At 42.9% G+C, this 72,089-nt stretch overlaps 1 protein-coding gene across 1 annotated transcript; it reads right to left on the minus strand.

Moving 5' to 3' along the window:
• Positions 1–30,893: 30,893 nt before the first annotated feature.
• On the minus strand, positions 30,894–59,298 carry CDCP2 (CUB domain containing protein 2). The gene is made up of 6 exons (XM_044430463.1): positions 59,167–59,298; positions 45,976–46,323; positions 43,360–43,701; positions 41,433–41,786; positions 34,450–34,628; positions 30,894–31,211 (listed from the first exon to the last, which is right to left on the minus strand). The coding sequence occupies exons 1-6, from the start codon at positions 59,189–59,191 to the stop codon at positions 30,894–30,896; spliced, it is 1,566 nt and encodes a 521-aa protein (XP_044286398.1). The 5' UTR covers positions 59,192–59,298.
• Between the last annotated feature and the right edge of the window lie 12,791 nt (positions 59,299–72,089).

The following is a 72,089-nucleotide window of genomic DNA, read 5'->3' on the forward strand; positions in this document are numbered from 1 at the left end:
CAGAATCATGCCAGAACACCTCGTTTTTCCAACCCTAACCCTACCCTGGTGCATACCCCTAACCCTAATATAGAGGCAAATTTCCATTGAAAAGAGGACAATTTTGAAAAAGCCTTTCTTGAGTAGCTTTCTCTGCACAGCTCATCATTTCTGCACATTCTGAACACATTGTAACGAGGAAAACTCTGCCACGACACCTCTTTTTTCTAACCCTAAACCTCTCCTGGTATATACCGCTAACCCAAATACAGGGGCAAAGTTCCATTGAAAAGAGGATGATTTTGAAAAAGCTTCCTTGAGTGGATTTTCTCCACAGCTCATCATTTCCACCAATAATGAACACATTGCAAACATCAAAACCATGCCAGGACACCTCGTTTTTCTAACCCTATTCCTACCCTGGTGCATATCCCTATCCCTAATATACGGGTAATGTTCCATTGAAAAGAGGGCGTTTTTGAAAAAGCTTCTTTGAGTAGATTTTTCTTCACAGCTCATCATTTCTGCACATTCTGAACACATTGCAACCAGCAAAACCCTGCCAGGACACCTCGTTTTTCTAACCTTTACCCTACCCTGGTGCACTCACTGAACCCTTAGACTTCCATTAAACAGGGGGCAATTTTGAAAACGTCTTCCTGGAGTAGGTTTCTCTGCACACCTCATCATTTCCACCCATTCTGAACAGATTGCAACCATCAAAATCATGGCAGGAGAACTTTTTTTTCTAACCTTAACCCTACCCTAGTGCATACCCCTTACCCTAATATAGGGGTAATTTTCCATGGAAAAGAGGGCGATTTTGAAAAAGCTTCCTTGCGTAGCTTTTGCTGCACAGGTCATCATTTTCACCCATTCTGAACATGTTGCAACAGTCAAAATCATGCCAGGACACCTCGTTTTTCGAACCCTAACCCTACTCTGGTGCATACCCCTTACCCTAATATAGGCGTAACGTTCATTTGAAACGAGGGCAATTGTGAAAAAGCCTTCCTTGAGTAGCTTTCTCTGCACAGCTCATCATTTTTGCACATTCTGAACACATTGCAACCAGCAAAACCATGCCAGGACAACTTGTTTTTCTTACCCATTAGAGCATCATGTTAAGACTAGCAAGATGCAGGATCACATTCTCTCTCTGCCTCTCTGGATGAACTTCGGCCAATCCTGTCTCTCAGCCTTCCAGGTTTGTTGCTAGGACAAAATGAGAAGTGGGATATTAATGTAACAAAACTAAAGAAAAAAGGTGCTGAGCCCCCCGTTTCATGAGAACTTAGAACAGGAGAATGGAATATTACACACAAAGCAGTTTAGTAAGGCTGCATCCCAGGGCTAGAATAGTCTTGATTCTTGCTAAGTTTTTTTTTCAGATTTGGATCTTCAGAAGTGATGCACTAATGGTGATATGACAATGTTTCCTGTTGGAGTTCCTGTACCTGCAATTTTTGGATCGGCAAGGACATTCAGGAGGTGCAACTTATCAGTTAACTACATTGCATGCATTTAAAAAAACCTGAAAATGTGGAAATTTCATGTATCTTACTGTTAAAGGTACAGCAGCTTTATTTTGAAACCTGAACAATCTTACAATAAGGTGCCCTCCAGACTAAAACTTTCACAATCCCTCCACCAGCCTAGGGAGATACGGGAGTGGTAGTCTAATACTTCCGGAGGGTACCTGGCTGGCGAAGACAGAGCTATGCAAGGGTGTGTAACCTGTTGTTGAACTTGAACCCCCATCAGCCGTTATTCCATGGCCAATGGTCAGGAATGATGGGAGTTGTTCTCCAACAACACCTGGAGAGCAACAGATTCTCCACTTCTGGAAGTCTCTGAATTGCTGAGATATAGTTGAGGACTGATAGCTGAACAGGAAAAAATATAGGGCTATTTTTTCTCTGACAGATTGCTTCTACCTTAGGGCCCTTTAGTGTTGTTGTGTTATTCTTCTTCCTCAATCAGCTGAAAATAAGATTAAAATGTGGTTACTTGTGGCACTTATTGTAAAATTATGTTTCACTCCTAGTATTTCAATGTCTATCCCTATCTACAACATATTCAATCTGAATAAGTCTCATACTAATGTTCTTTCAGCAATTGTAGTTTTGCCTTTGCTCCTTTCATTTACTGTAGCTAATTAGATGTTTATTATTCACCTCCAGTTACCATATAGTTTTTCAACTCTTTTTATTGATACAATTTTGAATTTTTATAATAATCAGAATAATGCAGTTATTCTGACTGCAAAGAGGAAAGCAGTAATTAAAGTTAATTTGTCCACAAAGCAGTTAAAAACTGACTATTGGAGGCCAATTTTCTGTGGTAGAGAGGAAGACACTAACTGAAAATATACAGCCCTGAAAAGCTTAAATTCACTTTACTAGTCTATGCTGGGCAAAGTTTGGTTCAAAATACATTTTGAGTGGGAAATTATACTCTCTAATCACATATGGTGGACAGAGAAAGGAGGACAACACAAAAAGGCTGGACTTAAATAAGTTGACCACAGTATTGAGTAGATTTATGATTTAAAAATTCAACTGATGTACATTGCTGACACAATGCCTAGTGCAGAAGCATCCTTACAGTCTTATGGGAAATAGTATAGCTGATACTCTAGTACTGGGCCTTGAGAAATAGCATGTTCCAGAGGTTTTTAAAATAAATTGATAAATAAAATGAGCAGACGTGTTTGCTTAAATGGAGGGGGTGTCTTTCAATACATGTATAATATTTTGCACAAATTTTGTCTTTAAAAGTTCTCACACCAAGCAGTATTCAGAAAGTACCCCAAGTACCTTCCAAAATACTCGGCAACGTGATTGTGCACCTTTCCCCACTGTATGCGCTCCTGGCCTAATGCTTAGTATCTACCTGGTCACGAGAACAAGGCCCCAAATTCTACTTTAGAACCAAATTTTAGAGCTAACATCACTGACAGAAGCCTGAATCCCCTTTATCATGAGTGTGAGCTGTTTTTCATTAAACCAGCAGCAGGCTGGCTGAAGAATGCCTCCAACCTTGTACAGAATAATTCTAATGCATAACTATTAGAGTTATGTAATACAAAAACTAAATTGACAGTTATCTGAACCCTTGTGTATACATGGAATCAACTTGTTGGCATGGTCATTGTCAGTTTATTCTAATGAGACCTCTCCTTATACATTTGTACATGATTATGACCTATATTTTCCCACTGGGCAGGTCCTCCAATGTTAACCAAGCAATTTACATGATGTGAGGATCTGTTTCTGTCCATCTCTGACCTCCTAGCCAGGTGATGTGACCACAGATGCCATGATTAATGTAATTTTCAACAAGAACAACATTACAGGACAAGAGGAGGCCTTGTTACTCTGTCCCCTTTCCACTGAGTGTTTGCATGCTGTCATGTTTCCTCCTCCTAAGTGTTTGTCAGCCTCACTCTTGCTTATGTTTTCAGCTGTGTTGGCGATTACCAATAGTGGTCCACCCTGCCCATTCATTCACGGCATCCTGTGTAAAGAAAGGTCTTTTTACATTCCCCTCCGGTCCTGGTCATTTGTTGGCCTCAGTTCCTGCTCTGAAGCATTTGAGCCTCTTATTTCTGCCATCCATTTCCCTGCCGCCCTGTCCTTCAACATTCGGCATACCCCACTCATGTCTTTTTTGGTTAAAAGCGCCCCCCCCACCTCATTCCATTAATGAATGTAGGCCTCATACTCTTAACCCCACAGGAGCTTTATCAAGCTTTTTCCCTTCGCTGAAATGCCACTGTAATGTTGTCAGGCTAATCGACAGTAATTCACCTCACCACCCTTACTTAGGAGGCTTATAGCAGAAATGTCATTCTGCATTTATAAAGGGCCTCCCATCCAAAAGACCTTCAAAGAGCCTTGCAGCTATGATTACATACAAGCTAATGCAAGCGCCTATGCATGCTGCAGAGGCTGCGCATGTTTTGAGGCTCCTGTTGGAATCACACAACGTTGGAGGCTTTGCAACAAGTTCGCATGTGGCAAAATAGCAACCAGACGGTTCTCTTCTGAGTGTTCTTTTATTTCTTTCATAGTAATTAATTCAGATGCCTTTCTGTGGTCTGATGGTCATTTTGCTTCCTGTTTGAATTCAGACGTTACAAAACTGTCCACAATAGTCAATTTTGAGGTATCCCTTTATGTATATATCAGTGTTATGTATTAGTTCTCTTGGTTAAGGTCCTTACTCATATCTTAGTTATATAGTTACTTTACTATATTTTGCTAATTTTAATGAAATTTTTTAGCTCTTTTATATTTTGCATTTTTCAATAATTTCATTGTATATCACCATGTGTCTTTTTTAAAAATGAAAGAAACGTGACTGAAAAATTCAATAAACTTGAATTCATTGGAAGAGATAGTAGTTGGAAAACGAAAGAGACAGGATTACAGTAAGGTGACCAGATGCAGTGGAATACAGGCCTCCTGTGCCTTTAATCATTGAGGAGAAGAAGAACATGCTAACAAGCATGGCTTTTTACAGCCCCAAAGCAATGTAATATTGAGTGCCAGTGTGGTGTAGTGGTTAAGAACATGGGACTGGAACTCAGACGATCCGGGTTCTAGTCTCCGCTGAGCCATGGAGCCAACTGGGTGACTCTGGGCCAGTCACAGACTCTCAGCCCAACCGACCTCACAGGGTTGTTGTTGTGGGGATAGGATTGACAGCAGGAGCAGGCGAATGATGCCAGCCACTTTGAGTTACTTAGAAAAGAAAAAGGCAGGTTATACCTCTAATAAATAAATGAAGGAATAACACAAACAAGCTCCAAATACAGAAATGTCTTCTTCTGTACCACCATTAAAGGCATAGAGTTTGTGCTGTGCTGCAAAGGTGTACAGCTAAATTCTGAGTCAATAAGAATGAAAATGGCCAGCTCTTAGGTTGCTATATGACAAGAAAAAATGCATTAGAATTGAATGTACGTGCAGTGGATTTTTTTAAAACCCTGTTTGGTTCAATGTGTTTCTTTCACTTCTTTAAGGAGTTAAAGTGTGAGTTTTAAGTATCTGAACAATATTAGGGTGCACTGAACCAGTAAGGTTCACTAGAAAAGCTGTGTTCAAATATTAGCTCAGTCAGTCAAGAAACTTGTCTGTTGGTGGCAATTAGAGCAGCCTTTCCCAACTTGCTGTCTTTCACATGTGTTCAACTAGTGGCTGGACTAGGGCATGCTGAGAGGTTTCTTTTTCCTTTACTGCTTCCATCATTTTCTCTTGCCAGAAGATCTCTCTCTCTCTCTCTCTCTCTCTCTCTCCCTCTCTCTCTCTCTCTCTCTCTCTCTCTCTCTCTCTCTCTGAGAAGGATGAAAGACAATATTCACAGGTTTTGTTGTCTTTAGCAGTACTTTTCTGCTTTTTAAAATGAGGCATGGTATTGATATGGGCAGTGATCTGTTGGGCAGGTGAACTTTTTGTAATTCAGCACTCATTCTATATAACCTTTGAAGTGGCGCCATTTTTATCACCCATTTATTTATTGATTAATTAGTCTTAAGTATCATTGGTATATGTAAAAAATAATGAAGTACCGCTTAGATGAAAAAGTGTTATGGCAGTATACCCTTATACACTAGGAATATACCACAATGTAATATAAACATATTTTAATGATGGGAAAGAAAAAGTAACCAGTGAGATCTCCCCCCCCCCCACATCATTTTTTAAATTTGACAAAGTGGATAGAGGTATAATTCTATAATGCTACTTTTAAAATATTACAGGGTCATAGTACTATATAAAATGCTATTATGATATCACACACACACATTTAAACAAATTTTCTTGTCACTACCATTAACCAACTTGCTAAAATGATAATAACTCACTCACTCATTATTACTCACTGTTGGTTTAATTTCTTCGAAACCACTCAGAGCCTATGGGAATGGGGAGGTATATAAATATTAAGGTAAGATGAGTGGAAAGCATTCTGTTTTCATTGATTTAAAAATTATAGCCTGATAGGTTTTCTAACAATATATTTACTATTGTGTGTGTGTGTGTGTGTGTGTGTGTGAAAAGTATATAGCAAAAATGCTTTAGTCATACTTAAATTATCACTAAATATATGAATGCATGATAAAATGACACCTACTGTGAAGATTATAGTGAGTATTTGCTAAGCCCTGATAGGGTCATCTGCCCAGTAAGTCTTGCCTAAGTCAAAACCACATGCTCAAAATGACGGAAGAATAGTGCTAAAAGCCCTTGTGTGGATAGAATATAGTGGGAAGTACACAGGACAAATGTACAATTTCCTTTGATAGTGTGGTAAGTCAACCTCAATTCCGCTTGTAGCTTACAGCAGAAGAGCAATGATACATTACAGTCCTAGCAGCTGTCTGAAAGAACCCTGGCTATTATATATGGAACAGGTTCCTAGGCTTTGCTGGCTTTTAATAATGGGACTCCTGTGCAATCAATAGGGATCTGACTGCTGTTACTGCATCAACTTCCCAAGCAACGTCCCAATGCTTAAAGTTTGCTTGTTGCGCAGTACTGATGGCACAGAAATACTGTCCCCAGAGTGGTAATCTCAGCAGCATGTTTTGAAAGGGTTAATTATTAAATAATGGAGGGATTTTAATATCAGAAAATATGCTTTTTGATCAGAAATATGCTTTCTGCAGGTACTTAAAGGTATCCTTTTATTTATTACTACATTATGGATTCCAGGAGATAAGCTACAACTCAGTAGTGCAGTACAGCACATGTTTTGCATGCAGTGGATCCAAATTCTATCTCTAGCCATCTTGATTAAAGAATTTCAAGTAGAAGGACTGGGAAAGACTTCTGCCTAGTCACCCATTATCAGACAAGACTGACAATATTGGTCTAGACACACCTTTGAAGTGACAGAGGCTGTAACTAACATTATGGAGCTAGCAGAAGCTTCTCAATGCACACAGGCAACTTTATGTTGGAGCATTTGTAGAAGGGAGGGAAGAGGGAGATGATCCCTTACAAGGGACCCATTCCTTGGAAGGTAAGCATTTATCCTCTCACACCAAGGATGTGCCTCCAGGAGCTGGGAGACCTCTAGCAGTGGGAAAGTCAATAATTAGACACATAGATTGTTCTATTTGCAATGAGTATGTAGATTGCATTGAACCAATTGGAAACTGTGACCACCGGGGTATCAGATTTAATATATAGCTAGGTAGAAGACTGCAAAAGAAATTCAACACAGTTGTACTTGACTTCAAAAGAGAAAATGAGGAATCTAAATTTATCTAAAATGAGGAAACTGAGAAGAAGTTGAAGATGGGGGCCAAGAAGGTTAAATCCCTTCAAATGCTTGGAGATTACTCAAAGCCACAATAATAGAACACAGATAGTGCGTATACTACAAGTGAGGAAAGGGAGTACCAAATTCAAGAAGTCACCAGCTTGGAGGTCGTTGAGGCCCCATCGGTGCGGGTGTTCAAGGATAGGCTGGACGTCCACATGGTGGGCATGTTGTGAGCAGAGCCGGCTGGTGCCGGAGGTCAGACTAGATGGCCCGGGAGACCCCTTCTGACTCGCTCTGTTTTCTATGTTTCTATGAATCAGGGAAGTAATTAGAGAGAAAAGTCTTCCTTTAAGAAAGGAAAAACTTGCCCAAATCAGGAAAACAAAAAGGAGCACATATTTGCACAAGGAGATACATGTAAACAATAAGAGAACGGTAAGAGTTTGAGGAACATATTGCTAACCACATCAAGGCCAACACTAAGGAATTCTTTAAATATCTCATAAGAAAGAAACCAACTAGAGAAGCAGTTAAATCACTGGATGATAATGAAATTAAAGGAGGGATTGCAGAGAAGTTGACTGAATCCCTTTCATCTATCTTCACAGCTGAGGATACAGAACAAATATTTGTATTCAGGAAGAGAGTTTGTGGAATTAAGGCAGATAGTTGTGACAAAAGATGAAATTCTCAACCTTATTGACAAACTGCAAGTTTATTAATCATCAGGGCCAGATGGCATCCAATCTGGAGTTTCCAAAGAGTTCAGGTGTGAAATTGCTGATGTCCCAAAGATCTTCTATACCAGAGGACTAGAGAATGGCCAATTTAACACCAATGTTTAAAAAGGGATCTGGAGAATTACAGGCTAGTTAGCTTAGTGTCTGCTCTGAGAAATCAGTTGAAAGCCTTATTAAAAATAGAATCAGTAAGCACATGAAGAGACAAACCCTGCTGCAAAAGAATCAACATGGCTTACACAAAGGTAAGTCTTGTCTCACTAAACTATCAGAGTTCTTTGAGAGCATCAGTATGCATATGGACAGGGGTAATCCAGAAAGATATTGTTCACTTGGAGTTCAAATGACTTTTGACAAAGTCGCTCGCCAAAGATTCCTGAATAAACTTAACATTCATGGGATCAGGGGCACGGACTCTCTTATAGATCAGTAACTGGTTAAAGAACAGAAGCCAGAGGTTAGAAATACATGGCAACTTCTCCCAGTGGAGAGATGTAGCCTTTGCAACATCTTTGTAAATGATCTGAAATCAGGAACAAGCAGTGAAGTGACAACATTCACTGCCAAGACTTTTTTATTTAAACGTTATTTTAATTGTTGATTTTATTTATTGATTTGAACAATTTTTTGCCAGGATGTCTCCAATATTTTATGTAATTGTATTGGTTGTATTTATTTATGGTTTGGAAGCCGCCCCGAGGCTTATGCTAATGGGACAGCATATAAGTTCTCAAAATAAATAAATAAATAAATAAATAAACATTTACTGATGACATCAAACTATTTAGAGTGATTAAAACCAAACAAGTTTCTGAGGAGCTCCAAAGGGATCCCTCTAAGCTGGGAGAATGGACATGGCAAATGTAGTTCAATGTAAGAAAGTGTAAAGTCACACATATTAAAATATAAATGCACGGTAGGGCAAACATTTTTTCCTAATTTCAAGTGTAGGGTGATGGGATCTGAGCTAGCAGTGACTGGTCAAGAAAGGATTCTTGGGGTTGTGGTGGACAGCTCAATGAAAATGTTGACCCACTGTGCAGCTGCAGTGGAAAAAAGAAAACTCCATGGTAGGCATAACTAGGAAAGGGATTGAAAATAAAACTGCCAAGATCATATTCCCTTTATGCGACCTTTGGTGTAACCACACTTATAACATTGTATACAATTCTGGTCACTGCACCTGAAAAGGAACATTGGAATTGTTCAACAAAAATGATGAAGGTGATGGAACAACTCCCCTGTGAAGAAAGGTTATGACAGCAGTGATTGCTTAGTTTAGAAAAAAGATGAGTAAGGGGAGACATGATGGAGGTATTTAAAATATTGCATGGTGTGGAGAAAATGGAGACATTTTTCTCCCTCTCCCATAACACTCAAACCTGGGGTCATTCCATGAAGCTGATTGATGGAAGATTCAGGACAGATAAAAAGTTCTTCACACAGCCCATGCTTAACTATGGAATTCACTGCCCCAGAGGGTAGTGGATGGTTTTAAAAGGGGATTGGACAAATACATGGAGAAGAAGACTATCAATTGTATAGTAACCTACAGTGTTGGTTATTTACTGCCTCCATTATCAGAGGCAGTTTGCCTGCATACGCCTGTTGTTGAGGAGCTTCAACAGGAAGAACTCTTGTATCTATCCTGCTTGAGGGATCCTGTGGGCAGCTGGTTTGCCACATGAATAGAATGCTGGGCCGGATGGACCACTGGTCTGGCCCAGCATGGCTTTTCTTATGCTCTCATACCTGAGCATCCTGTTTAGCATCCTGCTCCCCCAGCAGCCAACCACCTGCTTATGGGAACTCACAAGCATGAGAACAATACAGCTTTCTCCTGCTGTTGTTCCTTAACAATACGTTCCCAATCTCCCTTGCCAACATTTGCAATTAATTGGTAAATATTTAAAGTGCTATACAACCCTCTGCCATTCCCAAGAGCTCCATCCTCACCCCGAAAGCCCAAGGAAGAGTGTGGGTCTATGGAAGATAAATGTTAAGCAAGCACAGTTGGAACACTGCACAGCTCTGGCCTGAAAACTAGCAAGAGATTGATTAGCTTGTCTTCCATAAAATTTAAACCATAGCATTTCTTAGTACACATGCACCTATTTGCATATGTAAATTGGGATTGTGCATTTGTGCAATGTTCTGTTCTGTAGCCTGGGCCCCAGTTCTTTTAGGTACATCACACTGTCCCTGGTGGTGCGGCCCCTGTAATGGCTAAGCCATGAGCAAGTTACAAGGCTGAGGGAGAAGCTAGCGGCAGTTGTTCCCTGTCCGGCGCCCAAGTCATCGTCAGTGCTCTGCTGGAGCATGTCAGCCTCATCAAATGCTTTGGTGCCTCTGGCCTGTACCCCTGCTCTCCTTCTTCTGGTCATATGTACTAGAAGTTGAAAACAGGGAAAGTGTTTCAGCTCCCTGATAATTTTGCCTTTTGGTGTGTCAATGGACTTTTCTACACAAGGCTGTTAAGCGCTGTATGTCCACTCTCGATTTCAGTGAATAATTGAAATGTGAGCTCTGCACAAAGTGTGAGTGAGCAACCTGTAGATGGGCCTGTGCTGTAGAAGAAGAACACTGAATATACACCAGGAGAAACGGAGCTTTCAGAAATAATACTCAGTTTTTTGCATTCTATAAAAAGGGAGGAGAGTGCCCTGAAAAAAATAGAAGCAAAGCTGAAAGGTTATGGTATTATCAAAAAAACTTGGGAATGACCACGAGTAAGGGAGGGTCCAATGAATGCCCTGTGTGAAAAAGCTTAATAGCGCAGGAGTCCCCCATGACATTTGCAGAAGGAGCATCGTGACTAAGGGCGAAGAACTGAGATTGCCTCTGGTTACTTTTCAGATAACTGCAAAACTAGACCTCCTTAACAGCATTGTGATACGCACATGACACTTCGTTTTGCACCCTCCAGAGCTGGCAGTCCTGCCTTACAAATGGTGACATACGGAATTACTCTGCAAAATGCAGGCACAAGCAAATAGACTTTCACACAGCCAGAGGTCCAGCCTTGTCCGCTCTCCATCGAACAGGAAAGTCCGCAGTCATCCTGTGAGCGCGCAGAGTCCTCTAGTGGCTGTCTTATATATTGCAAAGACTGCTTTTTTGAGCCCTCCAGCGGGCATAGTATTTTAGAGCCACTTATCAGACACTTTTTAAAAACCGTGGCTTGAAGTGTTCACACAAAATAGTGCAGGTAAAATGTTACATGGAGGAAACTAGCGAGAGCCAGTGTGGCGTAGTGGTTAAGAGCATGGGACTGGGACTCAGACGATCTGGGTTCTAGTCCCCGCTCAGCCATGGAGCCAACTGGGTGACTTTGGGCCCGTCACAGACTCTCAGCCCAACCTACCTCACAGGGTTGTTGTTGTGGGGATAAGATGGAGGAGGAGAATGATGTAAGCTGCCTTGAGCCCTTTGTAGGAAAAAGGCAGGATATAAATCGCAATATAAATAAATAAACTATGCCTCATGATATTAGCAACATAATGATCACACTTGTGCAAATCACATCTCATAGTCACTAATGCAGCTGAGCTGGAAAGGGCATGGAATGATGGGCTATTGCATTTTCCCAGTGAGAAAAGCAAATATTTCTGTTTCAACATTGGGGATTTAAACACCGTAACAGCATGCTCTTGTGTAAAGACACTGGGATTCTGTACAACTGTGCAAATGTTATTCAATGCTATCACCATCAATTCTGAAAGGCCAAAATCAATACAAAAGGATTGGATCCAGTCTCCAAGCTTCTCTATGAGAGGTATTTACCATGCACTTGTGATTCTTTGCTCACAGTAATTTGTCTGGGCTTTACATGATGTCTTCTGCCAGGGCCTCCTGTGACTTGCAGCCATTTTCATGCTGGTTTTCAGAACAAGGATCATCAGATGGCTTTCAGCCATAATGCCCAAACAAATGCAGATATTTTGGCGCTTGCTCTGTACTGCAGCACCACCCTTTGGCTATGTGATATAACATATGAGAATGCAGAGAAAAAGCCCCATGTGTGAAGTATAGGCTCCTACTGTTGTCTTGGTAGCACACAAGGTTAAACTCCTGATGTGGAGAAGCCCTTAGCCATGATTAACCTGTTCTTTTGATTTTAGTAGGGGTACTCCAACTATGTCTATGTCTACATACGACCCAGTCCTTAAGAAGAAGTGCTCATTTTCATTCCTACCTAACTGGTATAAGGGGGGGGGGGGTGTTGGGAAAGACAGACAGAAAATTAAAGGAAATACAGCCTCAATAATTCCTTTAAAATGACAGAGCAGAAAGAAGGATAATTCAGACTAACCCATAGTACTATTGCTGAGCTGACAGAATTTCCATTACTCATACAGCCTTTCTTTTCTTTTCTTTTTTTGGCAACAGGGGGCACAAAACATGAATCAAGTCCTTTTGTCATGAAGATTATTGTTATAACTGAATAGTTGTGACTTTACAAAGATTTTAATTCTTCCAAGACAAATTCTAAAAATGTGTTGGCAGTACATGTAAAGTAAAAGCTTGGAAATCATAAAGAAGTGTTTCTAAGAGTCATAATTTCTGGTTGCAGTAAAGTGACCAGAAATTAGTAGAATGTTGGACCTCCTCCAGAACATTTGTTCTCCTCCAGAAGTTGCAGAACAGCAATTCTTATCATTCCTCATCATTGGCTATGCTGGCCAGGAGTGATACAGTCCAGTAACAACTTGAAGGGCCACAGGTTGCCTATCCCTGATCTAATAAGACCTGATTTTTGGTTTGATGATACCGAGTGTCTTGAAAATGGTTCTGGCCTAATTCCCAAGAAATGTGATGTTAGCACATTCTCACACTATTCTAGGTCCAATATACAGTTTGCTAATACTGCTTTTTCTGCTTCCGTTATTCCAATGACTGCTACCTCTTTTGTAATTCTATGTAATAGCACATGCATTTTAACAAAGCTGTGGCCTGGTTAAAGAAATCTAAGCTGATTAATCATATGGGTATTAATCTTATTACTAAGCTGGTTATGTCCACAGATGAATGAAATAGAACTTCTGAAGAAAAAGGCATTATTTCTTTGCTTTTAGGTGATGCACAATAGCGTCAGGCCATCTTAGAAGAGGCATTACCTCTGACGTGTTAGAGAAGAGGTTTTCCTGCTCCTAAAATGTCCACTACCAGCCATGGTTTCTCTATGCACTTGTATTAACCATAATCAGCAGACTAATTAATGCTTCCCTATTAATCAAAAGTTTTAAAATTGATTAATCCAGTTTATTATTTGTGTAACAGTATCGAGTATAAAAGTAAACAAAACTATAAAAGTAAAACCTATTGATTTCAGTGCTCACTGTTTGCATGCTTGGAATGGAGAGGTGAACGGGTTACAAAGACAAGGAACAGAAACAACGGGAACAGGAGGCTCCTGGAGTCAGCATGGGGCCCCTGCAGAGCTGCAAACCTCAGCAGCCCCACAACACCACCAAGCCCTGACTCTGGCCCTGAATAAAAGGTACAAAATGTGGCTGATACTGGCAGATGTGACCTGATCATGCACTGTTGTTGATATGCCTCCAGATCCCATTACGATCAGCAGGCTCCTGCTTTTTCTAGGGCCTGCACTGCATCTAACCACACAAGGGAGTAAATGGTGAAGATTAATTAAATAATGGGAATAGGAAATTTCCAATCTTGGCAGCCTGGCAGCGGCGGGATGAGCTATGCTTCTCTCCTCTTCACTTCTAACCAAAGCAAGGGGAGGTTTTCTGTACCACTGCTGTTCCTTTAATTGGCCTGGCTTTTCAAAATTGCTGTTGCCACCATGAATTATCTGTCAAATTGTTGCTTCTGTCAGAAGGCTGTTGGGGAAAATAAGAAAAGATGCCTAATGACATCCTGCTTTGGGTAACTGGATTCTTAACACAAGATGTTGCTAAAAACATCTGCCTGCCTCATGGCTCACTCTCTCATCAGTGCCTGTCAAGCACACACAAAGCCAAGAGGCAACGTTCTCTCCCCACTCTGGAAGCCTTTGGTTACCTGGCTGTCTCTCAGCTCTTCCTTTCTCCTCTTTACTCATGCTTCAGAGGCAGCCTTTCCCAATCTGGTACCTTCCAGATGTGTCGAACTACAACCCTGATGAATCCCAAGCCAGTATCTGACACACCCAGAGGGTGCCATGTCGAGGATGGCTAGCCTGCCTCCTAGAGTCTGGAAGAGGAACCATGGTCCCGTCTGTACTGCAGAGAAATGCAGAGTGTGGCAGGCCAGTATAGATGCTGCCATTTCTGGCTACAAGCATCTCGGCTTTTCTTGGCTTATCTCTTCCTTCAGCGTGGGTAATTATGTGGACCAGGAGAATGGACTACATTGTGCCAATTTTATGTCAACTTCATCAGCTATCAATTTATTTAGAGGTTCAGTGCCAGATGCTGATGGTGGCAGAATGGCCACTTATAGATTGCCCAGAAAGAGGACACCAATTTGCAAATAAACAAAGCACATGCTAATTTATATGTATAGCAAATTTAGAAATTATTATTATAATTTATTAGGAAACAGTTCATCTCACAGCAGTGTGGAAGACTGTGACTTGGTGTCTGATGTATCTTCTCAGTCTGCTGCTAACTTGATAGGGAAACTCCAAGCTCTTCCTTCTTTATCTTTATACTGGACTTGGACCAAATAGACCTTTAGACATAGGCTGCTTGTTTAAGAAGAAACCCATGAAAAAGGACAGCCCTCTAATAGTCCTTCAAATGCAGACTGTAAAAGAGAACAGATTCTACTCAAGACAGGGTTTAAAAGCCATGAAGTACCTAGCCAGGAACTCAGGCTATGTGCTGCTCAATAACATTGTTCTGTTTCTGAGGGACTTCATGTTGTCCCCCTTCTGAGAGAAGCTTGCTTGGTAGGGTTGAGAGAAAGAACCCTTTGATGGCACCCAGATTGTGGAGTACCCTCCTCAGAGAAGTTTGGCTGCCCCACACCTCCCCTTTAAATTGCGATTGAAAGCTGAGCAATGCAGTGGCATTTTTAAGAGAAAGTTCCTCTGTTTTGTTTGTTTGGTTCCTCTTCTATTTCTGCCATTGTAATTGTGGTATTGTTGCATTATACTTTACATTGTATGCATGCCAAAAAGCAACATTATAACAATGTGCAAAACCTTACTTTAAACTGATTTGGGAGGGGTGAGGTGGGCTTAACAGAACCCTTCACAGCAGAATCTTCACTTGAGGGTTGGGGCCATATCTGCCCTCCCTTTTGCTGTCCCCCACTCCCTCTGCTTTCCAGCAGGATGGCTGGGTGTTTTGGGGGCAATCACATATCCCCTGGGTCCCCTCGTGTTTGCAGTGTTTCTTAGATTGATAGCACCTCAAGAGAGCTGCAACAGTTAGCCAGATTCCTACTCATAGGAATACATCCAATCTGACAGGTCACCTAAATAGTCAGACTTCAAGCCTTCTGTTCTTGAAGTGGAACTCAGAAGGAGTTAAAATATTCTCTTTTGGCAGGAAAGAGCATTCACAAGTGTAGAGAGTCTAGTTCTGACCATTCTCCTTAAGCTGGCATTAGGGGGTCTCTGCCACCTCCCCTACATCCTGGGAATGAGCCCCTTTCAGAACTAGGGCTTTTTGGGGGCTTGCAAGGAACGTACAGGTACAAACTGTCAGACCTGCCAGAAGCTTGCAGGGGAGGGCAGTGGGACACTTACCTGCAGCTGGGAAAGGCACTGCACTGTGTGGGTGCCCACTGGATTTGGCCAGAAGGCAGTGTGTAGCCCGGGGCCCCCATGGACTAACTTATCCTACTGGATTTGTGCATATCAGGTACACTGGGTTAAAAAAAATTGAGCACAATTAGCATGTGTAAATCCTTAATCTTGTCATAAAATAGAAAGATCGACACCTCAGTTCAATTCACAGAGACTTCTGATGTTGCCAGCATCCAGATTTAAGGGAAAGCTTAGAAATGTATAGTTGGCAAAAATGAAAACAGGCCATACAATGTTTGATTTTTGTCTGCTTTGGGTTTGAAGACTAGTAGACTGTCTTTCATTTTAAAATCAGGTGAAGTTTCTTTATTATTGCATTTAATTTTGGGTGAGGGAAGAGTCTGCATTCTCCTGCCATATAAGCTTGCTGCTTTACCATTGGGTTCCTTGAGCTGAGCTGGGGGAAAGAGTGGTTGTGTGCTGTGATGGGTTACAACTTAGAGAGGGGATTATTATGGGCTAGGGATGTAGACTCCATACCCTTTGGATGCACAAAGCGGCTGGTCTCAAGTCAGAAGTAACTAGCTCACATCCCAGAAGAGGGAGGGGTGCATCCTCTGTGCTCTCATTCAGTGGGAATATAATTCCCCCTCCTTTCAGCTGGCACTGAATCAAGTCTGTGACCCCACCAGCCTAGAAAATGTCGGCACCGCTTCCCTTTGTCGCTGTGGGGGGATGGGTGGCACCAGATCACGTTGCTACAGGCTGAGCAGCAAAATGAGGACAGGCAGGCAGGCAGGCAGGCAGGCAGGCAGGCAGGCAGGAGGAGAGACATGTAGGAAGAAAGGCAGAGCCGGGCCAGGGCATTCCAACCACCACTGGCTTCAAAACCAAACCAAACCCGCAGCCCCCATGACAGTGTAACATGCTGTGAAGAGGGCATATAGAACAACACTAACTGCAGGTCACACGGCCTGTCCCAGTGACTGCAGCACCCAGAGCAAACGGCTTCTCTGAAATTGCAGTGGTGCTGCCCACGCTGCTAACCTGCTAGCCAGCCCTGTGGATTGCAAAACTAGTCCTGGCATTATGCACACATGCATGACACACACATGCACGACACAACTCATGTTCATTTCTTCTTCTTCTTCTTCCTTAGAACATCCAGAGGATGCTATAAGCCAGTTTCAGACATGCCACCACAAGGTTTGGCCACAGGTATATCCCCAGATGCTGGCTGCTTGTAACAGCTTAACACAACCTGGTGCCTTCCAGATGAGTTGACCTGTAGTTCCCATCATTCCCAGATACATTTTTCTGGCCATCTTGGTTAATGGCACTTGATCTTACCTACTTCCATGGACTTGCCTGGTCTTTGCAACTGAGTCACTCACATGTGCCATGTGAATACATTTGTACAGAATTCCAGGAGAGAATTTGACCAATTCACACAATATTTAAGAAGTGCAGTCTGGCTCCATATGTAGAACTTGCAAGCTAACCACAGCTTTCTGCAACCTATCCGAATGCACACTATGAAAACGATGCTGCCAATTCCCAGATAAACATCCAGAAAGTGATGAAATGCAGCCTTTACCCATAGGATTTTATGTGCATGAATCCAAGTTGGCTATTGTCCTACATGGTTGGTAGAGGCAGACTAAGAAGACAGCTCCACACCTACAGCTACATTGGAGTTTTCAGCCCATGAGTTCATAGAATCATAGAACAGTAGAGTTGGAAGCAGTCTATATGGCCACCAAATCCAAACCCCAATGCAGGACTCCAAGTTAAAGAATCCTTTGAAAGACAGCTGTGCGACTGTCTCTTGAATGCCTTGCTCTTTCACTCTCTCCTCACAGGGCTTTGTTTCTAGTCTCCTGATCATCTTTCTTGCCTTCCTTTGAACCTTTTCCAGTTTGTCTGCACCTTTCTTAAACTGTGGGCACAATACTCAAGATGGTGGCGATCTAGTGCCAAAATGGGGAACCAGTGCATCATGGGATTTTGAAGCTAGACTTCTGTTAATGCAGCCCACCATAGCATTTGCCCTTTTTGCAGCCGCATCACACTGTTGACTTATATTCAGCTTGTGATCTACAATTATTCCAAAATCCTTCTCACTTGCAGTATTGCTGAGCCAAGTATCCACTTGTAACTGTGCAGTCAGATCACATTTCATGGGTGTGAACTTGGCATTTGTCCTTGTTAAATCTCATTGCTTTCAGCCCAGCAGCCCAGCCTATCAACATAACTTTATATTTTGTTTCTCTCTTCTCTTTTCTATTAGCTATCCCACCCAATTCTATGTCACCTGCAAATTTGCAGGGAATAACCTTTTTTTTTCTGTACTATCTTTGGAATAACATGGACAGTGACTTGTCGCACTCTTGGTTTAAGACTCACAATTTTAAATGTCAGAATTTCTAGAGACAAATGTAAACTAGAATCCAGAAAAGAAACAGACCTTAGGCATGAACACGCCTTACATTTGTCAAAGGTAGAAAATGTGCTTTCTAGAACTTTTGAGACCTGGATCACTGGAATATTTTCCTTTGCATGCACTTTTTAAGATGTATTATTATTAAAAGACCTATAAATATTATTTAAGTATTTGTACAGTCACCAACATAGCCAACAATGAATATTAAAAAGAATGGTGTCCCCCTGTAACCTGCCTGGGCCCTAAGACCGTCTTCAGCAGTCCTTGCCCAGGTTTGGCCAGGAGCTGGCTAGTAAGGAGCTGGCCTTTTCAGGGGCGTCATCCTCCCTCCCCCCACAAGCATCTTGCCTGGTACCTGCACTGTGGTTTTTTTTTTTTTGCTCCAGAGGAGGACCGTTGCATTTTCCCAGTCCTATAGCCCTTCAGTTTTAAAAACCATGGGAGTGCATCTTTGTCCTGCTGCTAGCTATAATACAGGTTCCAACTTTGGTTTTATCTGTTTCAAGATCATATTTTTTATATGGTGTTTATGTTTTTTCTATATTACTGCTTTTTATGGTTTTAGGTATTATTTTTGAACTGCCAAAGAGAGCTTTGGCTGACACATGGTATAAAATGCAATACATAAATGAATGAATGAATGAATGAATATTGTGGACTAAAGAAAATATTCTATGAATGAAACTAGAGCATAGTTTAAACATAAAAATTGGATAAAATTATTTACTCAGTTAAGCTAAAAAGATGGAAAGAAAGATGGAAAGACAGAGACAGACAGACAGACAGAGAGAGTCAGGCAGAAAAAGAGAGACTGGCAGACAGACAGAGACAAACACACAAAGAGAGGGACAGGCAGGCAGGAAGACAGAGAGACAGACAGACGCAAAGAAAGAAAGAGACAGACACACAGACAGAAGGAGAGAGATAGACAGAAAAAGGCAGAAATATAGACAGACAGACAGAAGGAGAGAAATAGACAGACAAACAGAGAAAGACAGACTGACAGAGAGACAGACAGTGAGAGAGGGAGAATGAGAGACAGTGAGAGGAGAGAGAGAGAGACAGAGGTGGAGACAGACAGACAGACAGACAGTGAGAGGAGAGACAGAGAGAGAGAGACAAACAGACAGAAAGACAGACAGAGAGACAAAGAGAGAGAGAGAGAGAGAGACAGACAGACAAAAAGACAGACAGGCAGATAGGCAGAGAGATAGATAGAGACAGACAGACAGACAGAAGGAGAAAGACAGGCAGGCAGGCAAAGACAGAAAGACATATGGACAGAGAAAGACAGAAAGACATACAAACAGACAAGGAGAGAATGGCAGACAGACAGACAGAGAAAGACAGACAGACAGACAGAGACAGAAAGAGAGACAAAAATACAGACAGGCAAACAGACAGACAGACAGAGACAGAAAGACAGACAGACAGAAGGAGAGAGACAGGCAGACGGACAGAGAAAGACAGAAAAACATACAGGTAGACATAGAGACAGACAGACAGGGAGATAGACAGTGAGAGGAGAGAAAGAGAGGGAGGGAGGGAGGGAGACAAACAGACAGAAAGAAAGATGGAAAGACAGCGAGAGACAGACAGACAGATACAGTTAGGCAGACAGGCAGACAGACAGAGTCAGGCAGAAAAAGAGTGGCAGGCAGGCAGGCAGGCAGACCGACAGACAGACAGACAGAAAGACAAACAGACAGAAGGAGAGAGACAGACAAAGACAGAAAGACATTCAGACAGATAGAGAGACAGACAGAGAAACAGAGAGACAGACAGACAAAGAGAATGAGAGATAGACAGACAGAGACAGAAAGAAAGAGAAAGAATGACAGAAAGACAGAAAGAGAGAGAGAGACAGACAGACAGATAGACAAACAGGCAGAGGGACAGACAGTGAGAGAAGAGAGAGACAGAGGGAAAGACAGAGAAAGACAGAAAGACAGACAGATGGAAAGACAGACAGAGAGGGACAGACAGACAGAGTCAGGCAGACAAAGGGAGACTGGCAGACAGACAGACAGACAAAGAAAGAGAGAGAGAGAGAGATAGACAGACAGACAGACAAAGAAAGACAGACAGAAAGCGACATAAAGACAGAGATAAACAGAAAGACAGACTCAAAGACAGAGACCTACAGAAAGAAGGACAGGCAGACAGACAAAGACAGATACAGATAGAGAGACAGACAGAAGGATAGAGAAAGAGAAAGAAAGATAGATAGAAAGACAGAGAGAGTGACAGACAGACAGTGAGAGGAGAGAGATACATACAGAGGGACAGACAGAGAGACAGACAGAAAGACAGATAGAGACAGAGAAAGAGATAGACAGACAGACAGGGAGGCATACAGACAATGTGAGGAAAGAGAGAGAGACAGGCAGGCAGGCAGAAATAAAGATAGACAGAGACAGACACACACAGAGAGACAGACGGACAGAGAGACAGACGGACAGACAGACAGACAGAACCACAGACATACAGAGAAAGGCAGACAGACAGACAGAGACAGAAAAACTACTCAAAGGAGGGTTTTTAAAAATTTACCTCTTTTCAATGGTGCATTACCCCTATATTAGGGTTAGGAGTGTGCGCCAGGGTAGGGTTAGGCCAGTGTTTGCAAACCTATAGCACACATGCCACTGTAGGCATACTGAGCCCTTTCTTTCAGCTTGCACGCCAAATCGCCCCAGCATCACTGCACCAGACAAGCATCAGATAACAGCACACATATGTGCCATGTTCATGCTCGGAAAGGAGTAGTGGCGCCAGACGATGGCATCACGACTCCTCTGAGCTTTTGCCCTTTCAGTCAGTGCACTGCCAAGGAGATTGCTTGGATTGGCTGGGAGTTGTTTTTTCTAAACCAAAAAAACTTAGTTTTCAGGGTTCATTGCATTGCTTGCACTTTACGATAAATAAGTGTGTTTTGTGTTACAGTTTGGGCACTCGGTCTCTAAAAGGTTCGCCATCACTGCTCTATCCACTTCAGTACTTGGCTGTCTTGTAAAGTGGGTCTTGGAATGCGCATACATCCTTCTGTTCACACTCTTCCTTGTCAGATGTATTGATTGTATATGATGCTTCTAAACTTTTGGAGTGCTACTGTTGTGGTTTGCAATGCCACACCACAAATCAGTGGCATACAGTATATCACAGAAGTGAGTACACCCCTCACATTTTGTAAATATTTTATTATATCTTTTCATGTGACAACACTGAAGAAATGACACTTTACTGCAATGTAAAGTGGTGAGTATACAGCTTGTATAACAGTGTAAATTTGCTGTCCCCTCAAAATAACTCAGCACATAGCCATTAATGTCTAAACCGCTGGCAACAAAAGTGAGTACACTTATGTGAAACTGTCCAAATTGGGCATTATTAGCCATTTTCCCTCCCCAGTGTCATGTGACTTGTTAGTGTTACAAGGTCTCAGGTGTGAATGGGGAGCAGGTGTGTTAAATTTGGTGTTATCACTCTCACTCATACTGGTCACTGGAAGTTCAACATGGCACCTCATGGCAAAGAACTCTCTGAGGATCTGAAAATAAGAATTGTTGCTCTACGTAAAGATGGCCTAGGCTATAAGAAGATTGCCAAGACCCTGAAACTGAGCTGCAGCACGGTGGCCAAGACCATACAGCGGTTTAACAGGACAGGTTCCACTTAGAACAGGTCTCGCCATGGTTGACCAAAGAAGTTGAGTGCATGTGCTCAGCGTCATATCCAGAGGTTGGCTTTGGGAAATAGACGTATGAGTGCTGCCAGCATTGCTGCAGAGGTTGAAGGGGTGGTGGGTCAGCCTGTCAGTGCTCAGACCATACGCCACACGTTGCATCAAATTGGTCTGCAGGGCTGTCGTCCCAGAAGGAAGCCTCTTCTAAAGATGATGCACAAGAAGCCCGCAAACAGTTTGCTGAAGACAAGCAGACTAAGGACATGGATTAGTGGAATCATGTCCTGTGGTCTGATGAGACCAAGATAAACTTATTTGGTTCAGATGGTGCCAATCGTGTGTGGCAACAACCAGGTGAGGAGTACAAAGACAAGTGTGTCTTGCCTACAGTCAAGCATGGTGGTGGGAGTGTCATGGTCTGGGGCTGCACGAGTGCTGCTGGCACTGGGGAGCTACAGTTCATTGAGGGAACCTTGAATGCCAACATGTACTGTAACATACTGAAGCAGAGCATGATCCCCTCCCTTTGGAGACTGGGCCGCAGGGCAGTATTCCAACATGATAACGACCCCAAACACACCTCCAAGACAACCACTGCCTTGCTAAAGAAGCTGAGGGTAAAGGTGATGGACTGGCCAAGCATGTCTCCAGACCTTAACCCTATCGAGCCTCTGTGGGGCATCCTGAAACGGAAGGTGGAGGAGCGCAAGGTCTCTAACATCCACCAGCTCCGTGCTGTCGTCATGGAGGAGTGGAAGAGACTCCAGTGGCAACCTGTGAAGCTCTGGTGAACTCCATGCCCAAGAGGGTTAAGGCAGTGCTGGAAAGTAATGGTGGCCACACAAAATATTGACACTTTGGGCCCAATTTGGACAGTTTCACTTAGGGGTGTACTCACTTTTGTTGCCAGCGGTTTTGACATTATTGGCTGTGTGTTGAGTTATTTTGAGGGGACAGCAAATCTACACTGTTATACAAGCTGTATACTCACCACTTTACATTGTAGCAAAGTGTCATTTCTTCAGGGTTGTCACATGAAAAGATATAATAAAATATTTACAAAATGTGAGGGGTGTACTCACTTCTGTGATATACTGTATATATGAAGTAATAGCTGGGGCCAGGACAGACATCTCCCACATTATTGCATTATTAAATTCTACATATGACAAAGAACAACCAAAAGAAGAATCTGCTTAAGCTGGACAAAGTGCCTAACAAAGTAAAGATCAAAGTAAGACTTTCTTCATCGCAATCTCCATAGGAATGGGAGGTAGCTGCTATGTTCATTTCATGTTCAATATCTTGTAGCTTCCAACACAGTCAAATAGCACTTGTGACTTGAGAACATGACCCTGAATAATGCCCTTTTTGTTCCCTCAAAATTACACAGCCTGTAAAGTATTGATCAACATAGTTTAATGTTCCTGTATATTTGCACCTACAGAAAGTTAATTCCATTGCTGAAGTTCTATGAATTGTCAGCTTTTGTTACTGTCTCAGTCTGACAATTGTATGCATGGCAATGAACTCGCATAAAGGATTTTTGTGTGTTTTTTGTGTTTGGTGTTGGTCATCTTTCATATGCATGGATGGATGCATGTACACACAGAATGTTCCTGTAATGGGGTTGGCAAATATTTCACTCATAAAGCCTTCATTTTCCAATGTGTTCCTCCAACAAACATTGACTGAGTCAAGATCCTGATAACAAAGCCTTACATTAGGGCAGGGGTTCAAGACTTTGAGATGAAAGAAGCAATACTTATCTCAAGGCCACTCTCCCCAAGCACGCAGGCAGGTTCTGAGAATTGCCTAGATGCACAGGTATCCGGTGGGAGCATGGGAGAGGAGTTTTCAGAGTCAGATGAATCTGGTACAACTCCTGACCCCATGACATAGCAATGGGAAAGGAGGGACTGGCAAATAGAGGAGAGGCATATAGCAAGGAGGAGGACTCGCCTCCAAACAGGCCCTTCAGAAGGGATCAGGTCCAGTCTTACTCAAAAGGAGGGCTTTTGGAAGTACCGTATTTTTTGCTCTATAAGACGCACCTGACCATAAGACGCACCTAGTTTTTAGAGGAGGAAAACAAGAAAAAAAAATTCTGAATCAAATGGTTTACTAAACTATTTAATAAACTATAACAGAATACAGTAATACCATATTTCAACCTTGTAAAATGAACAGCAGTCAACAGTGGCATTAAGAACCATCATCACTGTCATTAACAAAAGAGAGACTTTAAAGTTCGAGTACTCTTCTAGTTTTCGTTGAACCCATAGAACTCATCATCACTAGAGTCAGAATTTATGAAGCTCTGTTGCTCACAATCACTGACATCACTTTCTTAGTCAGTAGTGGAATTATTGAAGGAATCCACAATCTACACCAGTTATACAAGAGCTGCTGCAGACAATTTAATAACAAATCTAAAAAAGCCAGTAATGTCCACGCTGCCCTACTAGTAAATAATAGAAAAAAACTTCTGACAAAAAAATGAGATATTGTACGGTAAATCAAACACACAGCGGACTAAGTAGCCTTTGAAGAATAAACTTCATACATGAAGGTAATGCTGTTCGAATATCCACTGATCCTAAAAAAAATGTGTCTGATCAACTAACAGAGAACTGATCCATGGAAAGCTTCCTGATAATCACAGGCACATTCCCCATCACTTCCCCATGGGCTTCATTAAGAGACGGGTTGCCATTTGAAAGCACACACCGACCTGTGATTAACAGCTCTCACCTGCGCCGGAGGAGGGGGGCAGAGCAGGGCACGCCGAGCACGTGCTGGCCAGGTGGTGCCACGTGGGGCCGGCAGCGTGCCGGTGGTGGTCTTCCGGGCAGCGGCGGCAGGTCTTCCCAGGCGGTGGGGGTGAGCAGTCTGTCTCTCCGTGCGGCCGGCGGGTTAAAGCCCGCGGCTCCTCCTCCTCCGCACCACTCCCCCTGAGTGGCACATCTCTCACCTGCGCTGGAGGGGGGGGGGGGGAGCAGGGCGCGCCGAGCACGTACCAGCCAGGTGGTGCCATGTGGTACAGGCGGCCAGCAGCATCCCAGGTGTTGGGCACACACACATTCACTCTATAAGACGCACAGACATTTCCCCTTACTTTTGAGGGGGGGAAAAAGTGCATCTTATAGAGCGAAAAATATGGTAGTTGTTTAGACTGGGTTCAACAATTTGCTCTGTGCATGCACAGGTATATATTCTGTGAGGGTTGCATTCACTGGATGTCCTTTGGTAAATAAAGGGCTTTTGTAAAGAAGTGGTTTGTCACCTTGAGTGTGCAAAAGGAGGGAAACTTGGATCATGACTGAGGGCTGCCATTTTTCTCTGTGAGCACTGGGTGGCATTGTTCTCCCTTGGCATCAATATGTTGAAGAACCTAAATGATCTGTTATGGTGGCATGTGTTTTGGTTAAAAGATAATAGAAATTACTAGTAACATTAAAGCAAGGAGGCTGTGGAGTGGGAAAAAGAGGGTTTTTAAATTCTAATGTAAAATATTCAAGGCCTAAATATTTTGCACTGGAAATTAGAGTAGAAATCTGGTTCAGTTTTGAGTCCAGAAACATCAGTAAGATCTGGAATGAAATGTATGACTAATATTTTTTTTCAATTTCTTTGATTTAGACTTGCAATGTATTAAGTTATGTAAAGGAGCTCTATACTTTGGTGTCTTGTATTTAATTATTTTGTAAAACAGTAATTGTATCTGCTGACTTTCTTCTCTCCAGTGCTGTTTTCCTTTATTTCATTGGTTTTCAAACCATCTATACTGACCTCTCATGGAACCTCTTGGGCAATTTCTGGACTGCACTCAGTTCATGCGGCTAGGCCTGTTGGGCTTCATAGTGGCTCTGTGAGAAGTAAGCTGCATCCTAGAAAATAGGATTACACTCTTGTAGGAGGAAATGGGAGGAGCTGCATGAATTGCTTTTCATTGAAACTGTCTACCATTACTGATTTCTTCAGTAGGATCTCCTGATATGCTTCCAAGGAATGCTAAGGTTCTGTAGAACACATTTGGAGCCTGCTGCTTTGCAGACCATAACATACTTGACAAGATTAAGGGATTGAAAACAATTTTCTCTGGGAACTTTTTCATATTAGCTTGCATCCATAGCCTTTCTGGTTTACTCAAAAGTAAGTTCTGCTGTATCCAGTGGTGTTTATTCACAGTCATCTACATACACTTGCAACCTTAGTCTGCATTTGTGCCTACTAAAAAGTTTGGTATCTGCTTTGCATCATTAGAGGCTTTGGCTTAGATCAGAATAATTGTTCTTCCAAGGGAAAGATAGAGCTGACAGAATGGGACATCTTGTGTCCTTTTCTCTTACCTGTACCCCTTTGCACATTCTCTCAGTCTGCTTCAGAGGGTGCCCCTGAAGCGCTGGATTTTGATGGCATTCATAGTACTGCAGTGGAGATGACACAAGTCTTGCTGGAGAATTTTAAAAAATGAAGCACATTCTCAAGGAAAATGGACAGACAGTCTAAGGACAGAAGAGTTGGAACGTTAGAGAAAAACAAAGAAAAGCAATAATTTACTCCATTCCCAGCTGTTGTGAAATACTTATGCTATTGAAGATTATGTTCACCGGAGTACACCTGAGGGCATTGCCACTGTGAAAGCTGTCATGCATATTCTTTAGCCAGAAGTACATCAAGAATCCTAGAAGCAACCTGGCTTATCTGTGTCAGTTTGATTCATGTGTAGCCTGCTACTGGTCCTTCTGATATCTCAATGTTCATTATAGGAATGACTTGTGTCTGTGCATACTTGAATACAGCTCAAACAAGCAAGATGACAGTATTCTGAAATTGTTATTGTAGGTTTCATCCACTTTAATGTGTATTCAAGGGAGAAAAATTATCTTAAAAAGCTAGTCCTCTAAGGAACTATCTTCATCCTAAGCACCATAACCCTATTTTGATGCAAGTTTATTTTGAGATGTTTCTATATAATCGTAGGAAAAGAGACTTTTGAGCTAAATATAGATCAAGAGAAAGTCTATTATTCATGAAACCTCATATAGATCCACAGGTCTCATTCTCTGTAATATAAAAATAATACATTCCAGATTTTCTCTACAAGCAAACAGAGAGGGATATTGTTTTATTTGACACAACCTTCTTGGTACAGTTAGATTAAAGAATAATGAATTGTACTGGGCTCAGTTTTGATTCATAAGCAATGCTCTCTGCTACCATTCATACACATTTGCATGCTCCCATTTCCTTATTGTTTTCCATTCCTGAGATGTTGTTAAGGACAGAATTTTCAGAGAGAATGGGAATACTCCCTACAATGGTAATAGGCACTTATTCTATATCAGGGTTCCCACCATGAGTTCAATGGCTATTGCAGTTTCATTACTGCTCCAGGAGGTAGCACATGAAGAGTACTTGTTCAGCCCTATAGACTCTCCACTATGGGGTTCCTCAGGGGTTGGTCATCTCCCCCACACTCCATGCCATTCAACTTCTACATGAAACCAATTACTGGGGTAACCTGGAGTTTTTGGAATGTGTCACCATTGGTCCACATGTTGTTAGTCGCGAAGTCATGTCCAATCAATTGCGACCCCATGGACAACATTCCTCCAGGTCTTCCTGTCCTCCACCGTCCCCCAGAGTCCACTTAGGCTCACACCGACTGCTTCAGTGACTCCATCTAGCCACCTCATCCTCTGCCGTCCCCTTCTTCTTTTGCCATCTATGGTTCCCAGCATTAGGCTCTTCTCCAGTGAGTCCTTCTTTCTCATTAGGTGGCCAAAGTATTTGAGTTTCATTTTCAGTATCTGGCCTTCTAAAGAGCAGTCAGGGTTGATCTCCTCTAGGACTGATCGGTTTGATCACCTTGCAGTCCAAGGGGCTCGCAGGAGTCTCCTCCAGCACCACAATTCAAAGGCCTCAATTCTTTGACGCTCAGCCTTCCTTATGGTCCAGCTTTCACAGCCGTACATTGTCCACTGATGTTATACAACTCTATTTCTTCTTTTAATCTCTTGTAGGTGACACTATGGATATGTAGAATCTGTGCCAGAGTATGACAATAGACTGGATTAGGGTGAACAACCTGTAACAGATGGAGGATGCTCAACTTGAACCTCCTCTTGAGGGAGCAGGTTCAATATTTGGGGGTTCTTCTTGAGCCATCTTTGTCACTGGATGCCTCAGTGACAATGGATTGCTTTCTACCAGCTTTGATAACTTGCTCTCTTGGCACGATTAGCATGGTTGCAATAATCAACAATCTAGTAATCTCTGCAATGCTATCTATGTGGGATTGCCCTCAATGGCTGTTCAGAAACAGCAGTTTGTACAAAATGCCACAGAAAGATTAATTACTGAGATCTTTTTTTTAAATTTTATTATTTTCTCTACAAATCTAAACTAAAACAGCGATTATTCCCAAGACATCGGACATACTGAATTAACATCTTACTCTTTTTACAGTTAATAACGATACTCAATTCTACATATAGTCCTGTTTCTCTAACCAATAATAATAGGAATTCCAAGTTTGATAGAAGTATGTATCTTCCTTCTCCTTCAAAGACAGAGTCAATCTATCCATTTCCACACAATCCAATGTTGAGCAAATATAATTACTGAGATCTAAAGGTCTGAAATATAACACTATTTTGGGCTTGTTTGGTCTGATTCAGGCCTACACAGTTTGGACAGCAATACTTGATGGAAGCCATCTCCCAACCACAATCTACACTGACACTGCACATAACACCGAAGACTTTCCTCTAAATGCTACCCCTTGGCAGGTTTGGTTGGTGACCAAGCAACAAGAAGGGTCTTCTCAGTGGCAGCCCCCTCAATTATGAAAAATTCTCCAATCTGAGGCTTACCCAACATCCCATCTACGGTTCTTTCAGCCTCAAAATAAAATTGCTCTCTGAGGAATTTTGGAGTTCTAAGTAGCTGTTGATTATATCAACTGTTCTAACAGGCCTAGATGTATTAATTTTACTTGTTTATGTCACTTTTTAAAACTTTGTAGCAAATTTATGGTGTTTTACTGTTGTTTATTCTTTATACTGTATTTATTGTATTTTATTAATTGTACACCACCCAGAGAGGTTTGAAATAAAACACATACATATATTAAGGATTTCGTGGCCAGGTCTCAGTCACTGCTCATTTAACATTGGGAGGGTATATACATCATGCTATCTAGCTATCTAGTTATGTCCCTGTAAACCTCACATCCCCCAATTAGCAATGTAAAATAAATAAATAAAGGGAAGCCTGAGTTTTGACAGTTATCAAAGCTCTGTGCTCCCATAAGTGAAGCAGCTCACACTTTTCCACTTTCTCAAGCACCTAAAGTCTTGTATTACAGGCTGCCTCTTGCACTTTCTCAAGCATCCAAAGTCTTGGGAAAGGGTACTGACACTCAGAAGAGTCAAGTCTAACCAGAACGCCCCAACCCGTCCCCCAGCTGAATGATCTTACCAAGAAGTGGGTGACCTGTATGCCACACCCTTTGGCAAGCAAAGATCACTCACCAGGAGAAGTTATAGGCATACTAAGATCCTTGAAAGGGATCTACAAGCTTAGATTAGCATGCATCATCCTCAATAGGGTTTTTGTCTGATTACAGGTAGTTTGCACTTACATACTGATGAGATTTAAATAGTCTAGAGACTGTTTGTTTGCTCCAGGACTATATTAATTTGCCTTACATTTTCTAATAGAAGCAAACTCTAGGTTGTGAGCATGTAAAAATCTAGTTCATGCATAAATCAAGCAAAGAATGATTTCCCTCCCCATACCCTCTTTTAATTTGCAGAAAAGAAATGGAATATTAGATCTTAATCAGCACTCTGAAACTTTTCATCATGGCAGAAGCTGAGTTGGAAGTCTAGGGTGCAATATGTAGTATGCAAAAAGCTGTAAGTCATCCAACAAGCGTAAGAACACACCAACCCTCTGCTTCTAATGGGTACAAGATTATCCGTCTGTATTACAAGTTGTTTCTTGCAATGTCTCTTACAGATTGTTGTTTTTTCTCAGTACTTCATAAACAGTGTGATTCCTTCTCAAATGGGACAGGAAATACATGCTCAAGATCACTTAATGTAGATTAGTCCGTTGTTAATGTTCCTTAATCACAGGTTTCTTCACACAATCCAAAGGGTTAAAGAGCAGTTCAAGTATAAGAAACATTTAAAATGCTCTGCCTTCTTAAGTCTTTCTTCATACAGAAAATACTCCAGCTTCCCTATTAATTATAGTTGTTCCTTTCTGTACCTTTTCCAATGGTATTGTATTAGAGATTGGAAAGAGAACTAATGCAATGTTCTAAGTGTGGACACACCAGAGCTTTATATAGTGGCACTGTACATTACTTACAGTTTTATTTTCAAACCCTTTCTTAATTCCTAATATTAGGATTAAGAATAGTACTATAGTACACAGAGCAACAAAGTTACTGGTGTGTCTGAGAAATGTAATGCAATATAGATTGGAATTGTGCAAATGCAGCATTATTTTTTAAAAAGTCCCAGGAGGGACAAGTGCATACACAAAAATGAGAACTGGGTCAAAAAGGTACAAATTAATACTAAAAGAAAAATAATTGAGCAGGGCTAGTACAGGCACACAGATTGCTTGATTATAGAATTGTATAGGTTGTGTGTCCTGTTGACACTGTCTTCCAAATGAATCACTGTGTACTTTTCCCCTGCTACTTTTGTCTTTTCTATTTCTTCCTGCTCCCCCTCAGAAAATCTGCTACGGAGGAAAATATGGAATAGATGCACAGTACTTTTACTTGGGAGCATGAGGCACAGTCTGCCTGGGAGCACCCATGCTAAGAGTACACCAAACAACCACTGTTCAGATCCATGGTGTCCGGGACAAGGCCAGCCTTATCCTGCTGTGGCGAGCCGCTACTCTAAGCAGCCAGCAAAACTGGCTCCAGTGCAAGCTGCCGCTCATGTGCACCTGGCGTAGCTGGTGAGGAAGGAGTGAAATCAGGATGGAGATGCAGGCACAGGAGCTTCTGGCTCACATCCAGAAATGAGCATCTTATAGCAAGACTAACCCAACAATAGCAATTACCATCAGAATGCCAGCAAGAATACAGATGCTGATGAAGACAATATCACTGGTATCTTGGCCCTTGCTCTCATGCACTTCTGCTGTCTCCACATTCTCCTGTTGGGACTCTACCAGGTTCTCAGCATACTGGCTCAGCTTGTAGGGATCAGAGCCAGAGATAAGATTCACAGAGGCCTCTTTCCTTTTAGGTTCACACTGCACTTCATATTGGTGAATGTCCTCCTGATTTCCATCCGAAAAGTCAATATACAGGATGCTGACAATCACAGATGTGTTGTTTCTTTTCTAAAAGACAAAGGAAAAGAAGTAGCCTATGAACCATCTCATTTTCTTCATCACTCTTTCAAAGAAGTGAAGCTTTGTACTCTGTCTGGTATTAATTTTATCTTTAATATTTGTTAACTTCTTAGTTAAAATAACTTACATAATGTCATACAAGGCAGTGGAATCCAGGCAAGCTGCCCAACTTATGATCGACCAAGCTGAACATGGCCCATAATTGATATATTGTGGCTGCCACATGTGTGACAGCTCTATGTTTTTGCAGTGCCAGGCAAGCAGCAAACCTGGAGGATTACCAAGTTCCTTGTGTACCACCATACATGGTTAGTGAACTGTTTGGCTTGGTGGATCACATATTGCCGAGGCCTATAAGAAGAAAAGACAGAAGGCAATATAGCTCTGAAAGTTTACAGATCAAATTTGGGGTCAGGAACACTGCAATCTTTGCACACAGCTCAACTTAACAGCAAGATATGTGGGGGGGGGGCATAGTTCAGTGGAAGGGCAAATATGTTGCATGTGGAGGAGTCCAGGTTAAAGCTCTGCCATCAAGCCCTGCCATATCCATGAAGGACTGGAAAAGCTCCTGCTTGAAACCCTGAGGAACTGCTGCCAGCCAGCACTGAAAATACCAGGCTAGCTGGATCACAGGTCCAACTCAGGATAAGGCAGCTTCATATGCCCTAACGTAGGTTAGTTACAAATTTTACTAACAACTAGAACAAGCAAGATATGTGTGTTCCTGCTGTGACATTCAGTACCGGTACATTGTTTTACATTTCAGTGGTAGAGATGCAGAATATTCTATCTGACTTGCATATGCTGTGGATGTAGACCAGACAGCAAGAAAATCAATACTAGTCTCTTGATTATGAGCTACTCACAGCTGGTGAATAATCCTTTTCATTCTAAAGGTAAGCTCTGCCCTTCCCAACCAAAGTACATTGGTCAATCAATGTAGGCCTTTATCAGAGCATGCATTAAAATACTTGTAGAGTTTTCCTTTTCAAAGAGGGAATGGTGCACAAAGAAGGTGCCAAGGAAAGTACTTCTCAAACTCCATGAAGGTAGAAAAAGCAAAATTGGATTGCCCATTATATTAACAGCTTGTCTTGCCACTATGACCTTTTACATAAGTTCTAAGACATAAAGTGACAAATACACATCATTATTAGGCAATTGTTCTAGTTGAATTTCTTTCTGACCTTATGGAATCACACAGTGATACAATAAGGACATAAGTTTGAAGGGTATTTGATCATGACTGGTAAAAATTGTAATAAAAGATGCCTTGATTGCTATGGTTATTTCACACACACACACACACACACACACGGAGGGGAGAGATAGAATATTCTGAGTCATTCATGAACCCAAAATGCTCAGCAGCCTAGTGGTTAGATGTACTATTAGGAATGGAAATGCTCTATTTTCTCTTACTCTGTTCTCTGCCACTGTTATTTAATCCAGGTTTTATGCAGGAACCTTGCTCTTTGTACACTACTGAATCAAAAGATGTTACATAATTTTCTTGGGATCAGACAGTGGAAGCACTCAGTGGACACTTTTAAGAATGTGGGACCTAGAGCATGATGTGTCATGCATGATGTGTTATCTATACGCAGATATCCTGAAGGTTATTTTTGTTTTTAAAAAACCTTAACTTAAAAACAGCTCGTGGAAGTAATGGTATCAAAATGTATGGGGACAGTGGTGTGAGGGACATGTTAGCTTTCTACCTCCTGCTGTTTCTCTGATTGAAGTGCCCCACCCAGGAAGCTTCTGTTAGGACAAATAGGAGATACTATTCCAATGAAAGCAGAAACATCAAAAATTATTTTCATCAGGACCTCTGTAGGGGAAGAAAGGGTTAAAGCCCACCTCTTTTCTGCCGATCCATCAGTCTCCTCAAGGGCTGCTATTTGCATTTTAAAATACATGCACATTAAATGCCAAGTCTATTTTGGCCCTCCATTTTTCTTTGTGCAACTTGAAAATAATTTAACATATGGTGAATGAAAAAATGCTTAGGAAGCAGCAAAGCAGCTTAGACTTCTCCAAATGAAGAAGTGGCCATGTATTCTTATGATCATGATGACTTCTTCCAGAAGAAAATGCTTAATGGTTTAAATAAATCTGTTTGCCAGAGCATGAATCTTTCTATGACTGTACCTTAGGAAGAAAACAGTCACACGAGCTTCCGACTTCGGGATGGATACAACATAGGCATCCGGAACAAAAATGAAGGCACATTTGCATTATGCATATGGTTGCGGCATGAGTTCACAGACTATTTATCTGAGAGTCTCCAGGAATGTCCTGAGATCAGAGTATAAGCGAGGGAAAGGAAGGGGCAGAGGTTGGCCACGTGCCCATTCGCTTGCATGGGGTACTAACAAAAATCACAGTACCTGGGCTAGCAGGCTGGGAAACTGCCACAGAACAATAGATGTTAAAAGATATCCCTCCCCAGATAATGCTTTCAACTCTGTTAGCTGCTCCATGCACAGGCATATCCGATATTATAAGGAAGTCTTGCATCAGTTTCCTCTGTGTGTGCATAGTATATCCCATGGGACTGTGGGTGAGGGGCTGGATGGGATATCACCCAGGAACCTCATGTATACCACCATGAGTTCCATGATGGAAGAAAGATGGTCCATGTATTTATTGCTATGTATTTGTTTTTTAATTATTAATATTTATATACTGCTTCAATGACTGAAAAGCCATCAACTTCGTATACAACAATTTAAAACACAATAAAATGATAAAAAGTCAAAAAGAATAAAACACTGTATTAAAATATCAATAGAAATAGTGGCTAAAATAATTGAATTAAATAAATAATATATCTATTATGGGATCCCCCAGAGTAATAGCCTTTTCAGCTTCTTCCTTATTTAATGATACAGCCTAGGGGAGTCATGTGTCCTCTTTTTCAGAGGATGGTCCACTATTTGAAAGGCTGTCATGTTTAATACCAATTTAAAGATAAAGAATCACAAGAGCTGTTGTCCACCAACAATTAGCACCTTTTTGACTGAGTAGGCTAGCACACAGGTCTTCCACACTATATACTGCATTTCTATTACATAAAGATATTTATTTCTAAATTTGCATTTGTATGACCTGGTGAACATTCAGTCTCTGCTGTACATGGGGCCTGGGCAGCAAGCCTTTCACTAGGGCATAGCAGTGATAAATAAAAATCTAGGCTTCCCCAGCACTGATCACTTACCTGCGGTTCTGTACCACAGGTTTCAAACCTCGCATGTATTCTAAAGTTCAAGCCAACAACTTGTGCAGGGCAGGAGGGTATCCCCAAATATATCTTATTTCTCTCCAGCTGTTCCAGTGATTGGGTAGGGATTTGGATTTGAAACTCTGTCCGTGTGCAGCTGATGTTCATGGGAACAACTGCAAGAATGAGAACAAAATAAAGCAAGAACTTTCTCTGAAATCATAGGAGGGTAGCAACAAATAATCTAAAACATCTCCAGAGTAAAATCATGGGCATAGCAACACAGCATTATCTAGAAGTTAATGGCCTAAATAGATATATCCAAGCACTGTTTGGCCCAACTCTAAAAGTGGTAACCAAACTCACTAGTGTTATGTCCCACGGTTTTACAGATGAGATTAGAGACCAGTTGGTATTTTTAAGAGAAGGTTTTTTTATTTCCTGTATAGGGACAACACTCTCCCACAAGGACGGGATGGGTGCCGCGCCCTGTAAAGGGACAACGGAGTATTTATACCTTGTTACAAACAAAGGGAGAATTGTTTTTGACAGCCTACGCAAGCGAGCTGGCATGATGCAGAGGCGAGACGGTTTTGCGGTTAGTCCATATTTTGATACAAAAGCGGAGCGGCTTGCAGCTAGCCTATCCTTTTAAGCAGAACACTCTGTATATGCCTGGGGCGGCTGACAAGCCTCCTATTGTGCTCTATTGTGCTGACCCCAATACACAACTGATAGCCTCCTGCCACACCAATCCTGCCAGGTGGGTGCAGCCCAACAACTAGCACAGCATTCATATACCTTTCCATATAATTATTGGTCACACTGAGAATTTAGTTGCTAACAGGCTTCCATGGCCTAAAGTTTCATCACTTTCCCTCTCTACCTGCTCTTACGTTCTCAATGAGCATTCATTCCTTGATCTGAATGTCTTAGCTTCATTCCTTCAACACACTGGTTGCACAACTTCACTGCAGCTACTGCAGCCTCCTTTTCAGGGCAATCATGTTAGGCAGTAACCCAGGTACACCTGGTGATCCATCTTAACCCTGGTTCTTCCTTGACACTAGCAGTAACCAAAGGAAGGTTCAGGTCCAATCCACTGTATTATTGCCTAATAACCAGTACAAGAGGTTAGCCCTGGTTGTGACACTAGGCCCAGCATAAAGGAATGAGTTCATGCTATGTACATTCTTCTGTGCATACAAGTAAGACTGGCCTTTTCTTATGTTACCTTTATGAATCTATAGAAAGGAATATCCTACATGGAGACAGGGACACAGTGAGGTGATTCTGGTGTCATGAAAATGAACAGAAGGCTTGAAGCTTCCAAAACATTACACCTGCAAGTTCATGCACTCTTCATTCCCTACTCATGGTTGTTTAACAGCCATACGGTTCTTCTGACCCTCTCGTTTTGCATCTGTAACTAACCAGTACTTTCAGTGAGGCTTTTTAAAGCATGGAAAATGAGGTATTTGAGAAAGTGAAAGTAAGTGTGGTCTTCTTTTGCATATTGCACTTTTTTGCTATATCAGAGTGCCACCTAGAGCTCATGCCTCAGAAAAGTAGGAAAAGAAATGCTGCTTGTGTAGTGCTTGGGTCTACTCATAAGTGTTGGGACAAGACCAAAGTAGATACAGTGGGTTAACAGCCTCATGTAGTAAAGCTCTGAAATTCTTTCTACAGTTGGTTCAGGAAGGGAGGAATAGTGAAATATGAGACACTGTATGCAAACATTCCTCCGGCAAAGTATACTTTAGCTATCATAATGGGTTGTTTTGATGCCTACTGGAATCCCAGAAAGAATGAACTGGGAAGATACAGCCTTTCCGCGAGAAACAAAGCATAGTGGAAGGCATTGAAGATCCAGTTCAAAGATCTAGCAGCCTGTTGCCATTTTGGAGATATCAACGGCTCCTTGATAAGGGGCTGGATAGTATATGGAATACAGGCCACACAGGTACAAGAGATTCCTGAAAGAAGCAGACTTGGACTTAGGCTTGGAGATTTGTCAGGCACTGAATTGTCCAAAGGCAGGATAAAAGTCTTGGAAGGAGAGACAGTGGAAACTGTGCATATAGTACAGAAGAGAGAATAAAACTAGATACAAGGACAACAGTAAACACCATAGAGCAATGTGGGGTAAAATATTCAAGATCAAAGAGGATTGCCCAACTTATACGAAATGCCACAGGCATGTCAAACTTAATCATTGTGTATCCAAGTGTCTAGCAAACTAAAAAAAGCCCAAAACTAGAAAATACACTATAAATATGGAGAGTGAATGTGAAGATATTCTGTAGGTAATAAACCAATTAGTAAACATGCTTTAGGAAAAATCAAACAGAACTATATAAGCAATTCTATGAACTATCTGCCTGGGGGATGAAACATTACCATTTCTAGGAGACTGTGGTGTCAGTTACAACATCCTCCCCATCCACTTAGGGAAGTCTCATATTCCATTAGAACAGGGGTCTCAAACTCAACTTACCTGGGGGCCGCTGGAAGTAGAGTCTGGGTGAGGCTGGGCCGCATCAAGTATTCCACCTCCGCGGTGGTGGTGGGCCACTCATCCCGCGGCCAGCCCGGGCGCCGCTGGCGCTATGAAGGCCGCAGGGCCCCTCCCCCGTGCCCTGCCTGTCCCGGCAATTGGCCCGCAGGCCGCGAGTTTGAGACCCCTGCATTAGAGGCTAGTCAGTGTCTAATAATGCATAATCACGCTATACCAAAATCAGTAGAAAAATATGAACTCAAAGTTTTTAACTAAAGAACAAAACACACACACACACACACAATAAGGCCAGAATTTGTAGTTGTGGATGATCAGAGAGTAGCATCAACTGTTAGGCCTTAAGGTGGTCCAGGCTATGCAAATAATAAAGGTATAATCCTATAACATGCTGAAAATGAATAGCAGATTGATGGAAAATTTAAATGTAACTGGAAGCTAGAATCAAGCAAGTACTCAGAGGGAACTTAGGTATGTGTTTGAGGAAGATGGACAGCTAGATGGAGTTTATAAACTAGAGACTGATATAAGAGTGAAGCCATTTAATTACTGATATAAGTGTTATATAAGTATTGGTAGCTTTAGTACAACCTCTGAAAAATGAATTGGAAAATATATAATAGCAGGTAAATTATTTAAACAGCAGAGAAATGTACAGACTAGATAAACAGTATATTGATGCTCCAAAAACCATCAGGGAAACTGAGAATGTACATAGATTTAAAGCCCTTAAATAAGCTATGAAAAGTAATTTTCCATTATCTACTGTTGAAGACATTGCTAGATCTATCAAAAACAAGACTATTCTCTATGATGTCAAAAATGGATTGTGGTATATTGAGCTGAATGAAGAATCCAGTTATTTGACCACATCTGTCAAGCCTTTGGGAGATGTCACTTGCTAAGAATGCCAGTGGTCATCAGTTCTGTTTGCAAGGTGTATCAAAACATGTTGACACAAGTCATGGAGGGTTTGGAAGGAATTTGAGCAATAGGTAGGAGAGGAAGTAATATCAAACTGAACAGGGACAAATTCCAAGTGAAGGTTGTAAAAGTACCAAAAAATGGCCATTTACTGACCTCAAGAGGCCTGCAGGTAGATCAAGAAAAAGCAAGAACTATTTGAGACATGCCACAATGCCAAGATCTCAAGAGAGACTAGGGATTTATGGGAAAGTCCAATTAATTAGTCTTGCACATATCTCTCAGGGAACTGTGAGATCCTGAGATCTTTTCACACCAAGAGACACTATGAGTACAGATGGCGCAACATGAAAGTGTTTTCTAAATGGTCATGAAGATGATTGCAGCAGCCCCCATTCTGAAGTATTACAGCTAAGACGAACCATTCATATTTCATAATGGTCCATCAAGAACTGATCTAGAGACCAGCATACTACCAGCAGAGCCTTATCAGTGTCCAAATTAAATAAGAAATACTTGCAATACTTTTTGGAATGGAGAATTTTTACCTAGTAAACATGAATGTGCAGTAGATGACCAGACTGATTATAAAGCCTGGAAAATATATGGAAAAACTCTTACTCAGTGCACCAAAGCATCTACAGTGCATGACAACATATTTACAGAAGTCTGATATGACAAATCTACCCAAAGACTTAATGTAATGTTTGCAAGTACTGTGAGCTGGATATGCCATTAGAAGCTGCCAAGGAGGGTTCAGAAGAAGCTACAATAGAAGCCTACCAATATGGCACAGTATTTATCTGAGAAAAGTCTGAGATGGAGATATTGATGTACAGAAGACGACAGCATCCTCCAAAGAGTAAAACTCATGGCATCACAGATTTGGCCAGAAACAAAAAATCACATACAATAAGAGATACACCATCGTTATAGATACAGGATGCATTCTTTCCCTATCTTCTGTAGTGAAAAAGCAGTTATATCAGAGGACCTTTGGGCAGAACAAACTGCGTTTATCGCATTGGAAACTGAAGAATGCCTACAGTCACCTGAGAAGCAGTCTACCGGTCAGGAATGAATAAGCAACCGAAGACATTCAAGGGGAAATGTGCCAAGCCAAACAAACACCGTTACAGCACGACATTTCAGAGAGACCTTAGATGTGCAACAATAGATGTGGATATGTTTAACTGAGCAGACAAGGAATTTAGAATCATTGTGCATTATTTTTAATATTTGGGAGAGATAGACCACTCATATGATATCTCTGCCAGAATGGTCTTAAGTAAAATAAAAACACACTTTGCAGGAGCAGTTTTGCATGACATAACAAGCTGCAGAAGCTTCTTGCTTAGGATGGCCTGTCAGGTTGCCCAGCCCCTTTTATGGTATTCCAGCGTGGAATTGTTCAGAAACCACATAAGAAACAATGGTCTGTTCTATGCTTTCCATGCTTCACCATGGTTTCTTTGATAGTCTGAACCCAGTATTGTGGCCTCCACAGTGCTATCATAGACTGCCCTGGGAAGGGTGGTTAGCTGCTGCAGGAGTGGTTACAGTGAACCAATATAGGACAGGATTTTAGTTCTGGGAGCTGATGGATATGTGCCAGAGGAATCAGCAGCCAGAGAAACGAGCAAGGAGCAAGGAGACGAAAACCATGCTAGCACATCATTCCAAAGACACCATGCAGGATTGCTTGTCATGACAAGTGAACCCAGCCTGCATGTCCAGATACTGCCTCCTCCCCAGTTCTCTCCAGGACATTCCAGAAACTCAGCAATGGCTGGGATTTTAACCATGCCATCCCAGGGCCTAAACTCAGCTCCAGCACAAAGGTTGATGAGTTGAAGAAAAAAAGACCCTTTATTCAACATGTTAATCCACAATCATAAAAGGTTCCAAGGGATAGTGGACAGATATTGAGACACCACTGAAGACATATAAGGGAAAAGAACCCCAGAAGGATCAGGTGATGGCATAGATTCAAAAGAGGGACAAGCTTGCAACAACCAGAGGATCCTCTGGGATTAGACAGGCAAAAAATTATTCTCAAGTGCTGGTTAGGGCAGAGACACACCAGAGGATAGTCTAAGGAAGATGAATGCAGAAGAAGAGACTGCAGCAAGAATACTGCCTGAGGCTACAAGGGAGTAAAATAAAGGATGACATCTTGTCATTTCTGAACCCAGACACATTTGAAGTACACTAGTTATAAAGAGAACTGTATACATATAAACCTATGTGTAAAGTTCCATTTTATTTTTTATTTCAATTGTTTTCTTTCTAAAATATGGAATTTATCAACATGAAAGAAATAATTAGATTTAAGCTGCATAGCTTATGCTTTCTGGGAGAAACCAGAAAGTAGCACCCACTACTTCTGGCCAGAGGGGAGAGTAGCCACAAATTCTGAAGGAATTCTGGATAGAAACGCTTGTTAAAATAAAACTTGCAAGTTTGCATTTAAAGGAGAGCCCAATTAAATTTGTGGGGTACAATCTACCAATTCTGAAATAAGTGATATTTGTAAATGTATAATATCTGAATTTTGCCCACCAGAATTCAACCTACACAATACAAACCAATAAGTCAGTAATAGGGAAGAGCTGTAGTACAGAAAATCTGCTCTAAATGACTTAACTGTAGAGGTGCTTTCAAATGAGGCTTTAATAGCACCATATGATCTCTATTTATTACATTTTTTTGCAAGGAAATCCCAGGCAGCTTACATAATCTTCTTCCGCCTTTCCCTGTTATATTCACAACAACCCTGTGAGGTAGGTTAGAGCGAGAATTTGTGACTGCCCAAAGGTTCCTGGCCAAGTGGGGACTAGAACTCATCTCCAATGACCTGGTCCAGCATTCTAATCACAAGCTCTCACCCTGCCTCATTCACAGAATTTCACACAGTATCTATATGTTTTTGTCGTACACTCATAACCCCCTTATGTATTCCTATAGCTTTGCCTTTTCTCTTGCTGCAGAAAATCTGTTAAGGGAAAAAACAATTCTAATAATAATTAATAGAATTGCTACATGGGGGCTTCTGATAAGTAGTGCTAGGAGCCCTGTGTCTGGAAACACCCCAAATGACTTTTAAAAGATACTTAATTTTAATTGACGTGTGGCTGATCTCTTCCAAAGCTTACCATGTTTATCTTAACTTAGAAATGCAACCTGGCACAAGTATATTAGAGTGAATAATGCAAGCTTGGAAAAGTGCCTGTTTTTTGCTTGAAACCAAGCATGAGCTTCTGAATTTTTGTTGACCTTTTGCATACAAAGCAGAGAATTTGGTTGTAACATTTTACATAATTCCATACTTGTGTAATTTGTATGATACTGCATTAACTAAAGTTAATGTTTATTCCTCACCAGACCTGTGCACTTTTTGATAGTTTATAACTTGCAAAATTTACATATTCCACAGTAATTATCTTCAGTCTTTTATGCTTGTTTCTTGTTTTGAAACATATATGTTAAAAATTCCATGAAGCAGCAAAGCTGAGCGAGAGCGACCAAACAGCGGCCTTACCTCCAATGTATGCTACTGAGAAACCTCGGTTGGCTGTGTTCCTATCCGTGTGAAGGACCAATAGCAGTTTGTTTCGACTGGATATAATAGGAGACAGCGTTTCTCTCCCACACCACTTCCCCAGCAGAGACGCCTTCTCGGTGCCTCCATCAAACACAGCCAGATGGTCATAATCACAGCCATCTGTCAGGCTGTTCCGCCCCTCGAGATCCAAGTCGAGGAAAAAGACTTTGATTCGATATCCTAGGGGCAGCTGGATGGTCCAGTGACACCTGATATTATTAGGGTAAGAGTTGGGATATTGAGGACTGGAGAAATTTCCTTTCACAGCCGTATATACCTCTTGACACGCACCTGGTTACAGAAGAAAGGGAATGCGATAAAATTTAAGCAGCCAAAATTACTTTACTTTGCTTGGTACTGCTTAGGAAATTCTTTAAAATTCCTCTCCTCCTATCTGCCCCTTGTGGAAAGTGCCATTTCATTTTAGTTTCCATCCTGGTTTGGCAGTGAGGCTGCAGTGCTAGAGGGAAACTGATGGCAAAGCTGAAAACTAGGTGGAACTAGAAAATTGGCCACATATGAACAGCTGATGCTGAATGGCAGTTCTGTGTACCTAGGTCTGTTGGTGTTCAGAGCTGCTGGTGGTTTGATATTGGGTATCTGCTGTGCCCCAGGTGAGTCAAACAATTGATGCAGTTGGATACATTAGGGTACAACAGAATAATTATAAATCTAGTGCAAGTACCTTTTGCTGCACTGCTCCCGGTTTGAGGGCTACAATGTGTGCTTTGACAGTTCCACCTACTTCTTTTCATATAAAAGTTACTGCTCCAGATAGTATAGCCACACACATAAATTGTGTTATGTTGCATCTCTCTGTTACTTCATTTAAAACATGTCTATCCCATTTTTCCTCAAAAAGACTTCAAAATGGATAACAATAAGTTAAAATGCTATAATACAGTTAAAACCACAGATACTTAAATAATACACAAAACCCACTCAATACACAATTAACATGGCTCCCAAAAGTTTCAAAACACCTAAACAAAAGTCTTCTTACTTGCTATCAAAAAGGTAGCAAGTTGGTTCCCCGTAGGAGGAAGCTACAAAGCCTGGACACAGCTATAGAAAGACTCTGTCCCTGCTCCAAAACAGTTGTACTTCAACAGTCAGAAGCGTGGGATGGATTTCAGATCTCACAATGGGTTGCTTTCAGAAGAAATATTGAACATGCAATAATAATGGATTATTTTTCAGATAAAAATGGACACTAAAAATCTTATCTAAGGTTGACTGAGGCTAGCATTGGATGACATGCTGTTATTCAGAACATGGCACAGAAAGGCTAAGATTTACAATAGTTGCAAAGGATGAAATGCTGTGAGCTTTTCTGCAGGAGGCTGTTAACTGCTGTATTTACTTTCAGTTTTGTTACAGAATTGAGATTCAACTCTATACAGTTTGTCCTTTCTTGCTTTTCTACTGCATCACCTCTAGGTGGTGCTGTTACACAAGTAGAAAAATACCTTTTCTTTCCTTTTCAGTAATAATACTCCATTTCCTCTGCTCTAAAGAAACTCAAGAAAGTGCTCTTAAAAACAGAAGTGAAACTAGAGGATCACAATGTTGTCTAAATATCCCTGTTAACAACTAGAAGTAAGGAATCAGAAGCACACAATAAACCCCTCAAGTAGAAAAACTAACTTACCGCAATATTTGTCTGCAATCATGTAAACAAGGGCAGCATGGATTTCCAAATGCATGCAAAACTTAGATTTAAGAAGAAGGACAGTGGATATTTTCCCTTCCCTTACCCAAGCTCAAAGATGAGTTCATGGACTGACAAAGTTCACACTAGGGAACCTCTTATGTAGGTGAGAAATTAATACGGAGATATATAAATATAGAATTCTGTCCATACCTGAAAAGAAATATGCTTTGAAACCTCTGCCTGCAATATTAAAGTCTGATTTGAATACAACCAGCAATTCATGCACTGAAGAAACCACCTCTGGGGGCTTCACATTCCCACAGTAGTGACTGAGAAGAGGGTCCCCCATAGTGGGCCCATCGAAAATGGCCACATAATCAAAATTGCACTGCTCATCATTTTCCATCTGGAAATCAACAAAAATCAATTTGATGACAGAATTTGAAGTTGCCTGAATGACCCAATGACATTCAGCATTGTTGGGGTAATTCTCTGGATAGTCGGGGCTTGTTATTGATCCAGAAAGGCCGGTGAGCACACCTCCACAAACATCTGGAAACAAACAAACAAACAAACAAACATATTAAAACAAAGACATCACTGACAATTGAGAAAAATGACCTACAAATTCATATACAGATTCCAGTTTTCATCCCTCCAAACAATTGAACAGAACCCAAAGGAAGGAGGCAAGGAAGTACAGAAAACTGGCCTAGAGATAAATTGTTCAAAAGAAGTAGGGCTGCAGGCCACTTCACACACAGAAGTTTCCAGGTAGATCTCTGGCATCTCCAGGTAAGCAAGCAAACCCTGGCCTGAAAACTTGGAGGAATGTTGCCAGCTGGTGTTGACAATATTGAACTAGATGGCCTAGTGGTGTGATCCATAGGGTAGCTTCCTAAGTGACATAAGGAGAAGGAGTGACATCTGTGCATAGGGAGTAGTTAAGATGCCTTGCTAGTATCTGTGTGTAAGTGTGTAAGAGCTAGGCTACTATAAATGCAAGTGTGATGTGTAAGAATCAATTCTCTATACCAAATAAATTTTCTGGACTGTGAGAGGCATTGAAAATGGCATGCACTAGAAGGAGGATTTTCAAGTTCATAAAGTTTGAAAAAGGTTGCATTACGTAGTGGTCAGTCACCATCGTATTATAAAGCTAACTGCTATTTACAAAAACCACAGGCTTTTCTGCTACCTGACAGAGACTGCTGTCTTCTAATTGCTTACTCTGGAGTAGTCCTACTTGAAAGCAACAGAGTCTGCTACTATATCCTAAATGGTTTGCAGATCACAGCCTGAGTTCCCATTGTTTTGGGTCAATTTCTGCTTTCAATTACGCCAAGGCATTCAAGAAGAAGCAATAAAACTGTAAAGAGAGGAGAATTAAGCTTGCAAACCCTTTCCTGCTGCTGCTGGCCCCTGAGACATAAAGAATCCCATGCAACTTTTGAATCCTTGGGTGAATGTTCAGGAAACATTCCTGAGCAGAAAAATACATTTGCACTTGTACTGTTTTCAAGTGCATTGTTTCCTTGAAATCATAAAGCGTAGGCAAAATAAAACCTGATTACCCTGTGATGCGATTTCTATGGGCCCATCCTGGAGCTTGATCACAGTTTAATAGGAAGAAACCTGCCCCCCTCATGTTTACTGCTCAGCAAGGTCTTCCAAGTGCTCCAGAAATCTGAATGAAACAGTGAGAGCTAAGCAATACTGAAATATCGGAAGCTGCCCTTCTTGACTTAATAGAAGTGTGGTGTGCAGACGGAGAGCTAGTGTGGCATATTGAATCGTGACTGGGGACTCTGAGGAAATGCTTTGTGCCAAGCAGCCTGTCTGTGCCCCCTGAGCCAGCTCTTGCCCTCTGGCATGGCGGATGATGCCGGTGTGATGAAGAACATTTCAACTGCTAGTGTAGTCAGGCCTTGTACAGAATGAGGCGGGTGCCAGGTTGTTCCTTGCTTCAGGCACTGCAATATCGTGAGTCAGCCCTGCTCTTAGCCTCAGCTGCCTGAATCTAGAGGCTTCAGACTGACTGCCAGTCTTATGGGCTGATTACACACCTGCTTGCTCCTACCCCTGAAGGAAACTGAAGACCAAAGCATGAACAGAGCACAGTAGCTCCCTGCACGGGTCCCAGATTCAAAGTTTTTTCACATTGCTAGCCACTCTCCCTCAGTGTAGCCTGTGTGCTTACATTTCCACACACTTTCTTTGCTCAAGCCCCCTTTGACTAGATCAGTCCGCCTTCCTGCCTTGCTTCACAACCCACCCCCTTGCCCCACTACATGCCTGGGCATGTTTTCTCCAGTATAATTTACTCTTCCGGCCCATAGACTCTGTTTGTACAAGAAGGCGCACAGTGTCTGCATGGCCGTGTGTGTTTTTCCGAGGCCTATTACATTTCCCAGTCATTGTTTGCTTGCTAGTTCAGCTCTGGCTTCTCTTTTCTTCCCCCTTTTGACCATTCTTTGACTTTGCTTGCTCTCACTTTGTTTGTTCTGATTGCCTAAGTGGTGCTTCCCCCTGCCTCTCTCTGCACCCCCAGGCTTGCTTACCTCCTGAGATGCTTCAGCTCACCTGCCTGGATAAGAACTTGCACTTGTCACTGACTTTCTCTCCAAATCCTTGCTCTTGGAAAGGCTTACCCCACCCCATGTAGAGGCCCTGATTCTGCAAGGTGGTGCTGGGTTGACCAGTGTATCACAAGATTGTTGTAATGCCGGGGCGGCATAAAAATGTTTTAATAAATAAATTATTTATTTATAAATAAAAATCAAAAGATAATTCTTTGGAGACACTCCAGTTAAAGTCAGTTCTAACCTTTTTGGTAAACTGCAGAAAATCCTTGACTGGCCACATGGTTATCCGAATGAAATATGATGCTCATGACATTCCAGGATGATGTAAATGGTGGGGGAAAACTTGTGCCACAGAATTTGCCAAGTAGATTTCCTTGGTCTTCCGAGACCCCATTGTAAATCTTGATGTAGTCAAATTCGCAATTGTCATGGTATTCCAAGTCAAAGTGATGGAAGGTGAGCAGAACAGAGGATCCTTCTGTTACCACTATGAGCCAAACGCAGTCTGTGTCATAGGGATAGAGTCCTGGGAAATTTGGGCTAGACACATTGCCGAATGGTGCTGAGAGGATGCCACCACATTTAAGGCCTGCAAAAAACACAAACATTTGAAAAGCAACCCAGAAAACATTTTGGGGTGAAATTGTTGACTGCTCTGAATTATTCTGTATTTTATGTAGTATTATTAATACAATAGCATTGTTTTTAAACCGCATTTTAATTGTGATTCCAACTGTGATTTTAATATTTATATGGGAGCCAGTGAGGCATTTTTCTAAGCAGTAATGCCAATGCTCAGTCCAGTAGCCCTGTGCTGCTGTGCTATAAGCAGCTGTTTGAAGTCTAAGTAAATGCCCCACAGATCTGTTCTGAAATCCTACCATCCCCTCATCAGGCTCAAGAGAACCAAACTGGGGAAGTCATTTTTTTTAAAGCCATCAATGTTTCTTTCTTAATGTGACCTTGTCCTGCTTCTTTATAGGATCCTCTTTAATATTTTCCTATTGCTTATCTATTGCTTTCTACTGACTAGCTGAACATTTTTGCTCACTGAAGTCAATTAACACTTCTTGTGAATCATTTGATTTGTGTCCAGATAGTGACTCAACAATGTAGAATTCCTTTCCAGTTTAGTTTGATATTTTGTGTACTTTACATGAACTGTAATCCATGAAGCATTTCTGGGCAGACTGAAATAACTGCAGTAACATGGGATTCTTCATACTCCCTAAATATTCACAACTGGCATATAGAATTAGTCACATACTGAGCAATGTAATGAATTATAGAATCAAATATATAGCTAGTAGATAGAATAACACCTAAGCAACATCTCATACGTCTCTCCGCTTGGCAAACAAAATCAAATTTCTGAATATATTTATGGGTGTAATCCAATGAGTGATGTAATCCAATCCAAGTCTGGAGGTTTATTGACATCCTAGGCAGAGTCAGAAGAGTACAGAAGGAGTATTCACCCCTGAACTTCTCCTGCCCTGACAGTCAGACAGTCTTCTGGAGAACTTCAGATAGGGAGAGAAGACTGGAGCCCTGCCAGGATACGTCACATCTTGCCAGCCCTGGTATCCTCTGCTCCCCTCTAGCAGGCCTTTCCTCCTCTTCTCCAAGGTCATTCTGATGACCTTGCAGAAGCAGACACGGTGTTTTTTCCCCACAGCGGCTGTGAGGGAGTGTGGGGTGGGGGTGGGGGGCAAATATGATACCCAGCTCCAAAGTCAGAGCACTTTCTGAGTTCACATCTGGGAATCTGAAGAATTGCTTTGTAAGAGAAGGAACAGTTACTTAATGGCTGAGTTCAGACAAGGTAACTTGCATTCTGTTGGGAATGAAAGAGGCAGTTGTTCTTGGTGTGCATTTCAAGGCCAGGAAGACTCGTACAAGAAGGACAAGCCCTGGGAAATGGGCTCTCCAGATTTCAAGATGGTGGGATGGCTTATCTCAAGGCTCCTCTCACCTGGTGTTCAGGCAGACCCTGCGAATAGCCACCGTCTGCAACAGCCAGGATGGGGCATACAACAGGAGTCTGATGAGCCTGGGATGGTTCTTGACCCCATGATGCAGTGCCAGGAGAAAAGGGCTAGCCAACCAGAGGAGCTGCATACAGCTAAGAGGCTGGCCTGTTTCCAGAGGGGCCCTCCCAGAAGGGTGGGGTGCTGGGGTAATCAAATGAAGGGTTTTTGGAGGTAGTTTCTAGTGTAGGTTCAACAAACCACTCTGTGCATGCTCAGAGAACCTTTCTTTGCTGAGTATGCTATGGTACATGTACACTGGAGAATAAAGAGCTTTTGCCAAAGAATGGTATTTTGTTTTGAAAAGGCAAAGGGGGAAACCTAGTTCCCAACACACTCAAGGGGTCTGCATGGGTTGAGTGTGGGTTGTTGAACCATTGGTTGTTGTTGAAATACAAGTTATTTCAGTGTCTGAACCAGGTGTATTAACTGACCATGTCTTTTTAAAACCTGAACAGCTTATGAAGAGAACCCATAGTTTGTTGTTTGTTTGTGAACTATGGGTTGTTGTGGTTTGTTATCATGGCTGGCTTCAGACAACAAAATAATTTCTCATTGTTTAACAATAAGCCACACTCAACCCATACTCAGCGCTGGAGGGAAGGTTGTTGTCTGAACTGTCATTGACTGGACATACATGACATGACAACCCACCATGGATGACAAGCCACAGTAGGTTACTTGTGTCACGTGAACCTGGAGCAAAACCCACTTGCCATTGCTGAAGTTGCATGGGCCACCACCAGTAAACAAGCAGCATGGTGGCACAGTGTCCTCCAGTGTGACCATGATCCCTTTTGTGTTCACCGTAGCATTTTTCTCTCCTTGGTTGCTTCCAGAGATTGGCTTTTGCAATCTATAAGATGACAGCTCTCCCAAAGGGTTGGAAGGGTTGCCATTGATTTGTCATGTTTGTTTCTTTATTATTTTTTTTTAAGTGAAAGGAATTTGTGATTTGTGTGTGTAGGTGACTTGCCCAGGCAATGCTTCCCATTGTAGACTAGAGCAAATGCTCACTTGTGCAAGGCAAATTAAATTTAACAAACAGAACAAATACATTTGAATACATTTATTGTATTTTTTTAAAAAAAAGATCGTGGTGAAGCAGCAATGGACCCTCCAATGTGCCTCTTGGGAGGAGCTGTTATGAAACGGAAAAATAGTGGGGAGACCACGACAAGTACAAAAGGGATCATGATTGCAGTGAGGAGAGGAGACAAGGGAGTTTTAGCTACCAACTCTGGCAGAATACCACCTGGAGAACTGATGGGACAACCACCACGAGCCTGATGGGGGCGGCGGCTTTATGGAATTTTTGCCCAAGTGTGCAGACCAAAAAGGAACACAGACTCCTGGCAAATGAAATGTAAGCAGACAATAAGGGAGGGAAAACAAACAAGCTCTGAGGAGCATATTGCTAAGAACATCACTGCTATAAAAGATCTATAAATATATCAGAAACAGAAAATAAGCTAAGAAGTAAGATGACTTTTTGGCTGACAGGATAGTCTAGGATATATTAGAGAGACTGCGGACAGGTTGGGTGCAGGTACTGCATCTACCTTCAATGTGGAGGGGTTAAATTCCATATTAATACCTTCTTCTGAAGAACAGGAGGAAAGAGTGTGGCAAAAAATGAAGCACTAGGACTTATTGCCCAATTAAAAATTGAGAAACAAGTCATCCATAGTTATTAAAGAACTCAAATGTGAAATTGCTGATTGTCTAACAAAAAGATGTGACTTTATTTATTAGATTTCTCCATAATCCAACAGTCAAGGTTCCATGTAAAGTTCAGAATACAAATCATATTATAAAATATAACAACATAGTAAAGCAATGTAACACAGAATAAAGCCAAAGTTTTTAAAAACTAGGATAAAAAATAAGCAGTGCAAATATCTAAACACACACTGTTTTTAAAACTGAAGGGCTAAACAGCCTGGAAGAATGAAAAAGGTCCTTGCCTGGTGCGGAAAAGACCATTATGCAAATCTCTCTGGGGTAGGAATTCCAAAAATTTCAGAAGAGGCTCACTGCTGAAAAGAGTTTCTCTTCAGTGGCCACCACCTCACTCCATTTGTCAGGAGGATCCAAGGAAGAACCTCTGAAAATGACCTTACATTCTTGCTCCATGTATATGGAAGGAAACAAGTTTTTCTGTTTATCTGCCCCCAAGCAATTTAGAACTTTGCAGGTAATATTAGCACTTTGAATACGGTCTGGAACAGAGTGGCAGATAGTACAGAGCACTTTTGTAGCATGTCCTGTCTGTGTTAGCAATCTTATTTTAGCTGTTCTAATTTAGACCACATGAAGTTTCCATCTGTTTTCAAAGGCAGCCTCACCTGTAGCACTTCGCAATAACCTATTGAGGTTACCAGAGCATAGTTAGCAGTATGGCTAACTGGCGAATATGACACCAGTATTTCAAAAATGATCCAAGGGGGATCCAAGAAATGACAGAATGGTTAGCTTAATGTCTGTTCTTGGTAATTGCTTGAAACGATAATTAGATAAAATTATTAGGCACAGAGAAGAACAAGCCTTACTAAAGAGAAATTAAGAGGCATCTGCAAAGTTAAGTCATAAGTCATAGTTCTGTCGACAGGGGAGGCTGGTGACTCCCATGTCAATAGGCCTCCTGATCCACTACAGCTTTTATTTTGAGATTTATAGGAACTATCAAAGGTGCTAAACTCCATCCAAATAAAGGTTCACCGCCATGAAACATCAAGGAAAGTTCCTGTAAACCGCAAAAGCTGCAATCCATAAGAAGCCCCACTGATGAGGAGTCATCAGCCTCCCTGCTTTAAATTTCTCTGAGTGCATCAACAAGCATGTGGATAAGGATCAGCAGGTACATAGACGTTTAAAATGCTTTTGACAAAGTTCTTCACCAAAAAACCCAGGGTAAATTTAGCTGTCATGGAATGACTGGGTGGAAAGGACATGTTCTTTTACGGATGAATAACTAATTATGCGAGCTTAGAAATCAGTGAACAGCTGTCCCAATGGAAGGATGCAAGAAGTGAGGAAGTGAGGGCCACAAGAATCTGCATCAGCACTGGAGTTTTAAATGTTTTCATAAATGATCTGTAGTTAACAATGATGTGGCCAAGTTTGCAGATGACATCAAAGATTTAAGTGTGGTACAGACACAAATGGATGTAGCATGAGCTCTCTGAACTGGGCAAATGGATAATAAAAATACCAGACATGATTCTATGTAAGCATACTATGTGTAAAGACTGTAATTTTACGCCTACACTGAGCAGGTGATGACTGACCAGGACAGAGCTTTTGAGGTCATCTCAATGAAAACTTCATCCCAGGTGTGAAAGAGGCAAAATTCTTCCAAAGACTATTAAGAAAGGGATGAAAAATAAACTGCTAATATCATAATTACTTTATATAGTTCTGTGATGTAGGTACAAACTAATTTACAATACTAGGTAGAGTTGTGGTTGCCACATCTCAAAATGAGATGGTTGAAATGATGCAGAAAAGAGCAACCAAAATGGTCAGAATTCTGGAGCAGCTTCCTCTGAAGAAAAACTAGTTTGGCAGTGGCAGTTGGTGACCACTGGGGTTGGGGAGTGCGGGGAAGGCCAGCTAATGATAGGAGGAGCCAAGGGGTTCCAGTTGCTGGAGTCAACTGGACGGTATCCTTGGATCCCACATTCATCTGCTCTAGCAATAACCACTTCACAGAAAATGCAAACTGAAGCAGGTAAGTTAACCAAAAGCTCACAAGTGCAAAGTAGGGGATTGGGGTGTCTCTGTCCTATATAACAACAGAAAATCAGTCTTTAAAACCCAGATTTCTTGAGCATAGGCATCCATTACACAGAAAAGGCAAACAGAATTTACAACAAGGGTTTATAGCAGGCTCTGACCCAAACAAGAAGAATTATCAACACAAGGAGTCCCTGTACTAATATTTGTCTGCTACAGCAGCAACTGACTGGGAACACTGAAAGGGAAAACTGAGGCATGCCATCCACCTGAAAGATCATGAGTTCAAAGTTTTAAAATTTTTGGCAGGGTATTTTGGATACATACAAGAACACTCAGCTGCATCTACATGGTTTCTGCTTCAGCAGCAGCTCCCATTGCATACAAATGACATGCTGAAGGTGAAGATTTGGTGAAACAGGGAAAATGATATATAGAAACACCGTTTTTCACATATTCTCTTTCTTTCAGCTGCATGTGACGCTCACTCAAGAAAAGCAGTCAGGATGAGGGTACAGTCATCTTCATAGCGCTGTGCTGTACCCTCGCCTGTTCTCACCTTGATGAGGCTGGAAAGGAGGAACAGACGTACTGGGATATTCTGGGCAGCTGCAGGAAGATGCAGCTAAGACTGTTGGCTGTGTCTGTCTTAAGCAAACCTGTATTTCCAAAACAAGTGCTGGCTCCTGCGCAGCACTTGTTACCCAAGTTAACCATGCCTGTATTTGGGAGGCAAACCGAGGAGTCCACACAAACACATGTCCACTCCCCTCTTCTGACTGCATTGCCACTGCTTGCAAGGGGGTCTCTTAGGGACCAGGAGAGGCAGGTAGTATGGGGGATGCAAACATCTGGGGTCCTTTAGTTTAGAAAAAAAGTCAAGAGAGGGGGCCATGAGAGAGATTTATAAATTTCTGCTAGGTGTGGACAAAAGGAAGACAACACAATGTTCTTCCTTCATACTATTAGAACCCATGGTAAGATTCAAGGCAGAGAAAACTGTGTCTCCACACAGGACATAGTTAAGCTATGGAACTGAATTGCACAAAACGTGGTAATAGCCAGCAATGTGGAAAGCTTTAAAAGGGGATTGGAGGAATTAATGGGGGGTAAGGCTAGCACTGGATAAGGTTAGCACTAATCTGGATGGCTGCATCCTCCTTCCAGAATGGAGGTACCATACCTCTGAATACCAGCTGTGCAGAAGCAATAGCAGGAGAGAGCTTTCAGCCTTTTCAGAGACTTCCTGATTGGCCAACATGGGAAATGGGATGCTGGAATAGACAGGACTTTACTAGCCAATAAACTCCCATTGTATTTGTATTTGCTCTGTATTTACACATTTAAAACTCTTTCTGAAACTACCATAAAGATGCTGTATCTGTTATCTGAAACTATTACCTACTTATAGTCCTCCTTTCAATACAAGTGATTAAGGAAGTTAACAAAAAATTTAATTGGTGATTATGTCAGTGAAAATAACAATCAAAACATCAATAGCATAATTTACAACAAGATTTTAAAAAGAAAAGAAAGTATACAAATCTGGTCACATTTAAAAGCAGCATCTATTGGAATAAAGCCTTCTTTTCTGCTCATGGAAAGGCAAATGACAAAACCTTTTATGGGGGGTTATCCCGTATTCTAGTTGCCACTCCTGAAAAAGCCCTACTCTTTGCTTACCTAGTGACAGTGCTGGAAGGGGCCTATTAATGGCCATAGAAGTAGATTGTAGTGGTCAGGCAGGCTCATATAAAGGAAACAGCTCTTAACATATTCTGGTCTCAGACTGTTTAAGACTGGTCCTAAGCTGCTAGGCAAAATGATATAGTGATGGAAGAATTCGGATGAAAAATACAAACCATGGCTACTAGACAGCATCTTGAAACCATGGAATTTTTCAGCGTCTCAGCTTTGAGCTTGGAAAATCACTCCAGCCCTGTCACTGAGAATCTGTGCTTGGAGACTCCTCCCTCTACCGTGCAGCCATTGCGACAAACTCTATGCTGGCACTTCTTGAAGTTGTAAGAGTGACACTGGAAAACAGCTTTTCAGGGCATTTGCGGGGGGGGGGGGGGGAGGCAGGGAGGAGACTGAGGCTAAGATACAATGTGTCCTGGTGGCACCTCATTCTCCTTACCTTCCATTCTAAGGTGCCTCACTTACAAGGTGGAAATCAGCCATCTTACTGCATTGCTGAATAAGAGGAACATGGAGGCAACCTTCACCTCCACCTCCTTCCACCCTCCATATGCTTCTAAATACTCCAAGTTTGGCGGCTTACACACATCCCCGTGGGATTACACCCTAAGACATGTTTTGGCTTAACAGGTCAATTTCAATTTTTATTACTTTTAATTGTAATTGTTTATAAAGGAAAAAGGAATTTGAAAAAATTTGATTGATGTTAGGCCAATTTACTGGATTGTGCCAAGAAGCTTCATTAGCAAATCTTGCAATTTATTACTGCACTTTCCTGGTGATGTGTGGCAAGAATCTCTGCTATAAATTTACATGTCTTAACAGGTGGTCTTTCTTTGATTTGGTTTCACAAAAGCCAAGTGAGAAGTGTTCCAAAATTATCAATAATATTGTTTTAAAATATCAAGAATGGGTATAGGAAGGAGGAAGCGCAACTTTGAAATGAGTATCTCCCTCTCAAATGAAGTTGCTGGTAGTGAATGGGGAATTTAGAATTTAGCACTAGATTAGAACTAGAATCTTGTTGGTGCTACTTCACAGGATGAGGCTTACAACCTTGATCAGAAATCATTATTCATCATCTCCTCTTCACCTTGTAACCTATATATTTAACTATGCCAAATGAGCCTGGTAGTTACCCAGAGTCTATCATGGTATTTCCAGTGCAATGAATGAAAAAGGAAAAATGGTCCCAAGAGCACACAAATGTGTCTTTCTTTCCATTGCAATGTTTGAATTGATGCATCTTTGGCCTCACTTTACAAATCACATATTATGTTGTAGTGCCCATTGTCCTCAGCATGTGTATGCCAAAAGAAATGGCTTTTGGTCTGCCAACCTGATCCAGAAAAGTCCTATGGACATGAAAACTATGAATGTACAATTTTATGAGCTCTGGTCATAGAATTTCTCATTTATTCCAGTGGAGGAAGGTTGATCTATGTAACACTTCCATTGTGCACTTGGATCTGCTCCATCACTTCCATGAAATGGGTCAGCCTATATCAGGGGTCCTCAAACTTTTTCACCAGGGGGCCAGTTGAAAGGTGCCAGTGCTGGATGCGGGCCGGAAAGGTGGTGCCGGCGGGATGTGCGGGCGCTGAGGTGGGGGGGTGAGGTGTGCGGGCGAGGCGTGGGCGGGCACCTGCGGCGAGGGGAGGCGAGCTGAGGCAAGGCAAGGCGGGGGCAGGCACGTGCCGTGATGCAGCGGTGGGCGCGTGATGCAGCGGCTTGCTCACTTGGAGATCGTTTTCTCCAAGTGAGTCCAAAACGATCTCCTTGTGAGCAAGCCGCCGCCTCCCCACACGGCGGGGGGGGGGGTGAGGCAGGCGGCGTGGTGGTCACACACGTGGCACATTGAAAACCTCTGAGGCGGGCCGGATAAATGGCCACGGCGGGTCAGGTCCAGCCCCTGGGCCGTAGTTTGAGGACCCATGGCCTATATGTACAAGAAATCCATTTGCACATTTGATTACATTTGGATCTCTGGTCTGGGGCATATATGTTTGCACACGGAAATGCAAGCTCTTGTAAGCTTGTTTGTAAGCTCTTGCTTAAAATATAGACAATGTCCACTGAGCAGACAGCTGAAATCTGCAAAAGCAGTGGTACAGATGATACTACAACTGTTCCATGACACTAATATGCTAAGATAAATACCCCAGATGGGCATGGAAAGCAAACCAAAAATATTCTATTTATAAAGAAGGCATAAACTTGCAAACTAGCCCAGAATGTAGTTCCCTAGAAAGCCTTACCTTACCTTTCTTGGCATTAATCCCATTTGCTGCAAACAAGAAAGTTATTGTCACAAGGTGTTTGAGAAGCATCTGTTGCATTCTATGACACCACTATGAAGAGATAAATCGACCTAGTGCCAGAAAACAGCAGAAGTATACTCAATGCAGCCTCTCTGAGAGGGAAAAATAGCTGGAGGCTGGTCGAATTAATAATGGAATAAATAATTCATTGCTTGTTTGAATTAGTAACCTGATCTGTTCTTTGCTTCCTTCACTTGGTTTTAACGATCTGGATCAAATGTCCCTAGGATTTACACTGTACCAGGTACCTTGTCAATACACTATATTTGGAAGCAATATTAATGGTTGGGATATGGCGCATAACTGCAGTGAGTCTGTGCTGACAATATGCCCTGAAGGGCTCATGAAGATAATTTAGTTCACCACGCAAGATAGGGAACCAAATTAGGAATTTCAGATTTTACATGGGAATGCATCTGGGGAATTAACTTGATTTTAAAATATGGAACTTGCTGCTGCACAGAGCCAGTTGTTGATAAAAGAAAGAGAAATATGGGATAGATGTTTCTATTGTGGTGAACAAGACCATACAAAGAATTAAGGTGCTGTTCAGTTCCCAAATTATTGTCAAGTAATATACACCATAAGATTTCTTAGAGGTGGTTTACCAGAATCCTAGTAGTCAGGGTTGGGTAAAGTGCAGAATGATAAATTTGAAGGATTTCACTTCCAGGAAGCAATCTTAGGATTGCCACATATTTTACCTGTATCCTTAATGGCAACCTGACATGCAGACATTTAGCAGGCGATACTTTTCCTGGCATGGAGCTAAAGTGATGGGAAAACATTCATTTGCTTGCTTTCTGAGTGGCAGGCAGCTACCAAAGGCACCACGGTAGGCCCAGTAAAACATTGTCAACCCCTAGGGCAGTATCCAATACTGAGCAGTCTTGAATTGCACTGCAAATGTTGGGTCTGCCACTTCTGGAATAGGGATTCAACACTTCCAAGGGCAAGCCCCCAAACAAGCAGATTTCCTAATTTCTGGAACAGGGTGGGCTAGGATGTGAACTGCGCCAACCTGTCCCATTCCAGAAACAAGGATTTCTACTCATTTTGGGTTGCCTCTAGAAGTGCTAGATCTCCATTCCTCAAGCAGCAGGTGCTGTTTCTGCCAGGGAATTAGTCGGGCTATGGGTGTTCTCCACTGGACACTGCTGGTAGAGTGGAGTTGGCCCTCACACTATAAATTGATGTCACCTAAGCTTAGGTTCAGAGTGTGTCAATTTTCATAACACAGAAGGGTGCAGTGCAGCATCAATCCAGTACTACTAAATCTGATCAAGTGTTACAGTCAAGTGATGAATGTTATGAATCTATTTTAAACAAATGATTATCATATTATAGAAGGCCATGTAAAGTGTGAACTAATGTGTGGAGTGATTAGAGGGCTGAACTGGGGACCTGGGAAATCCCTAGTTCTAGTCTCCACTTGATCATGAAACTCACTGGCTGACTTTGGGCCAGTCACTCACTCTCACCCTAACTTACCCCACAGGGGCATTGATGTGAAGATAAAATGGAGCTATATAAGCCACCTTGGGTTCCTCATAAGAGCAAAAAAGGTGGGATACAAATGCAATTTAATAATAGTAACCTTACTTTGCCTTATTTTGCCACTTGCACAACCTAAAGCCTGGCAGCATGTATATCTATAGTCTGGAGGTTAAGCACAGAGGGGTAAGCCTCTACGGTAAGGCCACTGGGCAATCTCTGCATTGCTGAAGAGAGTGAGGTTTGAGCAATACACTTGCAAGAGAAATAAATGGGTACAAATTCATTCAAATGCGTTCTCCTCCCTTTTTCTCTTGCTCCCCTACTGGGGGAAAACAAGTTTTATTTATCTTTGGATTTATGGAGAGCTGACTGAGTAAATCAACAGTGGAATCAAAATAAATAGCTGATGCAGTGATAACAACTTGTTTGTAAATGCTGGAAGGACTCACGTCAGCTACAAGCTGCTTTGATTAATATTTAACGTCCACTGTTCTAAAGAGCCCAAACTACCTTGAAGGCAAGTTACCAAAGAAATACTTGAGCAAGAGAACCCCGCCTCTTTTATTAATGGTGAGCTAGGAGCATTTTGGAAGAGCTCACATCAACAGGCATGTAGACAGTGTGTGGGCAAGAGGCTTTTTAGATAACCAGACCCTAATGGGTCCAACTACAGTTGCTCAGTTCCACTGACAAGCTGGTTACTGATTAACTTACGCCCCATTGATTTCCAATGGATATAAGCAAGACTTGCATTAGCTGGGGTTGCGATTGTGTGAGTTGTTACCTCTGTTTGTTTGCTCTTTTCATATATTCCAATTGTAGTCCGAGTCATGCAGTTAGTGTAAGGTGAAGAATATGCAGGCTTCATGCGAGAGGAAAACAAAGTGAGGGACTCTTTGCTGACAGCCATGAAAATCCTTGCATTTCATTAAGTTACATGGCTTTACATTTACATTTCTGGAAAAGACTAAATACAAAGAGGACTTCTGCATCTAATTTAGAAGAGAAACAAGACAGGCGGTCCTTTGTAGGACCCCTAACTCACATTCACTGTATGGTCCAAATCCCTAACTTTGCAGAAAAATGCTGCATACAAATGGTGGTCTTTAGTGCTGTTTCAGAGAAATCTCAGCAATGATGTACTAAGAAACAAATAACATGCAGAAGAAAATAGCAAGTTGGCTTTTAAAAATATAGTCTAACATTGATACAGAATGAACGCTGCAATCCTGTACCGTTTCCAACCACATGTCCACAGGATCTTTTCAGCTTCAGCTCCCATCAGCTCCAGCAGCATAGCCAGTGGGGAATTTGGAGAGTTGCATAAGGTCATTAGAAAGACATAAGCAGGAGTAAGCCCCAGTAAACACAGGGGACTTTCATGTTTGCATAAACATGCATGAGATTGTGCTATTAGGCGATAAATAAGCTGTAGTGATTCAAAGTGAGTCACTTCTACTGCCAGCTCTTGCAGGAAAGGCTCTGATCTAGAATAGGAGTAGGAAAACTTTTTCAGACCAACGACTGAACTCTAGTCTGGAAAAGTTCTTGGGTAATTCATTCTGACGTTGCATGAGGCCAAAAGCACTATGATAGATTCATAGAATAGTTGAGTTGGAAGGGGTCACGAAGGCCATTGGGTCCAACCCCCTGCTGTTGCAGGACACCAAATTATACCATCCCACTCAGATGGCCATCCAACCTCTTTTTGAGTGTCTCTAGTGTGGGAGAGCCTGTCACCTCTCCAGGCAGCTGCTTCCACTGTTTTATTGCTCTGACAGTGAGGAAGCTTTTCCTGATGTCCAGCCTGAATCTGGGTTGTCCCAATTTCAATTGATTATTCTGTGTCCTACAATCTGGCATCAGCAAGAAGAGATCTTGACCCTTCTCTTTGTGACAGCCTTTGAAGTACTTATAGAGGGATATCATGCCCCTCCTCAGTCTTTTCTTCTCAAGGCTGATGCATATGTGTGTGCATGCACATGTTGAAGAACAAAATTTAATTGCTACCAATTGTAAAAATATTCAGAAACAAGCAGGATAAGGCCTCTGCACATTACTAAGAAGCAGGCAGAAATGATCACCCCAAATACCAAGTTTTTAAATGTCCACTCCCAAGTAAGCCTGAGCAGTGTGTCCACTCACAAGAATGCAGGGTGACACTCAACATGCCTTCTCATAAGTAGGAATGAGCATCAAAAGTATACAGGAATGGCATTTCTGGCACCTTCTCCAAGCTGCCATCCCTTTCTTCAGCAGACAAAAGCTCTTTTCTTTGACATGCAGCTCATAAAGGCTTTTCCAGGGAGTGCTGAAAAAAGAAGCCCTTTTCAGTGCTCATCCATGGCTTTCTCCTGCTAGAAGATGGGATGGAACCTGTAAAATAATGGGGAAACTGATTTCTTTGCTCTGATTTAGAAGAATAAATGTCACCATGTGCATCTTTTCTCACCTTGACAAGCAAATTAGGATGGCTCAATCTGTCAGCTTTGCCTTCTTCCATATTTGTTTTTTTCTTTAAACACAAATTCTTTCCATCATTAAATCGAATAAATGTGGGGGAGGGGCGGTTGGTAAATTCTTATTCAAAACAAACTAAAACATTTTTTCTTTATGAGCTAGATAGCAATTACCTTGTGTTGGCACAAGCAGGGGCAGATCTTTAGGAAGACAGCAGATTTGGCTTTAAGAGGAAAAGTCCACTGGGAGTGCACAGGGACTAATTAGTTGTAGCAATTGGTACACAGGAAATGTGCGATATGTGATCCATAACCAGACATCCGGGTCATATTCAAGACAGCAGAAAAGACAAGAAGAGAAAGGATGAACAGGATATTGTGCCAGAAGGCTAGCAGAAGCCAAGAATTTCCAACACTCCTTTCTACTTTATCCTCACAATAACCGCACATGATACATTAGGCTGAGACTCAGCAACTGGCTGTGAGTCACCCAGTGAATTTCATGGCCAAGTGGAGACTAGAACCTGATTCCCAGTCCCATACACTAAGTGCTATGGAGGGCAAGAAGAGAAGGCATGAAAATGCTCTAAAGCCCAAAAGCTGGTAGAAGTCAAAAAGGCATCAACAACCTCCCTTTAACAGAGATATACTCATTCCTGGAAATTGGTATCCCCTCCAAAATAATAATACTTTCCTGCAAACTAGGGATGGACAAAGTTGCCAGTTCCAGTTGTTCCCAGATCGTTTTTTCCTTTCACTTTTTCATTTTATTTCCAGTTCTTTCTGTCTCATTTATGAAGAAACATGTGAATTTTTGTAAGTTCTGAACAAATAATTGACTGAACAAAATTTTCACCTTCCTGCACCAGCCAAATTCAATAGCTTTTCCCTGCATAGAAAAGAACTTCTTGTACCTGCTCCCATCTAGCTGTTAAACATACAGAGGAGCTTGTAAGGAAAAAAAAATATCAGCAATCTAAATTCAGTAGTACAAATATGGTTGAATACATGGGGATTCAAACACAGATGTTTAAAGGCTAAGTTCTTAAAGTCTTGTGCCTGGAGGGGTGTATTTCTTTTAATTTCTCCTGCATTCATGCAAAATCTGCAAATTTCTGCAATGACAGGAAGGAAAGAACTTGAGATGTACTTTCCTTCCTATCATTGCAGAAATTTTCAGATTTTGATAAGTTCCTACCAAAACCTCCAGACCAAACCCCCTCATCAAAATCCCATTCTTCTTAACCATAAAGCACATCCTCTGTTGGATTTAGCAATTATGTGTGAGTCCAGAAATTACATTGATCAAGTTGAAGTAAAATTGTCACTAAATCCCATTCCAAGCGAGGGGACTAAATTATAAGCAACTAGTTCAAAGGCCTGTTGGTTTAAATGGACTTAGGTCCAAAACAGAGGTACTGTTAAATGCATCATTGTCTCTCTTGTGGCTTTATTTTCCTTTAAAATAGGTGCTAGAAGAGGGAATGAATCTGAATCAGGACAATGACATGGAAAGCTTAAATCTCTTATTATTATGGCCCTGTCCAAGCTGCCATTTGCTACCATTTAAGAAGAAAAGAAGACGCCATCATTTCTCTTTCTATTATTCTTTAAATTGAATGGCACATCTAGTTTGCCCTTTAGTTGCAATTAAAAATAGCTCAATCAGGGCCAAAGTGTCTTATTCAACACCATAGACCTGTAAGAATCAGAAAGTGCCTAATAATTTGTTGTTAGAATTACACACACAAAATCCCCTTATATCTTTAGTTACAGACATGGAAACAAGATTATTATTAACAAAATGAATACCAAACAGTGCAGCCATTTCTTGAAAATCAAGTTGCTTAAAGTGGACTCCAGATTTCTTGTATTTTGCACTGAAGGCAGTGCAACTCTAGTTTAAACAATACATTGATTGTTGTTTAAAATGTTCAAATCCTGAAGAATTGATATGATTCTCTGAACATAGCTTGCTTGCTTGCTTGTTTATTTATTTTTATACCACCCAATTGCTGAAGTTCCCTGAGCAGTTCATGACAATTAAAGTCATAAAACACAGGGAAAAAAAACTGTGTCTAGCAACTTCGCATTTGGCTTTTGTTTTGTGTGGCGAGATGGAAAGCACTACACTGGAGAGAGCAAGATCACTGTGTAGATTTGAAAAGGCCCATGCGGTTTGCCATAGTCACAGTATGGAAGACAGAATTTCAGCAGGTGCAGCTTTTCTCACCTCTCTGACTGGCTGCAGCACTTGCCAAATTCCCCTTTCTGTGGCACTTACCATTAAGGGCACGGAGGCCCCATTTGCACTGTGAGCTGAAAAAAATTCACAGCCTGACATCTCTTGTTCCTTTTCTAAGGATGAAATTCCTACTGCAGTGACTCTAACTCTTGTGGAACAGAATGAACCAAAAATTTCCAGAGAAAATGCATTGAGAGAGACGGGGGGCAAAAATGTCACCTTCAAACCAGCGGAAAAAGGAAAGGTTCATCTCTAAATCTAAGTCCATAAGACACATTGCATTTATTAATTAAGCTATAAGGATCGATACCTGAGACATTTCCTGTGGATTAATGACTATCTGGGAGGAGCTGATGGGCCTGAGGTGCAGCTGAGGGCCATTAGCACCAATCAGTCATCAATTCCCAGGAAATGCCCTAGGCCAAGGTCACTAAGTGACTGGATTTATTTTATGGAAGATGATAACAATAACAATATTTGGTTTGTCTCCTCCCAGTCCTTCCTTGATAAATGTTCCTTCTTTTTAATGGAACCAGATAAATTCAAAGTCATTGATATTACACAAATGAAGAGTTACTTCTATTGTACGAATAATTCAAAATCATTTAAAAAGAAATAAAGGTATAGATATTCTCTTGGTGAAAGTGTGATTGTACAAGGTTGCCTCCTCTAGCCCCCATCAGGGTAATGCATTGTTAATAAGAGCAGAACCCCATCGTGAGGCAAAACACCTCATAGGCATGCTAATTTATTCAGAGCATCGTTGATAGATTAGCCTTCTAAGAACCAATTTTATGACCCACTGCACCAGCAAATAAATGGTTAAGATGGGGTACAGTGCAGCATAGTGAATAAGACCTTTTGTATCCTTTCTTAGAGTGAGCCTAATTGAACATGGTGGGACTTAGGTCCAAATAAATATGCATAGGATTGTAGTGTAAGAGTGGCTGTGTTCACACATAACAACAAGCCATGCTGGAATCTGTGTGGGCATGGCTTGACTTGTGTTAATTCATCATCCATGGTGAGGCAAGCCACGTTTGCTTTCCATGAATCCACACAGAGAATCAATAGTCTATTGTAATGTGTCCACACTTCACCACTGTTTGTCCTTATGTGTGAATCCAGTTATAATGTTTTTCTGTGGTTTCCACACAAGAGCGGCTTTGGCAGTAGCAGATGCTCCACCCTCCATTTTCCACTGGCAGCACTCTGGTTGGCTGTCTCCACACCCCCCTTTCCTCTTTGCATGCGTCTCTGATGCCCAGCTGCCTTGCCACTCCACCTCTTCAATGCCCTGCTGCCAGTGAGATCCGGTCACCGCATCATGGGGCATCAAGATGGCAGAGGAGCAGGACACCCGAGAGGCAGCAGGCCAACAGAGTGGCAGGCTGACTGGGCATCAGTGAGGGAGGGGCAGGCAGGGGAAGAGAGCACCTCCCGCACCAGCAACGGCAGGAACAGCCTTGTCTCGCAATCCTGCCTGGGCTCTGAGCTGGACTGGATCAGCACCTCGATTGAGGCAAGTCCTGCAATTGCTCCAGACTGGGAGCGAGCGGGCTCTTCATGTAACAACCGCCCTTCACATGAGGCCCATGTAGACTGTGCATGGACATTGGCATCGGGGCAATCCCCCTGCCCAGCTTGTGTCCCCTGCTCTGTCACCCCCCTTCCCAGCTGTGGTACAATGCGAGGCAGCTGCTTTCCCAGGTGGACACCCATGTGGGCATCCTTGGGAAGTGTGCCTGACAGGACATGCTCCCTCCATCCCTGGCACCACTGCCTGTCCTGCTGCCTTCTGGGTGCTAGGCTGCTGGCGGGAGGCAGCCCCAGCAGTGTGTGCAAGTCCTGTGCACAGGGAAAAGCACCGGGACATGTGCAGTGAGGAAGAGGTGGGGTGTGTGTGCGGGTGTTTGGTGCATGCTGATGCATTGGCAGTGAGTGTGTTGCTCCTGCAGAGCAACAGCTCCACCCTCATGAGAAGATGGAGGGTCTGCAGAGCAGTAGCAGGGTGAGGGGGAAGTGGTGGCTGGCTGAGAACATGCCTGGGAAGCATGTGGGCCACTGGGGGAGAGGCAGGTGGGGCAGGCAGGAGCAGTACACACTGGGATTGGCTTTCCTCCATATGCACACACAGGGGCTGATAGGATATGTGCCACCATATGGAGGGAAGATGGAGGCACATGGAAGCGACTCATGAGTACATACCAAGTGACTGTGTGCACACAGGACTGAAGGTGAGATCCCATGCTGCACAGTAACTGTGTGACATTGTTTAGCTTGATGTGCGAACACATCCAGTGTGAATTGACAAGATGGTTCAAACTTCCGTGTGTGTGCATGTGCACCTGTCTGTGGTTTAAAGTTGTTACCTGGGTTCATGGACCAACCCAGGGGCTCCAGCTGGTGGAGTCACTTGCCAGCAACTATCAGCTACTGTAGCACTGCACACAGCATAGATATGCCACTTCAATGGCTAGCACAGCATTAACAGAAAATCAACCGGCAAGTCCAGGGAGACCCAGCAGAGAAAACGGAGGATACGTGGACCCTCCTGAAGGCACACTGACCACAACGGAGGCATGTTTATGGAAACAGTGCCTGATGTGCTGGTGTTTTCTCGCTGACAGTAGCACAAGGAACCGGTCAGCATCTCATCCTGTTTCCTCATCACTGATTAATGCTCAACTTCCAGATTCCTTTGCATGAATCTGTGCTTTAAAAGATCCTAGTTCCCCAGAGATGCCCCCGAATTTCTCCCCACCAGTCCTTCACGGCCAGATAATGTTAGTGGGTGTAGCCACATCCACTGACACAGTTGCACTGCTGCTGCCCATTTTGCTTTCCCTTTTGTGGAGAGAGGCATGGAGAAGGAGACTCAGATGGTGCCAGGAGGGGCAGCCCTATTGGAATGCCAGGGAAGCCCACCAGGGGGACCGACACAGTCATGTTCCTGTATCTTTGGAGAGAAGAGCTGCACAAAAAGACAGCTCTCCAAAAGGGAGAGGAATTTCCGTGTATTGGACTAGAGGACATATCTATGGAGCAATTTGTGCATGGTGGATCTTTTTTTATTTAGGCAGCTAAGTGGTCCCCAACCATTTCTGTGCCCCACAACCCTACAAAATGTTTGATTTTTGCACACCCGCTACAAAAGTAATATCATATTTGAAGATAAAGAAGTCAAATTTCTAATTTTTTAATCACAAATTGAACAATATACAGTAGTGAGGGTGAAAACTTGAACTCAAAAAAAGCTTTTAACCCAGTGCAATAAAATAAAATAAAAATCGAGCAATTTGAAAAAATTGTATACAGTAATGCGATCTCAATTGTGAGCATAAAATCCAATGCCTTCTTTGTTTCTGTTTCTCATTCACAATTTTGTCAAAATGTGGAACTTTGCTGATTGCAATCTGCAAGTCTGCCTGTGGATTCAAGCAATTCCTCGATTTTGTCTTGATCTACAAAATGCAAACATGCCCTGAAATGCCACCTCGTACCCCCTGGGGCTGCAGGCACCCCAGATGGGAAGCTCTGCTCTAAGCAGGTTCTACTTTTGGCTCTGGCCTCTTGGCAGAGTGGCAGAGCAGCAGAGGCACAGGCTGGGAGTGGCCAGGGGACTGGCAAAGGCAAGGTAGGAGCTGGGCAGAGGAGCAGAGGGCAGGAGCAGCGGAGAGGAAGGGGGCGGGGCCAGAGAGGCTAGAGGGGCCAGGAGGGAGCAGATGGGTGGGGCGTCGTCCCTTGTCTGCGTCCCTTGGCTGCGGCCCGGGCTGTCCGGAGACTCCCTTCCCTGAGACACAGAGATGTGATTGTTTGTTCGTTTGTTTTGTTTATGCTGTGCTGTGCTGTGCTTTTCTTCCAATTTAAATTTAAGTTTATTTTAGCCTTGTGTGTGTGTGCGAGTGGGTTTTCGTCTGGGAGAACTGGGCGAGTGAGAGGAACTGCAGGACAGATAAGGCAGGGGACCAAGGTAAGGTCTCGGGAGGGATACCGATGGCAGACCAGGAGATGGCCTTGGCGGGAGTCACGGGTGTTGCTGTCCGCTGCGAGAGCTGCAACATGTTCACCCTTCTCCCCCAGGAGAGGCAGGGATACACTTGCCCTCGGTGCAAGTTGCTGACCCTGCCAGAAGAGGAGGTGAGGTGCCTGAGGGCCGAGAGAGCTCTCCAGGCCCCCCCCGGAGCAGCCCCCCTCTGGACAGAGGGTTGAGGGAGAGGCCACGGGAGGAGCAGCTGCGGAGACATGGAGGCATGTCACCCACAGGAGGAGGAGGCCAGCACGGCACCAATCTGGAGCTGGGAAACAGGTTCTCTCCACTTGGGGAGGCTGGGGCTGATGAGGCCTCGGGGGACCAGCAGGACCCCCAGCCTGGGACGTCAGGCCGCAAGAGGGCCGCTGTGGGAGAGGCGAGGGCCAGGGCACGGCCGCCCACTAGCATCGGGAAGGTACGGCGGTGGGTGATTGTTGTTGGGGACTCCCTGCTGAGGGGCACTGAGGCAGCAGTGTGCCACCCCAACCTGGAGACAAGGGAGTTTTGCTGCCTGCCGGGCACACGCATCTGGCATGTGAAGGACAGAGTGGAGCGTCTTGTTTGCTCCGGGGGTCACCAGCCGCTCCTGGTGATCCATGTGGGCACAAACGATGTGGCCAGGCAGGGTGTGGTTGGGACCACCAGGGACTTTGAGGCCTTGGGGAAGAAACTCAGGGAGCTGAAGGTCCAAGTGGCCTTCTCGTCAATCTTACCTGTCCGGGGATTTGGGCCAGGAAGGGACAGGAGGGCCTCTGAGGTGAACAACTGGCTTAGGGTATGGTGCCAGAAGGAACGCTTTGGGTTCCTCGACCACGGCACTTATTTTCTTGCCAATGGACTTCTGGCAAGGGATGGGTTACACCTCACGAGGATGGGGAAAAAGTCCTTTGGAGATGCCCTAGCGAGCTTCGTCCGGAAGACTTTAAACTGTGCCGGGGGGGGGCGGGGTTCAGGCCCCCCAGTAACATGTCTGCACTGGACAAATGTGGGGGGAGGATCAGGGCTCTGCAGGGACTGACAGGACTACTGACAGGGTTTTAGAGATACTGCAGGGACTGACAGGACTACAGAGAGGGGCCAGGTATCAGGGAGGATGGGAGGAAGGAGGAGGCTGGGAACTCCAAGGAAAGGAAGCGGTGGGAAGGAGTTGAGGTGCATGTACACCAATACTAGGAGCATGGGTAACAAGCAAGAAAAGCTTGAAGCTCTCCTGGGAATAGGAGGGTATGATCTGGTGGGAATCACAGAAACTTGGTGGGATGAAAGGCAAGTCTGGAATGTGAGAAAGGACAGGAAGGGAAAGAGAGGTGGGGGCATGGCTTTATATGTCAGGAAAGGGATAGGATGCAGTGAGATAGAATGCAGCACAGATGAGGATTCGGTAGAGGCAGTCTGGGTGAAACTTAGGGGTTTTGACAGGGAAAGAGACCAGACAGTGGGGGTATGTTATCGCCCTCCAGGTCAACTTGAGACCCTGGATGATGTCCTGACAGGCCAGATTCTAAGGATATCTCGGGGGAGAGGCACAGTAATTATGGGAAATTTCAATCTCCCGGATATTACTTGGGAGACTCACTCAGCGGTGACAGCCAGGTCATGTCGCTTCCTAGAAGCTATAGAGGGAGGGTTTTTCACACAGGGGGTCCGAGAGGCGACGAGGGGGGGAAACATCCTTGACTTGGTCTTGACCAATAGGGAGGAGCTGATAGATGAAGTACAGATTAGGGGAGCTCTGGATGCGAGTGATCATTCCATCCTTTGCTTTGAGATCAGGGGACTGGGGACGTGCAGCAGGTCGAGCACTAGAAGCTGGGACTTCAAGAGGGCCAACGTTGGCCAACTGAAGGCCAGGCTGGGGAAAGTCTCCTGGGATAGGTTACTGGAAGGTAGGCGAGTTGAGGAGGGGTGGATAGCACTCAAAAGGGAGGTTTTGGAGGCGCAAGCCTTGACGATACCTCTAGTCAGTAAGGTGGGGAGGCGGAGGAGAGTGCCTCCATGGATGCGAAAGGAGGTGGTTAGAGGGATTAGATGAAAGAGGAACCTCCATAGGAAATGGGTACTGGGGGAAATAGACAAAAGGGTATACCGGGAGGAGGAGGCCCGTTGCAGAAGGATTCTTCGCAAGGCTAAGGCTGATTACGAGCTGAGACTTGCCAAGAATATCAAGAGCAACAAAAAGGGCTTCTTTCAGCATGTAAATAGGAAGAGGAAGGGGAGACAAGTGGTGAGACCACTAAATAAGGAGGAAGGAGATCCAGTGACTGATATGAGGGAACAGGCACAGATGCTAAATGACTATTTTGCCTCTGTGTTCTCCCCAAAGCAGGAGATTAGATGAGGCTGGGGACTTAGGGGCACAGATTAGAGTCACCCCCCCTTGAAGTCGAGGGGCTCCTCAGGGTATTGGACATTACAAAGGCTCCAGGACCTGACGGGTTACACCTGAGAGTACTTAGAGAGTTGGCAGGGGTTCTCTCACGCCCGCTGGCCTCCATTTTTGAGACCTCGTGGAGAACGGGTGAAGTTCCAGAGGACTGGAGGGTGGCATCAGTGGTCCCGATTTTCAAAAAGGGTAGTAGAAAGGACATGGGGGATTATAGACCAGTTAGCCTTATGTCCATTGTAGGAAAAACAATGGAAAGGCTCATAATAGAGAGAGATCTAGTGATGCTAGATAGGGGAGGGAGGCTGACAGCCGCACAACATGGCTTCCGCAAAAACACGTCCTGCCAGACAAACCTTGTGGAATTCTATGACAAGGTTTCGAGATGGCTAGATGGAGAGGATGCAGTGGATGTGGTATACCTGGATTTCAGCAAGGCCTTTGACGAAGTGCCCCATGATATCCTGCTGGAGAAACTGAGGAGTTATGGGATACACCAAAGCACTGTCCGGTGGATTAGGGCATGGTTGACTGACTGAAAGCAGAAGGTAACCATTAGCGGGGAACCATCGGGATGGCAGCCAGTGACAAGCGGGGTCCCCCAGGGCTCTGTCCTGGGGCCGATCCTGTTTAATCTTTTCATTAACGACATGGAAGAAGGGGTGAACAGTCTGCTGATCAAATTCACAGACGACACTAAAACTGGAGCAGTGGCCACAACTGAGGAGCAGGTGTTCCAGATCCAAAAGGATCTGGACAGATTATGGAAGTAGGCAGGAAACAACAGGATGGCATTCAATGTGGATAAGTGCAAGGTCTTGCACTTGGGGCATAGGAATAGCTGTCATAAGTACAGGTTAGGTGACAAGTGGCTGGAGAGCAGCACTTGTGAAAGGGACCTCGGGGTGCTGGTTGACTGCAGGCTAAACATGAGTCAGCAGTGTGATGCGGTGGTCAAGAGGGCGAATGCCATCCTTGGTTGCATAGCCAGAAGTGTGGCTTCTAGATCAAGTGAGGTATTACTACCACTCTACACGACTCTGGTGCACCCGCAACTGGAGTATTGTGCTCAGTTTTGGGCCCCTCATTACAGAAAGGATATAGCCAGGTTGGAGTCAGTGCAGCGTAGGGCCACAAGGTTGGTGGCCGGTTCGCAGGGGATGCCGTTTGAGGCGAGACTGAGGGAACCGGGTCTCTTCAGCCTGCAGAAGAGGAGACTCAGAGGGGGTATGTTGGTGACATACAGGTATGTGAGGGGATGTCACATGGAGATGGGTAAAGACCTGTTCTCCCCTGCAGAGGCAGGCAGGATTCACTCCAATGGAGCAAAGCTCAGGAAGCCAAGGTTCAATTTGGATGCCAGGAAGCACTTCCTGACAGTCAGGACCATGAGGGTGTGGAATGGGCTTCCATGAGAGGTCGTTGAGGCCCCATCAGTACGGGTGTTGAAGGATAGGCTGGACGTCCACATGGTGGGCATGTCGTGAGCGGAGCCGGCTGGTGCCGGAGGTCAGACTAGATGGCCCAGGAGGCCCCTTCTGACTCGCTCTGTTTCTATGTTTCTGTTTCTACCAGGTCAGACTGAAAATTCCTTAGAATCTTGGCCTGGAAAATGCATCTTCACCTGTGCTACAAAGGTCCTTCAGCCATGTGCTTGGTTCCGCTAGCTGAAATTGTTGTTGGAGGGGCGATGGAAGGGATGGACACTCATCTGGAAAGACTTGCTGTAACACTGAACCAGTGAAGTATTACAAGTGGAGATGGGACAGTCATTTTAGAGATTGCCTTAGCAAATGATGATATATAATAATGTTAGCCCTCAAAAAGTCCTGTTGCAGGAAAAAATTCATCTCAGAGAGCCAGAAAGTCTGCCAGAGTTCTGGTATCAGGGCTTAGACAGCAGGCAGCTATGGCTGGACCTCTGGGATCATGGCACCAGACAGGGATGGAGGCAAAGGCAAATTGAAATACAAGTTGAAGCAGTTACCTGCATATTGGTGACACCTCCACCCATACCTCCAAATAACTCCCCTCAGTGGTTTCATGTAGATGTTAAATAGGACAGGGGGAAAATAGGACCCTGAAATACCCTATGGCATAACTGCCATGGCACAGAATAATTCCCCAGCACTTCCTGGAATTGGCTGGCCAAGTAGGAGCAGAACCACTGCAATGCAGTGCCTCCTACTCTGAGCCCAGCCAACCTATCCAGCTGCCCTACTTTGGTCAATGGTATTGAAAGCTGCTAGGAGGCCCTGCATTTCTCCCAGGAAAAGCCATCCCAGAGGGCAACCAAGGCAGTTTCCATTCTAAAACTAGGCCTGAAGAGTGATTGGAATGGATCTAGATAATCTGTTTCATTCAAGTGTGCCTGGCACTGTTCAGCCAGCATCTGGCTCAAGCACCATGCCCAGGAAGGGCGTTGGCCACTGCCCTGTAGTTCTTAACATCCTCTGGATCCAGGTTGGGCTTTTCCAGGAGTGGCCTGATCACAGCCTCTTTTTAGAGAGGCTGTCACCACTACCTCTCTCAAGGAAGTGTTTACAGCTTCCAGGACCCAGATAAAAATCCCTTCCTTAGTTGTTATAATGGGTCGAGCACACAAGGGGTGGGCTGGTCTTGACCAAGCACCTTGTCCACGTCCTCAGGTCTCATTAACTCATGCTCATCCAATAAAACAGCTACTGCATCATCACTTGCAGGACGACGATGATGATGATGATGATGCATTTTTTCCTCTTGTGAAGAACCCAAGATGGGATACATAGCTCTATTTTATCAGCCCAAGTGTGGTGCTCTTCAGCATCATGCCACCAGAGGGTGCTGTTTCAGGGCTTCAGATCCTGACAGCTAGAAGACAAGGTGTTGCATGATTTCACAGACGTGGTTACCAGTTACCAGTCGGATGCTGCCTATAGGATCACTAAAGAATTCACAGAACTGCAGTTGTTGAGACAATGGAAAGCAGCTAGAGAATCCTTCCCTAACCTGATCTCTTCCAGATGGGTTGGACTACAGCTATCATTATCCCCAGCCAGTGAGCCCAATAGCTGGACCAGAGTGGGGTATGCAGGCTGGGGAAGGCCGAGTTAAAGAATCGTGCTGGAGACCACACTGAATACAAATGATACACTTCATTCAGAACTGCATGGGGTCTGTAATAAATCTGTAAAATCATGGAAGCAGCTTGATTTCTACAGTTCTTCTAGCATGAGAGATCCCAACTCTACCAATCAAAGGCACTGTGCAGCTATTCCTTAAAAAATTAAAGGAGGATGCATTAAAGAGAAAGACAGAAGTGGTGGAGAAACCCAGGAGCATTAGAAATGGAAGATACCCACACTGTCTTGGACCTTTTGTAAAACAGTTTGAAGGAGGGTGAAAGCACAATAAAAGCCTTGTCTGGAAGCATCGCAATGCACTTAAGCACCCACTGCTGGCTGCTAGTCCTAGGTTCCCACCCCTATCCAGTCCACTTCCTGGGAGTCTCTAAATGGGATCAGGCCAGGCAGGAATTGCAAAGAAGCATATGTTGTTGCCGAAATTCCAGTGGAACCTGTTCTAGTTGGGCAAGACTGAGTGTGGAGCAGAATATGATCATAGGAACATGAGAGAGCAACTTCTGTGATCCAGAATGCTCTCCAAAATTGGAGCACAGTTTTTAGATCACAGAGATAGTAAGTGAAGGAAGGATGTTTACATCATTCCTTCTAGGGAAACTGCCATTTACCAAGCATCTTCTTTACTTGTTTAGCCCCAAACTGTGTTAGGTCATTTGAACATCTCTCTCTGTCCCCCTCATTCGCTCTCTCTGTGCCTCACTTTCCTCATGGGGTTATTGCATGGATGAAATGTGATAATGCCTATAGGCTACCCCAGATGGAGGAAGGGGTGGAATACAATGTCAACAACAATTTAATATAATTACTAGTTTTTATTAATAGCCGA

The sequence above is a fragment of the Varanus komodoensis genome, unplaced genomic scaffold (genome assembly GCF_004798865.1).
Source record: "Varanus komodoensis strain SLA01 unplaced genomic scaffold, ASM479886v1 scaffold20_1, whole genome shotgun sequence".
NCBI lineage: Eukaryota > Metazoa > Chordata > Lepidosauria > Squamata > Varanidae > Varanus > Varanus komodoensis.

Bases quoted from the DNA above. Each gene is read 5' to 3' on its own strand.
- CDCP2 (XM_044430463.1), bottom strand. From the start codon at position 59,191: ATGTTGAGTGTCACCCTGCATTCTT. The intron at 43,702-45,975 runs GTTAGAACTGAC...GTTTGTTTCCAG, and splicing joins TTCTGCAGTTTACCAAAAAG to ATGTTTGTGGAGGTGTGCTC. The intron at 31,212-34,449 runs GTAAGTGATCAG...TTTGTCTTTTAG, and splicing joins CCTGTGGTACAGAACCGCAG to AAAAGAAACAACACATCTGT.